Raw genomic sequence first — 72,089 nt, forward strand, 5'->3', positions numbered from 1 at the left:
ATCCGGATACAAACCATGAGGCCTACCCTAAAATTATACAACAAAACGTATCTAGGGTCATGTGATGGTAAACTACTAAGGCCTACTACTCGCGTGCCTCTCCGGAATCAGTCGCACCAGTACCTGTAAAATATCCCGAAGGGTGAGGGTGAGAATAAATTATCAGTGCGAATTTGCCACAGTTAGATTATTGGACTTGCAATCAAACTCCATATTAAAAAATGAAACCCAAACCATAGCAATTCAAATCAATTAATATTCATAATAAAAAAGAATGCATATGCTCGACAACAAATAATAAACCGAATCACAGTTTACGAAATTTCCAAGATGAATTTCAAACACAATACATATTTGGCTTAACTCGACTCATTAGGGCTTGTAACAACTACAGATATTCTTTCGAGCTGGACCCTTTATCAAACCCTCGTCTTAAGGGTTACAGACACCTACAGACGTCCCACCGAGTTGGACCCTTTATCTGACACCCATCTGTAGCTGTTTGGCTTAACCATTTCCTAAGGTCTGGTTCCAAGTCAGCTATACAGCTCAACTTTACAAATGCATTCACACAGAATCAAAGTCAGCCATACTGCTCAACTTTGCAATTTCATTCGAATAGGATCAAAGTCAGCTATCAGCCTTGCAAAAATTCATAAACAGGTCAACGGATAGGTCACCGTCACCTTATCCAGCCACCTAAACAGGTCGGTCTGACAAATTCAGAAACAGGTCAACGGATAGGTCACCGTCACCTTATCCAGCCACCTAAACAGGTCGGTCTAGCAAATTTAGAAACAGGTCAACGGATAGGTCACCGTCACCTTATCCAGCAACCTAAACAGGTCGGCCTGGCAAATTCAGAAACAGGTCAACGGATAGGTCACCGTCACCTTATCCATCCACCTAAATAGGTCAGCCTGGCAGATTCATTCGCATATAGAACAATTTATAGAACACGTCAATTGACAACCATACGAATATGCAAATCAATCATCTCACAACAATTCAGTTCTAATTCAGTTGGGTTATGCACATAAGTTCACGAAATTACAATTATGCAACCATCCAGCATGCAACAATCAAACAAATAACATGACAAACAAATAAACAGTATAATTCCTGAAAATGAAATATTAAACAAGTCCAAGAACCCCGCACCTGTTTACGTCGAGCGTATTGCGTACTTATGGATCAGATGTCTCGAAGTGTCCTGCAAAGTCTTGCTCGACCAAGCCTACACCTATATTGCACATAAACTTGGTTTAACCTTGGTTCACGATCGAGATGTTCACTCGAGTTATATTAGGGCTTATACTTTCCTATTCCTCTTTCTCGCTTAAGAATCTCTAACTTCTCACAATTTCCATTTGGGTCTTCCAAACCATACACGATCTCAATTTGGTAATAATTCATTTACTTGTTCACAAATTTGGTTCCCGTAACAATTCAATTTACCGATTGGTTAACCCTAATTTGGTCAAAATCTCAAATTAGCCGTTAAACATTCTAGAAATTCAAGATTAAGAGGTAACCCTACCGATTACAAGTCTAATCGGTTGGATTAAACTAATCAATTCACGATTATGCCCAATTTTGGTTTTGGCACAAAAACCCTAAAAATCAAAATCCAAAATCGAGATGAAATCGGGAAAGAATCGGCAAATAAACAATCAAAGAAGCTCAAGGAGCTAGTTTACAAGAAATTCAAACACAAATATCGGGTTTAAAATGAAAATTCGAGAAATCGAGAAATTCGGGTTTTGAGAGAGAAGGAAGGAGAGAGAGAAATACCGAATAAGAGGACTAGAAGAAATCTACGGCCAATTTCTCGGCTCCACCTTCGATTTCCCGAGATTTGGCGCGATTTAGAGGGAGAGAGAGCTCTCTTTCTCTTTTCTTCTCTCTTTGGGCGGAGCACACACAAGACACGGGGAAGGGGGCAGAGGGGAAAGAGAAAGAAGAAAAAAGAAAATATGGGTTTTGGGTTAAAAACACCCCCAGTGCGGACGCACTCAATTTCAGTGCGGGTCGGTCACCCGCACTCAGCACTTAGTTGAATTTCAGCAGTTGAAAACACATAAAAATATACACGAGTGCGGACGCACTCATTTTCAGTGCGGGCCGATCACCCGCACTCAACACTTGGCAGAATTTCAGCAGTTTAGAAAACACATAAAAGAATACCCCAGTGCGGACGCACTAAGTACTTAGTCAAATTTTCATGAAAACGGCACTGAACAAGGAAAAAGTCTGAGCCTAATGCGGACGCACTCAATTTCAGTGCGGGTCAGTCACCCGCACTCAGTACTTGGTAGAATTTCAAGAAACTCAATCAACACAGAAAATTCATGAGTGCGGACACACTTATATCCAGTGCGGGTCAATCCATCCGCACTCAGTACTTGGTCAGATTTGGAGGAAATGAGAATTTGGAGTCAGTGCAGATCACTCACCCGCACTCACCACCAGTGCGGACGCACTGAGAAGGAATTCAGAAAACGATATAAGGAAAACAAAGGCCAGTGCGGGTCAGCCACCCGCACTCACCACCAGTGCGGACGCACTGAGCCTATAAAGTGTCAAAATCTCGAAATTTCAACGCGGTTTCAATTCACACTTGACTTACTTATTTAGAGAAGCATTAATTAAGGTTTAAACTTCTATTTTGTTAGCACGATTTTTGATTCTTGCTTTTAAATCATTTAAATTTTATTGTAATGATTTCGTAATGTAACAATACGTGTTATTCTAGATATTTGAAGTGTTATTAATGAGGTTTATACAAAAGATTTGAAAGCATGTAAAAAGAGGTTTAAATTGTTTTGAAGCAAAATAAAAAAAAATGAAAGTCACGGAGATTTAAGTTGTAAAAAAAAGACGACACAAATATAACTCGAAAGTTATTCTTCATGGATCTTATTTGAAAGATAAAATAAAATAAAAATTGTTTGTATTTTTAGATTCGCAAACTTTATCACGGATTGTCGAAAAAATAGACGAGAATTATCAGAGGGAAAAAAAGTGAGTGAACAGAATCTTTTCATTTAAAGACCAAAATAGTTAGGAGTTAAAACTAAATATATATATAAAACTATCTAAAACTATCTAAATTGAGTAGAACTAAGGTGTTCTTAAGTTCACCAAGTCCCTTTGTGAGCTTAACTCAAAAACCTATCGGATTGGTTTCAAACAATCTATCCAAATCGTTGAAACCGATCTACTTCATGAGTGATGTGTTTACATGTCAAATTTTTAAAATTTTGAACTAATTTAGTATGAAGTCAAGCGGTCAAAAAAAGATGATATATAAGTTCATTTTTCATCATCTTTTGACCGCTTGACTTTATACTAAACTAGTTTGAAAAATTATAAATTTGACATGTAAATGCATCACTCATGAAGTAGAACAGTTTGGATGTGTTGTTTTAAGCCAATTCGATAGATTTTTTGAGTTTAGCTCACAAAGAGGCTTGGTGAGCTTAAGAACACCCTAGTTTTACTCATCTAAATTTAAAGATAAAGGTTTAAATACTTGTGAGTAACATTTTAAAATGTTATAAACAAAACTTTAAGTGTTTGGATATTAGCGCTGGAAATAGAAGTTAGATAATATTGGAGGATTTTATTTGGGGATGCGCTCGGAGATTTTATTTGGATACAATTATCAGGCTAAAAAAGAATTCAAATTTTAGTTCTTTAAATTTGAATTAAATTTTTTTTAGCTCACTTTCTTTCGATCTCATTAATTTTTTTTTTTACAAAAACGGTCAACAGTTCATATTTTAGTGCTTTAAATTTGAATTAAAATTATTTATAAAAAAATTGTGTTAGAATAGAGGTGTCAAAAATATTTATGATAGATCTCTTTGAAGAATTTTGAAGATATTAATTAATATTTATACGTTGATGAGAATTAACTTTTAATCTAGTGATAATATATTCTCTGTATGAAAAGTTCCAGATTCAAAATTCAAATAAAGAATTTTTGATAAATATTAAATAGTTGGATGATTTTACTTCTAATATTTACTTAAAAAAATTAAAACCTCTATGGATGTGATTTATATTAATATAAAATAATGAGAAGAAAAAAATACCACTAACCAAATTTCATGCAAGGGTTGGCAAGAATTAGAACAAAAATAGTGAAATTTAATATTAGTAGTTGAGAATAGTGTTAACTTTAATGGCATTAAGAAAAGTAGCTGAAAATAATTGAGAACAGTTAAATAAAATACTGATTATCAACTTGATATTATTAAATATTATTATAATTTGGTACAGAAACGTGTGGAGTTGTGGAGAGAGAAAAGACAGTCATATATTTGCAAAGGTTTAAATAGCGTTTATTGCGTCATAGCGTGCCAGCTGAAAAAACAGCGTTATTCTCAAATAGCGCCGCTATAGCGCTGATAGCGCCATAGCTTTTATGGTCCGAAAACACTACAACGGTGCTATAGCGCGCTATTTAAAATCCTGTATATTTGTATTAAACTATTAATATCGCTATCTCAATTCCAATTCCTTTGCATATTCGCTAACGAAATGTAAAAGTATCAAAACATCGATGTGCTATGGAGAATAAAAGATAAAGACGTAACCTTTTTTTAAACGCTAAATTTTATACAGTGTAAATTAAGTGCTGCTCTGAGAGTTTTTTCGGATACACATTTTGACAAGGCAGATTTTAATTTATACAGAGCATAAACGATAAAGTGAAAACTGTCTTGTGTATACCAGTGTTGTACAAAACATCTGTTTAAGCCGATCAATCTGCCAATTAGTTGATCACTGTTATCAATTTTTTTGACTAATCGACCGATTATTCCCGATTAATTGTTTGACGGTATCCTGTCCGTTCGACGACCGCATACCGTTATTTACAATACTGATGTATACCTTATGTTTTGCGTGAATTAAAAACTTCCCTGTCAAAATAAGCACCCATTTTCCGTATTATTTGTAAATTAAACATACATGTTTAAACATATCTATACCTCTAATGTAAATTGTGCATTAACATTTTATATTTCTACTAAAATTATATTAATCAATTGTTTTTCCGATTGTGTAGTTAGCTTAACCTTATGTTTCTGAAACAATTTTATGTTTTCAAGAATAACTTTATCCAAAATTCTTTAATTAGCTCATTGTGTTGTCATAATTCTTTAATCTGATGTTTTGAATTATATGGGTTTTTATTATGCTCATATGGTTGTTACTTATTTTAAACATTAGTTGATCGCTTGTAGAAGGTTAGCAAGCACAGTTACTTACACTGGTACAATATTACTGTACCAGTACTGGAGTTAACCTCAGCTATGAATATGGTGCTGATATTCCCGTTCATTATTGTGTGTTTCTGAACTGTTTGTATTCTTTTTTGGTAATATTTTATAACTAGCAGGTGATTGTCGTTAAATGAAAAGGCCTTGGCGAAATAGAATACCATAAAAACCAGGGGTCAAATGAAAAAAAAAACAATCACTGCTCACAGAAAGATATGTCAATTGTAGTTATTATAGGTGATAAATACAGAGTAGAACGAGGGTGTTCTTAAGTTCACTGAGAAACTTGGTGAATTCAAGTCTAAAATCCGTCAAATCAGCTTCATATGACGAATTCGAATCGTTGAAACCCGCATATCTTATGAGTAATGCGTCTACATAAGAAAATTTTAAACATTCGAATTAATTTAGTATAAAGTAAAGCAGTCAAAATACATTCAAAAAACGAATACATTAAAATTAATTTATTAACCTTCTAATTTTGAGTTCACCAAAGAGCTTGATGAACTTAACAACACCATAGTCTACTCGATAAATACATACTATATACCACTAGAAGTCTGAAACAGACAGAAGATATATACTTTACTTTATTTTGATTGTATTTCAGGTGTTCACTTGTTGAGATTTTTTAGTTTGTATCACACTGCTATTAATACTTCACTAGTGTTGTGTGATTTGTTTAAAGTCGAAGTACAAAAACAGGTTTTGAATTTTAGGACTGGAGTTGTAATTAGGCAAAGGAGAAAGGTGCTTCAGTTGGAACTGATAATTGTATATTTAGTATTGAAATTAATGTTTAATATAATAATATCTGAACATACTTGTGTTAATCTATGATTTTTGAATTTTAGTAATTTGATAGTTTAGTTGCTTAATTTGGTTCTTTGAATTTTGAATTTCATTATGATAATTTTTTTCTTCTCTCAATAGATTGTAATTAGTAGCAATATTTAAAGGATTATTTATATCCGTTAGTGTAATTTGTATTATTTATGGGTTTTAATGTAAATTGAGTTGTTGTTTATATTTCATATTTTACCGCAGGTTCAAACTCTTTAACAATATATAGTAGTTTCAGATGATGAATTTTGAATTATTGAAATTCATTTACTTTATGAGTGATGTGTCTATATATTGTATTTAATTTTTTTGAATTAATTTTGTATAGAGTTGATTCACATAAATATATTACTTTTCGAATTAGTTTTGTTAGTATAATTTTGTATAGACTTTACGAGAGATGTATCCAATACGTGTCGGTCTATCGGACCTGTGTCATACTATATTCGTATCCAATACACACTTGATACGAATACGGGATCCAGTTTGAAATATCCGAGTAACATAGGAGTTGAGTGATAAAAAAAACATTCAAAATACGAATGCATTAAAATTAATTATAAACCTTTTCATTTTAACTACTTGACTATACTTAAAAATACAAAATTAATTCAAAATTTAAAATTTCCACTTGTAAACTTATCACTCGTAAAGTAGATAGATTTTAACAGTTCATATATGTTATTTGTTTTAGAGTTAAGTTCACAGAGAGATGATGAACTTAAAAACACTCCGATTCTACTCAAATTATTTTATGTGGAAATTTATTTTATTTTTATGCAGTATGTAATTATAATATTTAAATTTTTGAAAAGAAATGAAAATCTGCAGGTAGTAGCTTGCTTTTATTAAAAAAAAATGTTCTCGGACCACACCAGACCACAAATTCGGATGAGTCCAGATTCCAGAACAAGTACTCGACTAAAACAAATTACAAACAGACGGTCCAGATCAGTTCTTAGCTCGGTACGTACGAATTCAAAACGGATAAAGTACCAAATTGAATTTGACCTGCTGGAGATTAATCCGGAACGTCCGTTTGTAATTTGCTCAAGTCAGGTACCTGCATACGGATTCCCAGACCACACCAGGGCATCAGAATTCGGATACTCTGAGATATCTCACATTTTGCGTGACTTTCTGAAAAATCTCAACCGTTTAAATACGTTCTGCACGAATCTCAAAGCTCTAATAATAGGGCCCCTGCGCTATCCCCGAATAGGCACCGGACACGTCGGTCACGCAAAATATGAGATATCTCAGAGCATACGTACTCAGAGCATCAGGCTAATAAAACCCGACTCCGGTCGTCTCCGGTACGTGGCGTTCCGACTGGCGGCACCAGGCTAATAAAACCCACAAGTTTTAACGAAATCAAAACCACCCGAACCCAATAAATACCTGTATCTCCGTCTCCCTCGTTTTGTTTTGCGCAATTGCACGCATCCTGCATCATCCCTTTCTACAGTTCTTCTAATGGCGTCGGTCGGCGCTTCTCCTGCGCCCGATCCCATCGACCCCAAACCCGGCATGGCCGGAGCCGACAGCCATTCTTCAACCCTCCCAGAAACCCCGTCTATCACCCAAAATTATAACACAATCCCAGATCAAAACCCTAGTTCGACCGCAAACTATAACCCTGACCAAAACCAAAACCCTAATATTTCGGCTCCTGCCTTGACGCCGCTACCTCCAGGAGTCTCGCCTTTCGCTCCCTCCTTCCGACCTCTAGGGGCCCCACAGTTTTCCGCCGTCCCAAGCCCTAACCCTAATTTTTCGATGGGTCAAGCTACAGTGGTTCAACCTCCTGGTGTTGCTAACGCTGTAACTTCTATGCCGAACCCGGCCGTTCGGCCAGTTGGCATGTATCAAGCTTTACCAGGGCAGCCTCCGTTACAAATGCAGTTACAATATGGACAAGTACAAAATGCGCACATCCAGATTCCTGGAGTTCCTCCACAGGGTGGGTTCTCTTAAATTTCTCTTTGCATGTGATTTTTGTTCTGCGCTGTACTTAGTGCTAAGTGGAAATATCATTTTAGATTGTTCTCTCAATTGCTATGACAATTCAATTTTTTATTTGCTTAATACAGTGATCGTTAGGTCTTCTATAGGAATTCATTAGATAACGAAAAACATTTAGTAAGTTAAATCTGAAGTGCCTGTTTTATCGGGGGAATGAGTAGTAGGATGGTATTGGATTAAATATGTGCGGGCAGAAAGAAAACCATGTAAAATTTAGATAAAGGGTGGATGACAGGGTATTTTATGGTACAGCCATCTTCTTACGGTTCATATGGTGTGAAGCGTCAGCTTGCTTCCTCTTGCGGTTGTTAAAAGATCACTTCCATTCTATTTTGGTATGATTTAATTGTCCACGTTTTCATAAAATTCCTATGAAGTTACTGTTGGAAGTTTTCTTACTTATATGTAAAGTTAGTAGTTTCTTAGATGGAAAATAGACAACAAATGATACTCGTCACAATGCAAAATGCTAGTCCACGTGAATTAGCGCTGTTGTAAGGTACTATAGTCTCTTTATTCATTCAACCTCAAAAAAAGTTTTCTATTATGTATTTCCACATAGAGTTGGTATATTTCTTGTGAGCTCTGTAAACAAGTTTACAACGCTGACCAATCCTGGCTTGTTGGAAGGTTTTTTTTCGAGAATGCCATAAGGTAAGATCACCTTAAAACACTCTGTTTGATTAAACATGACAGTTTCAGCTCCTTTTTTTATGCATGCTGGTTCAATTTGTTTTTATTCGACAGGAGATAATTATACTATCATTTGGTGAATCTCTAGCATTTTTGTGCAGTTTGGTAACATTTGCTGATACTTTCATATTTACATTAATGATTTCATTTACTAAACACATAAAATTTGGATTACCTTAATACACTTTGTTCGATTAAGCAAGACAGCTTCAGCTCCGTTTTTATGCATGCAGATTCAATTTTTTTACTCGACAGGAGATAAATATACTATCATTTTGTGCAGGGTGGTAACATTTATTGTTGCTTTAATATTTACTTCAATGATTTCATTTACAATTAACACATCAAATTATTTTTCAATTGTTACTTTAGTATTTACTTTGATGATTTTATTTACAATTAACAATCAAATTCGACTATTGCAAACTTTTTTATTTGTGTCATTCCGGACATCTTTTGATGAATTTGCATAGTTGTTTTCTCTTTTGATGCAGGAATGCCGCGGTTTCCTATCCAATTTCCAGGTATGATGAGACCAGGTTTTGCTCCACGCCCAATTCCTCTAGTTGCTAGGCCGCCTATGCCTGGGATGCGGCCAGGACCTGCTCCTCCAATAATGACTCCTGCAAGACCAATTGCTCCTGTTCCCCTAGTGGAGAAGCCACAGACAACTGTTTATGTTGGCAAGATTGCCTCGACTGTTGACAATGATTTTCTTCTTTCACTTCTTAGAGTAAGTACAATTTACCCTCTCTATTTGGTAGCTAGTGAGTTTTATATGACTAATTTTGGGCTGAATAAATTAAAATTGTAGCTTTGCGGGCCAGTAAAGAGCTGGAAAAGAGCGCAAGACCCTAGTAATAACACCCCAAAAAGTTTTGCTTTTTGCGAATTCGAAGCTGCTGAAGGGATCCTTCGTGCTCTCCGCTTGCTCACAAAACTGAATCTTGATGGCCAAGAACTAGTGGTATGTCTTCTTCAAACAAACTTTGTGTATCTCTGCAAGAACTTCTTTAGTCTTTCTCATTAATAAGTATCTTATTTTATCACTGGAAAAATAGCTAAACATCAACCAAGCAACCAGAGATTATCTTGAGAAATATGTGGTGAGGAAGACAGAGAGGGAGAAGTTGAAGGAAACTGAAGCTTTACTGGGTGATTTAGCAGCTGAAGGCATAGTTCAACATCCAACTGAAAATGACGCATCCAAACCAATCACAGAGGAACCTAAAAAGGAGTCTGAGTCTCCAGATAATAAAGAGGAAATCCAAGATGAGACTCAGAAGTTTGGAATTGTTAATGATGACGATCGTGCTGCAGACAAGGAAGCACTGGAGAAGATAACTGAAATGGTGGAGGAACGGGCAAAAACCTTGCCCCCGCCTCCTCCCCGTCCTGTTGAACCACCTGCAAATTTATCTGCCAAGTCACAACCTGAAATTCCTTCCAAATCAAGGGAAAGGGATGATGCAGATGCTGCAAAAAGTGGTCAGCTTTTCCTGATTCTTTCTTTTTCGTAACAATTGTACACTAGTGTTAATGTAATGCATTTATTTGGCATGTAGTGTTTATATAATGTGTATATATGGCATGTAGTATTTATGTAATATGTATATATGGCATGTCGTGTTAAAGGTTGTAAAAGAGCTGTCCTTGTAACTGCACCTTTTTTTATATCAGATATGGTGTTCATATTTGTACCCAATACCCATGCACAAAAGCTTTGGAGTTGCATAATACAAATTTTATATGCACCTCTATAAAATGTTGTCATATTAAATCAGCGAATATATGTTAATTTTTCAGAAAGTGCTGGAGATAAAACCAATGAAGAGACTGCAAGTGAAAACAAGACAGCAAATGAGGCAGACAAGCCAGAGGCCAGCTCTCCAGACAAGGGCAACAGGAGCAGACGAGAGAGAAGTCGGGAGCGTGATAGGGAAAAGGACAGAGGGGACCTCAAGCGGGAAAGAGACAGAGAAGCTGACCGTTATGAGAGAGAAAAAGAACGGGACCGCATCAAGAGGGAGAGAGAAAGGGAGGAGAGGATGCGGCAATCAGATAGGCTTTTGAAGGATCGTCTGAGGGACTGGGAGAATCGGGAAAGAGACAGAGAGCATCATCGCCTCCAAACTAGGGATAAAGAGAAGGAGAAAGAGAAGGAGCGGAAAAGGGAAGTTTTAAGACAAGAAGAGGAAACTGATGATGAAATTGACTCAAGGAAGAGAAGACGTAGAGGTGGCGTGGTTGAGGACAGGAAGAGAAAGAGGCAGAGGGAGAAGGATGAGGACGTACTAGATAGGTTGAAGGAAGAGGAGGAGCTTGCTGATGAAGCTAGGAGGCGGGAAATTGAGGAGGAGAAACGGAGAGAGGAAGAAAAAGCTAAATCTGAACGGGCAATGGACATGTTCATGCAGGACATGGTGAGTGAAATTGCTGCCATGAAGCAACAGAGACCAAGCATTGACCGTATGGAGGTTGATGCAGAGCAGGATAATGGAGATGTCCATAATGGTGCTGATGCAGGTTAGTCCTTTTTTTTGGTAATACTGCTGGGGTGGGTATTTTATATATAACTGGAGATAATAAGTATGATTTCCTTTTTTTTTTAAATCTAGTTGACCCCTATATTGGTTGCATCCAGTTGAGATTTGCATTAATTAGGATTCCCTACTTATTGTTGCCTGGAAGCAGCTGCAGTACGGTGGGTTCAATGACTTGGTTAAAGGAATAATTGCAATGTATTTAACTCTTTATTTCTGCATATGATATATTTACATATATTCCAAACCTGTAGATGAACTCCACTTGAATAACCATGACATTGACATGAGCAATGAACAAAACATGGAATCTAATGGCAAGCAGAATAATATTCCTCCGTCTAAGAAGCTAGGCTTCGGTCTGTTTGGATCGGGAAGGAGAGCATCTGTCCCCTCAGTCTTCCATGCAGAGGAGGATGAAGATGTGGAGGAGAAGAAAATGCGACCTCTTGTACCAATTGACTACTCTGAAGAGTTACAAGCTGTCCAAGAAGACTCTATTGAAGCACCTAACAATATTATGGCAGCCGCTGAATTTGCCAAGCGCATATCTGGTGCCAACCCAAAGGAAGAGAAGTTGAGGTCTGGGGATAGGTCAAACCATAGAGAGCGGGAGGAGAAGCAACCAAAGTCAGAGACTAAGAAGGTGTTGGATGCGAAGCAGCTGATTGATATGATCCCTAGAACCAAGGAGGAGCTGTTTGCATTTGAAGTAAATTGGACTGTTTATGACAAGGCAAGTAATTCTTTTTTTTGTGATCACATTATCAAAGTGTGAAATATACATCTTTTTAGCTCTTGGTAGGCAATTATTAGAAAAGGGAAAAAAGAAAAAAAATATGGTAATTGGTTGGAGCCAATTGATTAATGCACAATCACACAGTGAGGTTGTTTTAACTTCTATTGAAATAACCTTACACAATACAGCATAAATCATGTATATTATAAATTACAACTACAGAGAAAAACACAAGAAATTACAACTACAGAGACAAACACAAGAAACTCCTTATCAATATTTCAATACCCCTTTTCTAATCCTAATCATTATGCACAGAGGTTGTTTTTAACTTCTATTGAAACAACCTTACACAATTAACAAGTTTTCTGTATCTAAACCCTATTCTGAACTCTTTACCAAGTATACACCCCCTCGTTTTCTTTGTTCTGTCCCACCCTTTATACAATACAGCATATATCCTGTATATCGTAAATGCTTTGGGTCAATTTAGGTTATTAAAAAGATGATACATGCAATAAAGGACATTTTGGAGGCCTTGCTTGATAAACTTGATTCTAAGATTTTAGATAAAATAGTCAGAACAGATATAGTAAAGGCATATAGCTATTAATATTATGTTCTCTTGATTATTGTACAGCATGAGATTCACGAGAGAATGAGGCCATGGGTATCAAAGAAGATAACAGAATTCCTCGGAGAGGAAGAGGAGACGCTGGTGGACTACATAGTGTCATGCACCAAGGACCATGTCCAGGCATCTAAAATGCTGGAGCTTCTGCAAGCCATACTCGATGAGGAGGCGGAGATGTTTGTTCTCAAGATGTGGCGTATGCTCATCTTTGAGATTATGAAAGTTGAGACTGGCCTCCCCATGAAATCCAGATCCTGAATGGCTGAATTCTTGTTAGGTTTTACTTTTCCTCGTCATTAATTGTTTTGGGGTAATTTGTCTGTAGAATCTGATTAGTCTCTTGGTACTATTAGCCTCTTTTTTGTTGTATCTTTTTGTGACTGATGATACTTGTGACTGATCACCTGTTAATCTAATTTAGCCTTTTCAATTTTCAGAAGCTCTTGGTGAAGAAAAACCTTCACTTGGGCCTATTCGGTTATATTTTTTTTTATTTTGCCCTGGGTGGTACCCTAGAATGTTAGACATATTAATTCATACCATTTCTGTATAATTTGCCGAAGGATATAAATTATTTTGTTGAATAATGTGGTCAGAATTTTAAAATATAAAGCTATAACAAGCAAGACCAGCTATTCTGCTGCTAGTCATTAGTCATCTGGTTGTTTTCTTCTTTCTGGTTTTTTTGCAGATGGGTATCTTTTGTTCGGATGTTATTGGCTTCATTTCTTTGCGGTATCCTCACAGGTACCTGACTCAGTCAAATTACAAACAAGAAGTCACTTTTTTTTTTCCCCAAACAAGCCCGTAGGCATTTATCCAATGATGTGTTAATCGGGATGTGGTGTTGTTCGTCTTTATTGATACGAGAGAAAAAAAAATACATCTCATCTCAATGAGGAAATTTGGGTTTATCCATTCTAGACGCACCAACTACTACGAGCAAAAAATAATCAGCTCTATGTTGATTAAGTGCATCCCTTGTATCAATTCGTTTCAGGATGACACGATGGTAACCTGCTCAATGTTCATTTTGAGTTTAAAATTATGATGTTGAAGTTGTGTTAGGTTAACCAAATATGTTTATCTTTTCATGTTTGGCTGCATATGACACATAAGTATATATATTGTTTTTGCGGGTTCATGTCCAGCGGGTGTATATTATTTTTGAGTTTATAAGCATGACAGTGAAATTAGCTAAAACCAAATATGTCGATCGGGGGATATAATTTGTTTATGATTGTTAAACAATGTAGGTTGCTGGATTCATTTCCAAAGCAATATTTCAAAAGAATAACTTGAAAGAATTGTACCACTTCAAGAAAAATAAAGTTCCTCTTCAATAACTTGAAACAAATGTACATATTATCCTCCCCATGCAAAGGAAAGCACAAATCACAATAAACTTGCTTAGAGTCATTAACAAGAAAAGAAAGAAGCATAACAAACTTGTCTTTGCTTCCAAAACAGGCAAAATACAAATCTTGTTTCATAGATCATTCTCATTCCTTGCCTTTCCTTCTAAACCCGTTCATTCTAGAACCCAATTCTGGATCATCCTACTATAATCAGAATTTCTTCATCTTATATTCACACGCTATTTGGTAGCTTCTTTTTTCGTTTTTTCATTAAGCAACACACGGGATGGACCTCCCGGACTGTGCCAAGAAGCAACTCTATACCAGAACTCACAACAAATCTTAGCAGCTAAGGAAAGGAAATATCCAGTGAAACTTCATACATTTAATGCGTCGTGCTCTCCTTACATTGGTTAGTTCATGCATCATATATTCTAATCATCCAAAACCTCGTTGACTGTTAATAATTAGTATTTTCAACTCGGGGCCGACTGGATCACCTAACCACTTGGAAATGGAGACAAATAGATCACGCAAACAAAAATTAATGACAAAATTAGTGGAAGGACTGAGCAAAATCCTGTCCAAAACTATTAAAAGGAGGAGAGAAGAACCTCTTCAAATTCCTTTATCATCCCTTCCCTCTGAACCTCTTCAAATCCCTTTCTCTCTCCCACCAACGAATTCAACAATGACCTCAAAGCACCACCGCACCTCTCCATTTTCCTTCCCACGAGCCCAATCCACAGTTTTACCAGACCCCTCCCGTTTCTTCTCCCCCGACCTTCTCTCTTCCCCTCTTCCTACCAATTCTTTCTTCCAAAACTTTTGCCTCAACAATGGCACACAAGCAGAGTATATCCACCCTTACCTCATCAAATCCTCTCTCTCCTCCTTATCTCTCTGCTCTCCATCTCGCTATCACACCCCAGCTTTCATCTATCAAACCTTCACAGCTGATCTCACCATCTCTTCCACCTCAGATCCATCCCAAACTCATCAGATCTCTGCATACCATGATCTGAGCATCACTCTTGATCTACCGCCTTCTCTTAGATTCTACCTTGTCAGAGGTAGCCCATATGTCACATTTACCACGCTTTCTGGGCCCACCGATCTGTCGATCTCCACCGTCCATGCGATTCTCTCTGTCACACCCAACGACTCATGCACAAAGTATACCATCACCATGAATAGTGGTCAGACATTTCTTATATACTCTTCTTCGCCGATGAACCTTGAAAAATCCAATCTCTCTTTACTGACAGCAAAAGGTTTTTCTGGGTTTGTGCGGATTGCAGTTCTACCCGACCCGAGTTATGAAACGGTTCTTGACCGGTTTAGCTCATGTTATCCAGTCTCGGGTGAAGCTTCACTGAACCAACCATTTTGTATAGAGTACAACTGGGCCAAAAAAGGATGGGGTGAATTATTACTTCTTGCACATCCATTGCATCTTAAATTGCTTTCTGATGATTCAAGTGTGACTATACTTGATGATTTCAAGTACAAAAGTATAGATGGTGATTTGGTGGGTGTAGTGGGTGACTCGTGGGTTTTAAAAGCCGACCCAATATCGCCCACATGGCATTCGATGAAAGGTGTCAGTGAAGATGGCTACAACGAAATAGCCTCAGCTCTTCGTAAAGATGTAGAATCACTCGTATCAAACCCAATTACAACTGCATCCTCTTACTTCTATGGTAAGGCTATAGCCAGAGCTGCCCGGTTTGCCTTAATTGGTGAAGAGATGGGTTGTACTGATGTAATACCAACAATCCAGCAATTTTTAAAGAGTTCAATTACACCATGGTTAGACGGCACCTTCAATGGAAATGGGTTCTTGTATGATAAAAAATGGGGTGGTCTTGTCACAAAAATGAGTGTGTCGGATACAGGTGCTGACTTTGGGTTTGGGGTATATAATGATCATCATTACCATTTGGGTTATTTCCTCTATGCAATTGCAGTTTTGGTAAAAATAGACCCATCATGGGGAAGAAAATACATGCCACAAGCTTATGCCATGGCTGCCGATTTCTTGACTGCGTCAAAGAAATCAGGTGCGGTCTATACCCGTTTCCGGTGCTTTGACATGTGGAAGCTCCATTCATGGGCTGGTGGGCTAACAGAGTTTGCTGATGGCCGCAATCAAGAGAGCACCAGTGAGGCAATCAACGGATATTACTCGGCCGCTCTTCTAGGTTTGAGTTATGGGGATACACATTTGGCTGCTGTCGGATCTACCCTCACGGCCTTTGAGATACGTGCAGCCCAAACTTGGTGGCATGTGCGGGAAGGCGAGGGCTTGTATGAAGAAGAGTTTGCTAGAGAGAATAAAGTTGTTGGTGTTCTCTGGAATAACAAAAGAGATAGCGGGTTGTGGTTTGCACCTCCTGCGTGGAAAGAGTGCAGGTTGGGGATCCAATTGCTGCCTCTCTTACCCATAACTGAGGTTTTGTTTGAGGATACTGGGTTTGCAAAGGACTTGGTAAAGTGGACGATGCCTGCTTTGGAGAGAGATGGCGTCGGTGAAGGATGGAAAGGGTTTGTGTATGCCTTGGAAGGGGTTTATGATAAAACTACAGCATTGGAGAAGATTAGGGGTTTAAAAGGGTTTGATGATGGTAATTCTCTTTCAAACTTGCTTTGGTGGATTTATAGTAGGGGTGATGATTGTGAAGGCCTGGTTGAGGGGATGCGGTGCTGTTGGTACCGGCACTATGGCCATTGATGGTACCACAAACAAGAAATTAGAAATGGTCCAGGTGATTTGATAAAGATAGGTGTAGTACTATGAGCTTGCATAAATAAGAAATATTGCACCATTTATTGTACACTGTTTCGTTTCATGAGGTGAAAGAAAAGGAGGTAGGTAAAGAATTTGAGGGGGAAGGGAATTAAGAGAGGTATATATATTTTTCTTTCTCTTGTTTGATTTATTTTGTTTCTCTATGTTACACTTTAATTTGAAGTATAACAAAATATAAGTTTAAAGAAGTTAATAGGAGATTGCATAAGTAACCTCTCTGTTAATCTTATTCTCGTATTAAATTAAAAAAAAAAATAGATATTTTCGTCGCTTGCCACCTTCAATTGCACAGACTGGCATGCGTATCAAGACCTTGTTCTAATCTCGCAACTACTGGCTTTACATCCTGAATACAAATGTGTCTACATTCTGAGGGTAGAAAATAGTCAGGCCCATGCACTTGCAAATTTGGCTCGAGTTTCCCAAGTCTCTTATGTTGGCTAATACACTTCCTCTTTTCAGACTTGGATTCAGGATATAGTCAGTAACCAGGCATCTCTGTATTGTAGGAGTTATGAGTGTTGTACATCTCTTTTTCATGTGCTGTAGAATGCTGCATTGTTTTAAAAAAAAAAATGGCCATAAACAGGATGTTTCGGCCTTTTCAGAACAGGCACTATTTCTACATTCCCAGAAACAGCCAGGAACATATATGTTTTGGCTAGAAACAGAATGTTTCGGCCCCTGTTTTTGCCAGGACCATTTTGTTTTGGCCTTTCTCAGGAATAGACCAGAACACTACGTTTCAGCCAGAAACTAGAGGTTTTGGTCACTGTTCCAGTCAGGAACACTCTGTTTTGATCTTTCCAGAACAATGCACTTTTTATGCACCTCCAGGAACTGCCAGGAACATACTCTGTTATGACAGGGATCTAGTTATGCTATTTTCAAAGGCTTCGCATCTTAAACAAAGGCTTCGCACCATAACGGTTTGCAATGAATAACAGGGCCTTCTCTCCTTGCTATTCAGGTCACTGTTTGTTGTTCTCAGTTGTAGCATTTTGTTTTCATTGCTGCCATGTAACATGCCTTACATACTCATGTATTCTCATGCTTTAATTAATAAAAGCCTACAAAATTCACACAAAAAAAGGATCTTGATAATAATCCCCGCAGTCTCAACCCCGCACAAACTGCTAAAAAAGTCATGGGGGGACCGCTCAATCATTAATACTCTGCAGAAACTGTTAGTATTTAATTTGAAACATCAAAGTATTTATCTTGAATTTGCAAAATATTAATCCCTATGCAATGATCTCTATTTATAACTGAATAAATCAATCCATCAATTGTCCCCGCACAAAATTTTTTTTTTTTTTGAATTGTCTCCGTATAACTGGGGACCATTAAATAAACAATCCCCTTATAAATACTTGTGAGTTATCCCCGCACAATTTTTTTTTTTGATGTCCCCGCACAACTGGGGATTATTAAATAAACAATTCCCCTCACCCAATGATAAATACTTCTGAGACATAATGATAAATACTTTATGCTATATGGATAAATATTTTATGTTACATGGATAAATACTTTATGTTACATGGATAAAACTTTACAGATATAGCTGCAACTTTTAGTAAAATACCAATGATAAATACTTCTCAAGCATAATGATAAATACTTTATGTTACATGGATAAATAATTCTCAGACATAACTGCAACTTTTAGTAAAACATCAATGATAAATACTTCTCAAGCATAATGATAAATATTTTATGATACATGAATAAGTATTTTATGTCACATGGATAAATACTTCTCAGACATAATTGTAACTTTCAGTAAAACATCAATAATAAATATTTCTCAGACATAATGATAAATATTTTATATTACATGGATAAATACTTCACAGACATAGCTGCAACTTTTAGTAAAATATCAATGGTAAATACTTCTTAAGCATAATGATAAATACTTTATGTTATATGGATAAGTATTTTATGTTACATGGATAAATACTTTATGTTAGCGGAAATTGTTATTAAAGGAAAGTATAATTAATGCAAGGATTGTTATTTTAGGACAATATAATTAATGCGGAGATTGTTATTAGAGGATAGCATAATTAATGCAGAGATTGTTATTAAATGACAGTCTAATTTAATGCGGGGATAAAAGAAAATTATTAGCGAAATAAATGGGGGAGATAAAGGCTGTTAAGGAAGTTAATATTGAGGAGAGAGAGTGTGGGGAAAACGGGGGAACAAGCCGAGATTTTTATTATTATCCAAAAAATAAATAATTTTATTATAAATAATCACGTTTTTCGAAAAATTTTATTTCTACCCAAACCGCATATATTTTGTGTGGCCCGAATTTTTTTTTTTTTGGATTTAAAATTTCGGACCGCATAGAATATTTGCGGTCCGAATTTTTTTTTTTTTGCCTTTTTGAAATGGCCGAGACAATTTTTGAGTGATGATATCTCACGACCTGTTTAGAGATTTTGGATGAAACTTTACAGTCTTGTTCTACGATGTCAAGACTACATGTCGGTCAATTTTCATGAATTTTGAAGATGTTTTCCTATGCGAACCAGAGATGCAAAGTTGGACTCAGAAACATTCCTTTAGCAGTTCGGACAATTTTTGAGAGATGATATCTCATGATCTGTTCAGAGATTTTAAATAAAACTTCACATACTTGTTCTACGATGTCAAGAATACATGTCGGTCAATTTTCATGAATTTTGAAGATGTTTTTCTATGTTAACCAGAGATGCAAAGTTGGACTCAGAAACACTCCTTTAGCAGTTCGGGCAATTTTTGAGAGATGATATCTCATGATCTGTTCAGAGATTTTAAATAAAACTTCACATACTTGTTCTACGATGTCAAAAATACATGTCGGTCAATTTTCATGAATTTTGAAGATGTTTTTCTATGTTAACCAGAGATGCAAAGTTGGACTCAGAAGCACTCCTTTAGCAGTTCGGGCAATTTTTGAGAGATGATATCTCACGATCTGTATAGAGATTTTAAATAAAACTTCATAGTCTTGTTCTATGATGTCAAGACTAGATGTCGGTCAATTTTCATGATTTTTAAAGATGTTTTCCTATGATAACCATAGATGTAAACTTGGACTCAGAAGCACTCCTTCAGCAGTTCGGGCATAATGGGTTAATTGTTTCTCAAAATAATAATAATAATGATAATGGGTCAATTTCTCTCTTATCTATTGAACTTCTAAATTATCATCTCGTCTTTCCAAAGTGGATATTCTTTCTACCTTACGAAAACATTTGATCAAGCAACTTGGCAATGTGGAAGAACAACGTAGTTTTGTGGTAGGAGATTTGCTGAATTGTTTGGGCTCTGATTTGCTGAAATGATGAAGGATACTCTCAACTTATGAGTAGCATGTTCAATCCTCTGTGAAGTTTATAACCGCTGTAGCCAGTCGTGAGGCTGGGATTTGAGCTAGGGATAGGCAAAAATAAGATTCGGGTTCGAATAAATTAACGGGTTTGGATTCGGATTCAGATTCAAGACACGATTCAAAAAAGTAGCAAGAAATATATTAATGCAAGCAATTTAAATCTATTTGGCTATTCAATCAATTTACCAAAGTTCCCCAAAGTTTCAAGTTTCAATCAATTTACCGAAGTTTCAATCAATCTGGGCAAGTTGGTAACAGCTGAGCACAGACCGACAGACGCACAGTGGTGGCTGATACAGGCGGGGCGGACACATGAGACTTATGGGTTGCATAATATATATATGACAAATTTAATAACAGTGAGAGAAATCCGATCCCAAAGGAATTAACAATAAATCAAGATGATGTGGTTGTACAGTAAAAAATATTCACCGGTATTATTACTACAATCTTGTTTAATTTTGTGAAAATCAGACTAGCACTATGCCACTATCTAATAGATCATCAAATGCAAGCAATCAAATTGTTTCTTTCTGAGTAATAAAACAGAAATATGTGTATAACATAATTGTAACACAAATCTTGGGGTTTTCATAATCTTAAATTCTAAAGGGGAATATTTTATCTCTTCTTACGAATTTTGAATTTGCATCTAGCCTAATAATTAAAATATTGTTCTCAGAAGAAGTGTTATGTTCAAAGAGTTAGGCCGGGGTGCTATGGATAGCATAGTGGCCTCTATGCTACGGCTCAATATTCGAGTTTTCAAAATCCAAACGGTCGATCCGAACCGTTCATCTTATTCTCCATATTAATATATGCTTGGAGACCAAATTTTACATTTTTCTGAATTTTTTTACTATTTATTAAGTATTTTACAAAATTGTTGATCCAACGGTGGCTGCACAAAACAGTAAAACCGTTGGATTAGCGATTTTCAAAGTGGCTTAATAAATAGTAAAAAAATTCAGAAAATTATAAAATTTGGTCTCCAAGCAGATATTAATATGGAGAATAAGATGAACGGTTCGGATCGACCGTTTGGATTTTGAAAACTCGAATATTGAGCCGTAGCATAGAGGCCACTATGCTATCCATAGCACCCAGCCTAACTCATGTTCAAAATTTAATATCTATTAAAACTGAGTTGAAAGACTTTTTGTTGTTCGAATTTTTTTTTCATATAAATTGATTAAGGCTGATAAATTTTGGAATATAATTTATCAACAAGGGATTAAATAATTAACATAAATTTATAATATAAAATTATATAAATGAAATCAAGTAAATATGTATAAATTACTTAATTCAATAAATAAATTAAGTTCGAGACAAACCTGACTTATTTACTTAATTCAATCTCTAATTAATGAATTTTGATTTATAGGCTAATTATGCCTTGATTTTTCAACTTTTGTAGAAAAGATCAATGGAACAATCCAGATTCAATTCAAACACAAAGTCCAGTGGACCTGCGGTCAAAGGATTTAAAATTTTATAATATTAATTTTGTCTACAGTACTTTGCTAATATCGAAATAAAAAAAATAAAAAAATTCTAGGGGTAGGCACTTGCCTACCCTGTGAAGTGCTAGCCTCGTCACTGACTGTAGCTGGATGTTACGGTATATGAAGTCCAGCTAGTGTTTTTTTTTTCTTCTTTTGCTATGGTTTGTTGTACTAAAAAAAGAGAGAGAAAAGCACTGTAGTTGGACTTCATAGACCATAACGTCCAATTACAGTGTTTTTTTTAATTAGTGATCATTAATGATCGGATTAACTGGACGTAATGATTTATAACGTCCAGCTACAGTGTCTTGACCGTTATATTTTTCCTATTTTTTGAAATTTCACAAAAGTGTACCCCATAATTGATATTTTATTTTTATTTTTCCTATTAATAAAAAGACCGGTGTTCAATCCTATGTGAAGTTGTAGGTCGTATAAAATTATACTTAGCCGGCACTGTCAAGAGTTTAAAAAAGAAGTTGTAGGTCGACTGCCAATAATTATGCATAATGTATACCAATCGGAATTTAAACTCTTTTTTAAAAAAAAAATCGGGCAGAGGTTGTTAGATGTGATATACCAAACTCAAGTTTTCCATAATAACATAGAATTTTAATCACAAAATTGCATACACGCATTTACGAAGAGGTTGAACCATATAAACATTTAAAAATAAATAATTAAATATCAATATACGTGATTAAATTTTTTTTAAATAATGAGGTGGTTAAGTAGCTCAAGCCAAGCTGTGGATTCGTCCCACATTGTAATATTTCTTGCATTCTTTTTCATTCGACTATTGATCAGGATGGATATATTGGATTTTTTTTTTTTTATTTGCTAACAAATTGTGTCGTGTTCTAAAAATCCATCACATCATATGATCATAACAATATACAACGGAGTGTTATTAGTTATTACACTAATAATAATAATAGAAAGGACAAAACATGATGGTTAGAAGGGAAGGATGGTTTGGTTTTGGGAGACGGAGCCATCCATTATACTTGAAAATTTGTGCATACGAATCTAAGAGCAGAAGAGCACGAATTTTAAAGCACAACATACAGCTCCAATGTCTATCAAATCCAAATTTAGTGTTGAATTTTAAAGCCATTCAAATGCCTTCATTTTTTGTGTCTCCATCATACCTTCATTTTTAAAAACTTTAATGACTCAAAATTTAAATCTTAAAATTCAAAATAAAACTGTTGGATATGAACTACATCATTTTATCTATGCATGTGTAAAAAATTATGACATTTCAACTTTGTTTTGGTTGTCATCTTGAGCTTGTAAAATGTATACTAATGTGGATAATTTATAGACGTTGATTTTTCAACTTATTGATTCATATAAAAGCAAAATCAAAATGTGATAAATTTTTATGGACACATAGAGAAAATAACATAGATCACATCTAACAGTTTTATTTTAACGTTTAAGTTTTAAAGTTTAAATTATTTAAGTTTTTAAAAATGGAGGCATGATGGAGGCACAAAAAATGGAGGCATTTGAACCCTCCTCTGAATTGAATTGCCTTTCGACGTGAACTGCCAAATAAAAAAAAATAGGTGTGCATATTCAGTCGGCGCACCGAATTGGTGCACGTTCTCAGTGTGCGCACCAATTCAATTTGATACACTGATTGAGTCTGCATGGATGATATAAATTGAGATATGACCATTAGAGTGATAATTAATTAATTTTGATTTTCTGATGCGCTAACTAAAAAAATTTCAAAGCGAAGCGCAGTTTTTTTTCTAACTCGGAATAAATATGATTGTATAACTTTTTATATAATATAGCAGTGTTGTTAATCAATTAGTTAGAAAAATTCATGACGGTTTGATCGCCGCCAATAACTAATCAGTCTAAACGGATGTTTTTAACAATACTGTAATATAGTACCGAGCCAAAAAAATTTAGTTACCACCCACATAAATCAAAATTAAATAACCGTTTTCGTACAATCTGTGAGGCAAATTGTCAGATCGCCAGATCACTGCTATACGACAGTAAGAGACCAACTTATAAAAGATCCAAAACTCAGCAAAAAAGAGCTCACAATTTTAATTACACACGGTGTCTATAAAAGGTCCATTTTCACTTCTCGGGTTTGTCTCGAGAATATACGACCTAGATCTGCGAGGTAGAACGTATCATATGCGATAGATTATAAGTTCTAATACGGGTATCGTGTCAGACACGATACGGGTACGGCAATACGGCAATTTTAAAAAATAGAGGATACGATACAGCTATTATATATATTGTTTTTCTATTTTAATTATGATATTTAAATTAATATTAAATTTAAACTAAACTTGTACAAAGACTTACTCAAGTATGAATTAAATACCATACCTACTACAATTTGACACATAACATAGTCTATTACAGTGGGAAAGTATTTTGGCTCTTAACGGGAAAGCTTTGGTTCGAATCACGCGCAGAGCAAAAAATAGTCTAATTATTACATGTTGGCGGGGTGTATTGGACCAGGTCCAGGAGAAAAAATAATTATATATGCTGTGAAAGCTTAGGACCAGGAGCAATCTGCAGAGATAAAAAAAAATTAGAAGTGTCCCGACCGTGTCCAACCGTATCGGCGCATTCAACGAGGTGTCGGAGACCGTATTAAGAGGGAAGAGGGTAGGAACACGCCATCTACCGTATCTGACACGTATCGTGTCCGTGTCAGAGGAGTGTCGGTGTCGGATATGTGTCGGACACGAATACGGTGGTGACCTTCTAGGAGTGTCAGGGTAGCATAGGTTCTAACTAAGACTTGCTAAATAAACAGGACGGCCCGTGGACGAATGGACCGTATAATTAACGAATTAATATTTACAAACAAGGCCTGAAATTTGATTCATGTTCAAATTAATCCTTACAAATATCTGCAGCCCCGTTTTTTTGTTTTTTATGAAAATCCCGTAAGGAGCTTGTATTAAATGAACATAAAGTCTAGATTACATTTTGCTACTGAAATTTAAAATATTACAATCCGTAAAAACTACTTATAAATCCCATCGGCCTAATTAAATGCCTCTAAGTTCCGCCCCTCTTGTTTGTAAATAGTAAATACTGATCAGATCGGGGTTCTGACTGAAATTTTTTTTCTTCTCTTTTCTGACAGCTCTCCTCCTCATCAGTATCCACGGAATTGCTAGAAATCACTGATACGGGCCTGCTCTTCTACCCGTCTCCCTTCGCTCTACCTATCTGCAGCCCGTTTGAGCACCTCATTTCTCAGAGGATACGCTCTCTTCGACCAGCCCGTTTGAGCGCCTCTAGGTTACGCTCTCTCTCTCTCCCGTTTGAGCCGCCTCTAACCCGACCCGTCTGAACAATTAACGATCTTTCTCCTCTCTCTCTCTCAGCCATCGCTTGCTCCAATGGCAAAACCCTCCAAAAACCCTAAAAGATCCCGTGTCCCTGCTTCAAGGAAAATACAGACTGAAGACCCTGAGATGAAACCCAGGGATTCTAAGGAGGTCGAAGAAGATGAAAAAGAGTTGCAAAACCAATTGGCTATGGGGGTCAGCTCCGCTGCCGATCTCATGCGCATCAAAAAGGAGAAGAAAAAGGCCAAATCAGGTGGTTTCGAGTCTCTAGGGCTCTGTTCGGAGGTTTACGGTGGGGTGAAGCGAAAGGGTTACCGCGTTCCTACTCCAATTCAGAGAAAGACCATGCCAATGATACTCTCTGGTGCTGATGTGGTGGCCATGGCACGAACTGGGTCTGGAAAGACTGCGGCTTTTCTCATACCAATGCTTCAGAAGCTGAGAAAGCATGTGCCTCAAGCTGGTGTCCGTGCTCTGATTCTTTCACCTACTAGAGACCTTGCGATTCAGACTTTGAAATTTACCAAGGAGCTTGGGAGATTCACTGGTTAGTTTTAACAATGTTTTGTTTCTTTTGATTGGTGGGATTTTGGTCTGAGTATTGCTTATTGAGTTCGGCTCAAGTTAGCACACATTAGAGTTGTTATATGTAAGTCTTCGCATTGACCTGTTGATTTATTATGTAAATTTGCACTGATTTCATCTATAACTTTTTGTACAATAGTACTGATTAATTTGAGTAGAACTAGGGTGCTCTTAGGCTCACCAACCACTTTGGCGGGCTTAGCTCCAAAACCTATTGCAACGACTTCAAACAACGAATCCAAACCGTTGAAACCGATCTACTTCACAAGTGATGCATTTACATGTCAAATTTATAAATTTTCGACTTAATCTAGTATAAAGTGAAACAGTAAAAAAAATAAGGTTTATAAGTTAATTTTAATGCATACATTTTTCATCATTTTTTTACAGCTTGACTTTATTACTAAATTAGTTTGAAAATTTATAAATTTGACATGTAAACGCCTCACTCGTAAAGTACATTGGTTTCAATGGTTTGGATTCGTCACTTGAAGTCAATCCAGTGTGTTTTGGAGTTAAGCTCAGAAAGGGCCTGAGCTTAAGAACACCCTAGTTCTACTTGATTAATTAAATGTATAGTTGCTAATGTATGTAGATCTAGTATATTGGTGTTCATCTGGTAACAACAACAGGTGGTAACACAAGTGTCACTTTTGTTTAAAAAAATGATCTGGTATGCCTTGTGTCATAAATGGGCAACAACTAGCACTAGAGTTATGCTCTGTAGTGTGTAAATAGAAGTTCTTACCTTGCAGTCATCCCTACAAATTTTAGCTAGTAACAAGATTTCCCTCTTTATGATACTAAACCAGTTAAGTCTGCTATGGTATTATCTGTTCATTTAGTGTTGGAGCATCAAATGAGGTTTGTGGCAAAATTGGTCGATTTGGATTAACTTGTAGTATTTTCTGAACTTTTAGTATTTACAAACAGGGAATTACCAAACTGAATAGTTGCAAAAGCCAAAATTGAAATTATGTTAAAAACTTTCTGTACCAAACTATCAGTTACACATGAGTAATGACCTCATTTTCTTTGGTAGATCTGAGAACAAGCTTACTGGTTGGCGGAGACAGCATGGAGAATCAATTTGAAGAACTAACACAAAGCCCTGATATTATAATAGCAACTCCTGGCCGTCTGATGCACCACCTGTCAGAAGTAGATGACATGTCTCTACGAACTGTGGAATATGTTGTATTTGACGAGGCTGATTATCTCTTTAGCATGGGGTTTGCTGAGCAGCTACACAAGATCTTAACCCAACTAGGTGAAAATCGTCAGACTCTTCTGTTCAGTGCGACCTTACCTAGTGCTTTAGCTGAGTTTGCCAAGGCAGGGTTGCGGGATCCACAACTCATCAGGCTTGATGTGGATAGCAAGATCAGCTCAGACCTCAAAGTAGTGTTCTTTACATTAAGGCAGGAAGAGAAGCATGCGGCCTTGTTGTATCTCGTTAGAGAGAGGATTGGATCAAGTGAACAAACTCTTGTTTTCGTTTCAACCAAGCATCATGTTGAGTTTTTAAACATTCTTTTTAGGGAAGAGGGGATGGAGCCCTCGGTTTGTTATGGAGATATGGATCAAGATGCGAGAAAGATGCATATCTCGAGATTCCGTGCACGAAAAACAATGCTTCTAATAGTAACAGATGTTGCAGCAAGGGGCTTGGATATCCCTTTGTTGGACAATGTGGTAAACTGGGACTTCCCACCGAGACCTAAAATATTTGTTCACCGGGTTGGACGGGTCGCTCGTGCAGGTCGCACTGGTACAGCCTATTCTTTTGTCACGCCAGATGACCTGCCCTACCTCTTGGACCTGCATCTATTCTTGTCAAAGCCTCTCAAGCCTGCGCCGACCGAAGAAGAGGTCTTAAAAGATGTCAACAAGGCCAATTCAAAAATTGATGCAGCAGTTTCAAATGGAGAAACAATGTACGGAAGGATTCCCCAGCAAATGCTGGATTTAGTTATGGACCGGGTTAAGGAGATAATAAGTGGATCAGTTGAGCTTGAAGCTTTGCGCAAGACTTGCTCAAATGCCTTTAAAATGTATATGAAAACAAAACCAATGCCGTCAAGTGAGTCGATCCGACGATCGAAAGGTCTGCCGCGCGAGGGCCTGCACCCTATTTTCAGGGATTTGATTGGGTCTGATGAGTTGTCTGCTCTTGCCTTTTCTGAGCGTTTGAAGTCCTTTAAGTATGTACAGTTAATTTGGCTTAGTACAAGGAAATTTTTTTGTTCTCATTTATACTGATTCCTGTTAGGTTTGACCCTGGTTTGAGAAATTTTTTGCTAAAATTGGGATCAATGACATAAGCTAGTACCATAATTTGACAGGTGCCTACTGTTAGTTGTAACTGTAGAACCTTTTTGGGTACATAAAGTAATACCGTTATCCTTTTTATTGTAATGCTTTACTGTGACCTACGTGGTATCAGTCTGTGTTTGTCTAGAACTCTTGATTATTCATATTTTTATGCTATTTTTGCAAAAAATTTAGGTTTATTATTTTAACTCATCAATTGGGTTTTGAACATTTCCCAGACCGAAGCAAACCATTTTGGAGTCTGAAGGAGTATCCGCTAAAGTGAAAAATTCACATGTAATGAGTTTCTAAGTTGAGTCTACTTTATTTATTTTTCCATTTTTTTTGTTCTCATCATATTTTTTGTACTATTAGGGTTCTAAATGGCTTGAGGTGATGAAAAAGAAAAGAGCAATTCACGAAGGGGTAATCAAATTGGCGCAAGAAAAAAAATCTGCCGAACTTGTTGTAACAAAGGTAATCTTATATATGGTTCAGCCATCTTATTCTACAAACTGAAATAATTGCGTCTAAAATTAGAATGTATCCAATGACTGTCATTACCTATTGTAGGAAGAAGAACTGGTCATGGGAGCAGTTACTTCAGAGAAAAAGGGTGAGTCTTTTGTTTTTGTGTTTTTAATTTTTTATTTACCTCCCCTTGCTTCTCAAAACATATTTTCTTTGCATTTAATCTTCTTTTATTAAATTACAGAGGTTTGTGGTACAAAAAGAAAGGCAAAGAGCTTCAAGGATGATGAATACTATATCACTTCCGTGCCGCCAAATCAAGTATAATTTTCATATGTGTCCTTCTAAATTTTATTCTCTTTTGAAGAAAAGCATTTTCTTGTGTTCATTTATTTTCATAAAAATATGTTCATCCTGTAGCTTCGTGAAGCAGGACTCTCTATGAAGGGCAATGACGGTTTCATGTCCAACAGGTAAATTATCTTTCTCACTAGTGTTATTTGTTTTATTTCTTTGGTTAACTAATTATGTTGGGCATGTGTTGAATGCAGATTCGATGCAGCTGTTCTTGATTTGGTCGCTGATGACAGTTCTGGTATTCAAAAGCAAAGAGCACAATATCACTGGGATAAGGTGCCCATCTATCTGTATTAGTGGGGTTATCACCATATTTTTATTGTATATTTCATTAATATGCTTTTCTTTCTTCTTTTCTATTTACTACAGAAAGCTAAGAAGTATGTCAAGTTGAATAATGGGGAACGTGTGACAGCTTCTGGCAAGGTGTATATGCTCTCTTAAACCTTACTCTTTGTGCTTTTAGTTAATTGGGACATTGTGATTTGATCAATTTAGCTTGAACTTAAAATCTTTAATGCCAAGCCAAGTATGCTAGACACCAATATTCAAGGTTTTGTTACTTCTTTACTGGGTTAATGTGTTAAATTGATGAATTAGTGGCTTTTAGTGTTAAATTTGTGAATTAGTGCCAGTCTGGTTAATATTAGCACTATTCCTGGTGTAGATAATCTACAATACATATACCCTTCTTTGTTGTGGACAAACCTTTCTTTATCATAGATAGCATGGGGCATGCTGTGGTAAGTAAAGAGGAAATATTATTTTGTTGTTGTTGCTTTGGTTAGGTCAAGACAGAGGGTGGTGCAAAAGTGAAAGCTACGAAAACAGGAATTTATGAAAAATGGAAGAAAAACACTCACAGGAAGGTCTCCCTTTCTGGAAAAGATGCAGATGATACTGACACAATTCCTCGTAGCGGTTTCAGCACACAAGGTGATTGTTGTTTCAGAATTCATAAACTAGGGTTTATCTGTTAATGTTTTGCACTTGCATAATATTGCTATTTGTGAAGGGGTTTCTTGTGGTTTTAATTTTGCTATTGAGGCCTAATGCTTAATTGAGCTTTCAGCATAATGACATAATAATTATTCTAGCAAAAAATGAAGTTAATATATAAAAGAGGAGATTACCAGTACTGCATCAGAAAAATCCAGTTTTTCTTTTGATATACTATTTATACAAATACCAATCTGGAACTTTTGTTCTCTGTAGTCTGGTGTGGATATAGTCCATAACTTTTGTGTTATTGATAAGCAATGTTATATTTTGTAGGCGGGAATCAAAGAGGGAACAATAGGTTTGTGAAATCAGGGAGGAGCCGCTGGTCAGTACCAAATGCCAACGTACCATCTGAAATTAAACACCCAGAACAGGTGCGTAAGATGCGACAGCAAAAGGCTGGCAGGATTGATCGGTTTAATCAAAAGCAAACCAAAGGCAATAAATTTCATGAGGGGAAAGGAAAAGGAAAGGGTATGGGCATGGGAAAGGGTAAGGGGAAGGGTAGGGGTAAGGGTATGGATAAGGGTAAAGGTAAAGGTAAGGGTATGGATAAGGGTAAAGGTAAAGGTAAGGGGAAGGGGAAGGGACAGGGACAGGGACAGGGACAGGGACGGAGGTGATTTTGATCAGTTTTGATGCAATTTTGAGGCTTCAGCAATTTTGTAGGAAATTGTTGTTCTCTTCTTGTGTTGGTTGGTTATTCTTTCGGCTTTTTTTAGATATCTACAGGTTCAGTTTTTATGAAGCATTATTATCCTAATTTTAACTAAGGTTCTGCAATGATACTGGATTGGAGCACTTTCTCTGCTCCCTGGAGCATATTTTGGGTCTGATTTGGAATTGGATGCTGAGACAGCAGAAATGAAATTAAATCTATACCATCAAATTTCTCTAATTTCATTTTATGCCACAAACACTGAATAATTTAGCGCAAATTACAACGCTAAATAGCTATACTAGTCCAAGAACTTTTGCCAAATAGCTCTAAAGTGACTATTGTCATTGCTACAGAATGATTTAACAAGTAATTAAAATAGCCTAAAAGGTTCTTGGAAAACTAAAATCCTAAATAGCCCATTGTGCCAGAAACTAAAGCCCACTAAAATTTGAACTGTTTACCAAGTCCTCTCTGCTCATGTTTTTTTTGAAACCTTGTCAGCGACTGACAAGAGAAATGTATAGATAACAAAATTTAAAGTCTGTTACATCCATAGCCTAAGCTAGCGCATTAAACATCTAGATTATGCAAACAAAAAATAAGAAAGTTAAGATAGCAAGCACCATCTGTTACTATCTAAAATTAACACTCACACCATAACTCCATTCTATTTAGCAAAACATGAGCCATATAGTCCATGCGACACAGCAAAACATAACTAGCATATTTACATGCTTTCTTGTTACCAATACCACTAGGAACATCAGCATAAAAATAAACATAAGCATATTTAATTAGTCACAACAAAATATAGTAAATTAGTTATCACTGCATTTTTATAATAATTAAGTAAATTATAAATTAGTCATCACTGAAAATATAGCTTCTCCATTGGAAGAAATGCTGGATTTCTTATAATTTTTTTTTAAGCACATCAAATGTTTAAATTCTTCTATTGGAAATTGAAACAAAGTATAAAAAATATTGCATTTTTTATTTACTTAGTTCCATATACTCCTCCCACGATAGGAATACAAATCATATCTGAGCAATTCATCAAAGGGTACTATTATTAAATATGATATCTTTACTATATCCAGTGTTATTATATTAAGCAAAAGATATCGTAGAATTTGATTCTACTTTTTTTTTTAATCGCCCTTCTTTTTCTTTATCTGTCATATTCTAAGTCTTGTCATTTATTTAACTAAAAGGAAAAAGGTATCCAAAGTTTTGGCTAATATCTAAAAAAAAAAAAAAAAATCCAATTTCCAATTGCCAAAGAAAAAATTATTGGCGCCAGGATTTCTCTTCTTTATATCGAGTTTCCCCTTATTTATCCTTCCTACTAAACAAATGACAAAATATGACTGCTACCAATTAGTCACAAGATTCGTGAATTAAATCCGAATTAAACTTGAATAAATTTTTTTTTTTTGTGATGTCGAACCGAATGCCGAATTATTCGGTTGACCAAACTTTGACCGAATTAAATCCGAATAATTCATGAATTTTACAATTTTTTTTTTCTCAATTTACGAATTATTCGCGAATTTTTCCCAAATTTTTACCATTTTTTTTTCTTGCAGGATTGACATCTCTGGTCCGGATAATTCCGAATCATTCCCAAATTATACCCGAATTATTTCCGAATTACAAATTTTTAACATCACCGAACCGAACCCGAATAATTCATTTGACACTATGTACCAAATAGACTATGCGTCTATGCCGTGAGGCAAATGAGATTTACACACGGTTTTATTAATTAGGGTAGGAACTAAGGTTATATTTGTCAATAAGTGCGCATTGAGACGAGGAAAAAGCGGTTTGGGCTAATTTTTGACGAACAATAAATATCTTGTTTGTAGTATACCAGTATCTACGGGAAACATTTAATTTGACACATGGGCCTTTATGCGCTTCATCCTCCTTTTTTTTATTATTATTAATTTAATGAATTCCAGTGCATGATCTCTGTGGAATATTCTTTAAAAAACTTTTGTTTCAAATTTTAATTCATATTTATAGATCAAAGTATCGAATACCAAAGTTAATTTACTATATATCTACTGTTATTTATTTAGGCATGCACCATCGAATAGCGATTTGCACGCGCTATCTAATAGTAGTATTGTACAATATAATTACCACTAAAGTAATTTAAATAACTTTTTAAAGTAATTTAAAAGGCATTGAAAATCAGTATATGCTTAGCTTTGAACCTTTTAAAAGAAAGGAAAATTTGATTTTTCTGGGAAACTTTCTGGAAAGATGATATATTCTTACAAGAACAAATTAAGATAAGCAAGAATTATTCTGTGTTCTTTTGACTACACAAAGACATTTTACATTACAAAATTCAATTTGTTAACTGCTTGATTCCACCGAGGCATATCTCCTATTTACGGTTGGATCCCCATACTTCTAATATTTCAATTTCCAATTTAATGAATTAGCACTCATGAATGGAGAATTATAATAATTATACATTGGACTAACAAAAAGAAGAAGATCTATTTCTTGTTATCAAATAAAAAGAAAAGGAAATTTAAAAACAAATCAGTAATTTTATATTTCTAAAATTAATATTACAATACAGATCATAAAATAAGAGTCAAAGTTTCAGCAAATTGCACGCTGGAGGTTATATGCTTACAAACATATGATGCAATATGCACGCGCACAACTATATAAAATACATTTTTTTATTTTTAAATTTAGAGTCTTCGTTTTATTTTATTATTAAATGGGTGAAGGTTGATAAATTCCACATTTACATTATGCGTCTGTGTAATCATGGTACTAGATTAGGTAATTTAATCCTTTATTCTCGTCAAAAAAAATTCTTCACCACTTATTACATTTTTCTCTAAAGAAAATGCACTTAGCAACTGTTTCTAGAAAATACTTCCTTGTTATAAACAACATTTTTTTTTCCACCACTTCAGATAACTATCTCCAAAACTTCATCCTTTAAATACTTCTATTGCTAGTTTCTGTGATCTCAAAGTATGCTTGAATCTGCTACGATCAGAGACAGAGTCAGACTTTCAAACTATGAGGATTAAACATTAATTAATTATATAGCATTTTCATACTGAGAATACTGAGAATGATCAATTTTACATTATTCATGATTTTACTTTAAATTATATAGAAAAAAAACATATATAAATACAATATTTTTAAAAAGTAAGAATCAATTATTCTCCATTCATTGTACATGCATGCTACGATATATATTTATTGACAATTGTCACACTTTTTGATCAAAGTCAAGTACATTTTGACCTTTGTCGATAATTATTTCAAATTTTGAGAGTCATGATTTGAAAGCCTTTAAAAGAAACATGTCAATTTTAGTTAGAATGCATAATTTTTCTCTACGAAAAGTTGGATCAAATTTGCACATGAAATATTGGAGTTAATTATCAAATGAACTTCTGCCATATTGGGTCCAATGGCTATTGGACTCAAAGCGGTTCCAATGGGTTCGCTCACCATCGGATCTGCTTTAGGATTCGTGCCCGCACTTTTGTGTATGCTTTAAAATTCGTGCGCACGAATCCTAAAATAGATCCGATGATGAGCAAACCCATTGGAACCACTTTGAGTCCAATGGCCATCGGTCCCAAGCCGAATTCATTGGAGGGTGCTTTGATTGGTATACAGTAAACTATGAGCTTTTTTACCAACCCTATTTGCTAAGGAAATCACATCCCCTCAGGTTACCTGACTGAGTACAATTAAATTAAATTGGAACGGTCCAAGATTGAGATTTTTAACTTGGCACAAATCTCAAAGCCCAAATAATACTGCTTTCAATTTTGTTGAATCAGGCACCTGGGAGGATACGGATCCTTTGCAAAGTATGTCACAATTTTGCAAATTGATATGCCTTTATAGCTTTTCCAATTCGTCTTGCTTATTTGTAATATAATACCACTAATTTGATATGTCTCGTCATTTATTGCTTTTTAAAAGTAAATGACTTGCTTTATTTCCACAAAGGGGTGATCAGGATTGAAAGAGGGATGACCGATGGGGGTTCCCATGTTTTCTCAACTCGATTGGTCTCGTAATAGCCAATCAGTTTAACTTTCATGTCGTGCTTATAGCTAGCATATATTGCTATATTGTGCATATATAATATTTATCTCTATGTGATATCAGAGGCGGAGGGAGTAAGTGTCAATGGGGTCAATCGATCTCATTTTTTTTAAAAAAATTTGTATTTATATATAGTTTTCTATATAATCTAGAGTAAAATACTACAAATGCGACAAATTGATCTCCATTCACAACATAAAATTTTTATATGATTGACTTTCATTCACGATTGGCCCCCCATAGTCAGAAAGTTTAGCTCTGCCCCTGTATGATATGATGCAATAGTATAATAGAGCAACTGAAGATTCTTAATTCTATCTTAATTTTTAGGATAAAATAGTATATGTAACAAATAAAACCATCGGGAAGACGGATCGGAAAGGCCACGATACATGTGGGCCCCTGCGCACTAATTAAATTCCAACTAATAAGTTCAGAATTTTTTTTTTAGTTAGTATCTGGAAAAAAAAGAAAATAAAATACAAACTTAATATGAAATTGAAAAACAAATTCTAATATTCACTGGGTACACTACAAGATGGCATACATATATTATCTATTGTGAGTTTTACTAGTGTTGTAAATAATGGTATGCGGTGAGAATTTTTTGTTTATAGAAATTATTAAAAAATAAGAAAGAGAAATAGAAAGAATATTACATTTGCAACATTCATAGTAAGATCGGAGACATTGGTTCCATATAAAAGTTTGATTTTTCTTCTTCTCCAATGCGGTAAATGCTGTCAAAATATGAGCCATCTCTCATCTCAAAGGCCTTCATTCTTCATCTCCAATTGACACGGGACCCACTTTATTACTTTATAAGATTTCACGTAGAAAAGATCAAGAAAAGTTTGATACAGGTCCACCACCTTTATTTTATAAATTTCTAAAGATTTCCAACAGAGAGAGAGAGAGAGAGTATAGTGAAGAGGTGGGCCCACCTTATTTCTTTTCTCACAAATTGAGAAAGTGAATTGATAAAGAAAATTGGAGAAAAAGAATAACAAAATTATGAATCGTTTTCATTGATTCCAATTCACATTTTGGATTGGAACCAATTTTCCGATCTTACTATGAATATTATAAAAGAAATTCTATTTCTATTTCTCTTTCTTATTTTTAATAATTTCTATAAACAAAAAAATTCTCGTATGTGGTTATCAGACGGATAGAGTACCGCCAAGCATTAATCGGTAATAATCGGAAATAATCGGCCGATTAATCGGAAAAATCCGTAACAGTTTAGTTACTGCCAACAACTAATCGGTCGATTAATCAGCCTAAACGGTAACACTGAGTGTTACTAAGCTAATATCTTAATACTGGTTAACATTAAAAAAAAATTAGAGAAAATTTTCAGTGTACTCATTAAAACTTTCAAAATAGTCAATTTTTCCATAAAAGCATCTTAATATCCAATATACTCATGAAAATTTAATATTTTTACTTTTATCCCCTTTTATTTACTAAATTTGTTATGTAATTATTTTTAAAATTTAATTGTCAAATATACCAATTCCTTTCAAATAGAGATATCCTTTAAAAGTTGAAACATGATTGAATTGAATAAGAGAAAAAAGAAAGTTTTCATTCTCTTTGCATCCAAATCCTTATCCTTTAAATTATGAGAGTTAAAAGAAGATTATTAGAATTCATAATAAACAAATAAAAATCCAACAAATCTACTCAGTGGATCAAGCGTACAAAAGCGTAAAAAATTATGGAGAACATATATTTTTATAAACCAAGTATGAATTTCAACTAGGGGTGAAAACGGAGCGGATAGTGCTGATATCATATCTGCATCCATCGGATAATGAGCGGATATGAATACGGATACGGATAGTAAACTGATATCAAAATTCAAAACCAAATCCGCCTTAAACGAATACGGATACGGATACGGATCCAGAACGGATAGTCTACGGACACGAATTCGAATACGGATATAAAACGAATAATTCATTCATATGAATAATCCACTCAAATGATCCACTTGTATAATATAATCCAAGTATTATAATCAAAATCGATTTTTTTGTAATAAAAAAAGAAAAAAAATCACAAAAACGAAATAAGAAAAAAAAAATAGAGAAAAGAAGAGGTGTCCATTCATATGAAAATGGAGAAGAAAAGGATTTTTTTTTTTTTTGTAATAGCACTGATATTTGATAGATACAGCGGTACAGCCGTACAAGTTAAAACATAAAATGGAGTAACAAATTCATGCGTTGCGTGGGAATCGAACCCAAAACTTGTGTGTGTCAACCAAAGCATGTAACAATACACCACTTGTTCAATTTGATAGTCTTCCGATACTTTTATATAATATTAACTGTAACAATTGTCCGGCATGCCCCAGTCGTGCGATCCCTTAGTCCCACCTTAGATAGTAATAAATTCAGAGAGCGGTATATATACCCTTCCGTAGGTTGTTTAATTAAATTAATTTGTTGGATGAGAGAACATGTGGAGGACATCTATGCAGGCGGATATCGCGGATATCCGCTCCATTTGCAGGCGATCTGTATTATCCGTATCCCTTTATATCAAGGTTCTAAATAGCGTTTATCGCGTCATAGCGGGAAGCCGAAAAAAAAAGCTATAGCGAATAGCGTTGCTATAGCGAAAGCTATGCCACATAGTATTTTTTTATTTTTATAAAAATTATATCATATATTTGTACTAAATATCAACATTATATAAGTCTCATAGAATAATAAATAACATCAAATTGATTAAAAAATTATAGTATTCATATTGAACCAATACAAAGTCCAAATTGCGACTCAAAATATCCATAGTATTACTAATATCATAAACTATCGATCTTTTTCTATTCAAAATATATTCAGCATCATGACATAATCTATCTTTTTTCTATTTAAATTTCAAAATAACCTAGACATCATGGCATAATTAATTATCTTAATCTATTCAAAATATTCAAACTACCATATAGTAAGTATCATTTTGTTACTTCAAGAAATATCTTAATATATTTAATTTGAGTCTTTATTTAAAGCCCATATAAATTAAAAAAAGAAAAAAAAACAGCTTATGTTGCATAGCGCGTTGTAGCTTCCTTATTTGATCTCATTTAATAATTAATAATTTTTTTATTAAAATAATAATTAATAATTTAATATAAAGCTTAGTATGTCAATTATAAAAAAAAATCACGGTTAAAATCCAATCTGAGCCTTTATTTAAAGCCCATATAAATTGAAAAGAAAAAAAAAACAGCATGTTGCATAGCGGGCGCTATTTGCGCTACACGCTATGCGCTATAGCGGACCGCTATTACCGCTATAGCGTCTGTAGCTCAAATAGCGTGTTTTAATTGTATAGCTTAGCGTTTTGTGTCCAAAAACGCTATAGCGCGCTATTTAGAACACTGGTTTATATGAAGGTAGCCCGTTATTATCTGCATTATCTGTATTATCCTCAATTAGAGTGTTGTATTAGAGTTGTAAATGTCCTATTATCTTGCCATATATAGACAGATCTGCAAATGGTAATATGAAGGTAGCCTGTTATTATCCTGATCCGTATCCGTTTCAAACGGATTCGGATTATAAACGAATTCGGAGCAGTCGGATAATCCGGCTCCGTTTTCACCCCTAATTTCAACCCGAAAATTTTATTAATATCCAAAAAAAAAGATCATCCTGTTTAACAAGATTTTGAAAAATGTCCAAACTTTAATTTTGATTTACGGTTTTAGGCCCCAAAATTTCAAATCTAATTTATAGTTTTAGCCTTCTCAAAACCGCAGAACAAATTCACAGTTTCGTAAAATCAATAATTAAAATTGCGGTTTAGATCTTAAATTTATTTTTTCTTCATGAAACTGTGGATTTAATTCACGGTTTTAGATTTTTTTTTCTGATTATTTGTTTAATTAAACAGAAAATGTTAAAATTTATTTATTTATTTATTTATTTGTATTAAAATATTAGAAATAACTTATATATTTCTTTGAAAATAGATATAATACTATATAATTTGATTTATTAGAAAGACTGTGATAAATAATTCGGATCAATATTTTTCAGGCCGAATTTTTTACGGCTGTAAATAAAATAATTTTTTTTTTGTGTTATTGGAAAAAAAATATTTTGAATTTGAGTTATTGATTCCAGTTTAAAAATAACTTATAGATAAATACAGAAAAATATTGTGTCTATTTTTGAAAAAATAATAATTGGTTTGACAAAAGTGTCAAATGGATTGAATTCCCATCATAATGTGGATTAAACTCACGGTTCTGAGTAATATTTTAATGTCGAAAACTTAAAATCGTAATTTTGTTTTCCGGTTTTCCAAAATCGTGAAATAATATTACGGTTTAGGCATTTTTCGAAATCTTATCAGACAGGATCGATGTAGAATTCAAAATTTATTATTTTTTTTAATATTAATAAAAAATTCGGAATTTCAACATTCGGGACATCAGAGAAAATCAACCAGAACTAAAGCAAATCTTTATGATCCCTGTTTAAGCAGTAATCTAATTAGAGTGAGTCTATGGTACTATGCATATCACGGGTTGTTACTGTTCTACGGCTCTATATTCGAGTTTTCAAATTCTAACGGTCGATCCAAACCGTTCATCTTGTTCTCCATATTAATATGTGTTTGGAGACCAAATTTTACATTTTTTGAAAATTTTTTACTATTTTTTTAGATATTTAGAAAATCACTTGATCTGAAAATTCTGGACCATCCAAAAACAGTGATTTTCAATAAATCTAAAAAAAATAGTAAAAAAATTTCAAAAAATATAAAATTTGGTCTCCAAACACATATTAATATGGAAAACAAGATGAACGGTTCGGATCGACCGTTATGATTTGAAAACTCGAATATAAAGCCGTAGCACATGCAGTAACAAATCGTAATATGCATAGTACCATAGACTCACTCATCTAATTATCTTCTCCCCAAGCACTAGCGATCCACTCACAGTTTTACGCTCAGTTATTGGTTAATACAAAAGAAACAACTTGCTATTATTCTTTAATTTTTCTAACAATCATCAGAGATTAATAATCGGAAAAATTATATTCATTGAACAGGATAAATTTATAATAACATCCAGATAAAATAAAGATATTCATAGGGCGTAACTACATATTGACGAAATGTGGCCAAGTCCCCCTATTAATGAAAATTTTGCAATTTTGCAATTTTGACCTTTGAAATTTTAATTTTTACAAAGACACATTACTATATTAGCCCCCATCTCAATTTCCTAGTTCCGCCCAATCTCCACAATAACAAAACAAAATATATAATACTATTTTTTTAATTCCGTCAGTTCGCACATCTAACAAAAGTACATCTACCTCCTAGATTAGATCCATAACTAAAGCAATTCAAAGAAAATAAAAAATAAAACATGATTATATAACCCAAACCCAGTGCCATAGCAAACAAAACCCGTAAACCAAACTCGAACCCAACCCGCACCTCAGACCCAACCAATGCAGTGGTAGTGTAGTACACTTCGTCACCACCTTGGTACTCTCAGAAACAACATGTTATGCTCTGAATCTTGCGGATGAATTAGACGTGCGTGAAGAAGATGAAGTGTTCTTTCACTTTTCAATTATGGTTCAATTTTGGAGAACCAGCATTTGATTTAGTGGTAAAGGCACATGACTTTCATGTGAGATGTCATAGGTTTGAAATCTACAAAGTGGGAAAAATACTCTGTAATATAAACAGGGGTTTGAAGAAAGCTAGTAGACTAGACCTCCATGTTTCATTTCAAAAAACTATAGTTCAACTTTTAAGAGACAATTTCCTTTATTTAAAAGAAAGGGACTTATTTCTCAATTTAATTTTAAAATAATTAAATTTTTTTTTTTAAAAATGTTAAATTTTTATGGATATATTAAATATTAATATTCCCACATAATCACAGCAGATTTATTTCCTTGTGACTTACGTACATACTATATAATATATCAGAAGCAATGCAATTATGTCGCCGTTGTTTTATCATGTTCATGTAGATTGTTTCAAATTATCCCCCTTGTGAATTTTCTTTTGACAGGGTCCAAAGTCATGCAATTCAATTTTCCACATTTTTCCTTTTACAAGTTCAACCGTCAATTATGTACCTCACAATTAAACTTATATATATAATATACTAGAAGAAGTACAAAACACCTGTGGGTGGACATCTATAGTGCCACACAAATTATATTAATTAATTCCAGTGGTTGTCATTTCTCAGCAGTTCTTTGTGAGTCATTTACCGATCTTGCTTGATTAACTCAAGTTTTTCAAACTAGGAAGTAATGAAAGCAATAGGTAGATTGGACTATTTATTTATTTAGAAATAAACAAATGAATTTAAACGAAACAAGCACTTCGGATATTTAAATTTTGAAAGGCAGCTCCACAAGGCACTGCCTCGGTGGAGGATGAAAAAAAAAATACTACGATTCATGAATCTTAAATCTAAAATCTCCATCAGGATCTCAGTGGAGCTGTTTTTCAAAATTTCGCTATCCAAAGTGCTTGTTTTGTTAAAATTCATTTGTTTATTTCTAAATAAATAAAATAATCGGTAGATTGTGTTCAAAATAAATTTATTTCATAAATGTGATAGCAGACTTAGTTACATATATAAAAAATATATTATATTTACTTCCTATATCTTCATCCATTAATTATTTTACAACTAGTTTTGGCTATTTAAAAAAAAAATGAATAGATAATTGTGTATCTATAATGACTAATTAAGTGTCTATTATGTAATAAAAATGTGTATTAGATCTAGCTAATTCAAACATTGAATGTGATAATTAAAAACAAAAAAGTGTGTAATTTTTAATAGCCCAGTATGTATTATGTATGCAATAATAAATGTGTATTTTGGGAGCTCCAGCAATAAGTATGAATGTTTAAGACAACTGCCAAAATATATTTTGATTTGATTAAAATTTATTTTAATAATCGAAATTAATGCAAATTAATTGATTCCAATTCTAAAAATATCATATCGTCATAAGCTGAATTGTAAATGAAATTATTTAGTATTCATACTTGGATTGGTAGATATATTAGAGCGTAGCGTAGAGGATTAAAATTTGAAAAAAAATATTCATTTTGAAGTAAAAGAATAAAATTTAATAACGATCTTGTACAAAAATTCCTCAACTTGTTGGATGAGCTTGGAAGATTGGTGTAAGATCTCTATCAACAATACAGTCTCTGTAGAATACGGTGTAGCGAGTCATGTAGATGTATTTACATACATAGTAACACTATTTGCGTTTTATTCGCAAATAATTTGCGAACAAAGTATTTTTTAATGTTTTTGAACCGAACAACGAAAAAAACGTGAAAAAACGTATTATACGAATTATTTGCGAATAAAACATGACCTTTTTTTTGCTCCCTTGATGGACCGAATCATTTCCGAACTATACCCGAATTGTTTTCGAATTACAAATTTTTGACTCTACGGAACCGAATCTGAATAATTCATTTGTAACTGTGTTTACATGGATAAAAGGAAAGAATGCATCAGTTGCGGTTAAAATTATCTCAATTGCTTGAAGTTCTGTAATTTTTATGTTTTATTTTCTATGTTTCTCACCTCAGAAATCAGATTTCCTTTTGAAGTCTGATTCTATTTTTCCAATTTACTTTTTTTTTTTCTTTTTCTTTTGTAAATCACAGTGCAGATTACTAAAAACTTCACAGTATTGTAACAAATTGAAGTTAATATAAAATAGAAACTTGACTTCTATTTTTCTTCTTTAAAAAAGAAAAAAAAAAGTGTATCACATGCTTCATATACAAAGGTCACAAAAAAAAAAAGCTTTCTGACCTCTCCTCCTCTTCATTAGTAGTCATTAATTGCTTCTAATATTAGAGATGTTTATCAGTTCAGTTCGATTTAAATCGAAATAAAATAGATAAATTAAATTTTTATTTAGTTTTCAAAATAATAATCGAACCGATTGAAATAAATTTATCAACTGAATTAAAACCAAACCGAACAAACCGAAGTCAATTGAACCAAAATAAGTAATTAATCATAAAAATAAACATTTATTTTTGTTATTTTTTATTTTTTAAGATGAATTAAAAAAAATTGGTTGGTTCGGTCTAACTGATTTTAAAACGAACCAAACAATATATATTATGTCCGTATTTTTTAATATTTTAAAATCTTTAGTTCGGACTTCGGATAGAAAATGGATTTAAAAATTTGGATCGGTTCGGTCTAACTATTTTTAAAAATTTCTAAAACCAACAGAATAATTAAATCGGCTTAAAAAAATAAACTGAACCGATCTATTTAACCAAAAAATAATTAAATCGAACCATTTAATCCAAATTCTCTCAGTTTAGTTTAAAACCGATTAAACCGGACTTGTCCGAAGAACATCCCTATCCACTATCATTAAATTGGATTGCTTTTGCTATATGTACATATGAGTATAGCTAATATAACATTAGTGTCATTTCAGTCTATATAATACCAACTCCAAAACCTATCAAGTCGAGTTCAAATGATGAATCCAAACCGTTCAAACAAATTTACTTTATGAATGATGCGTTTACATGCAAACTTTTTATATTTTCAAGTTATTTTAGTATCAAATCAAGCGGTAAAAAAATTGAAAAATGAATGTATTAAAATTAACTTAAAAACTCAAACATTTGACCGCTTGACTTGATATCAAATAAACTCAAAAACTTATAAATTTTACATGTAAATGCACAACTAATGAAGTAGATCGGTTTGAACGGTTTGGATTCACCATTTGAACTCAATTTGATAGGTTTTGGAGTTGATGTTATATAGACTGAAATGACACTGATGTTATATTAGCCATACTCATGTACATATACAGTACATTCCATAACGTATAACATGACTTTATCATCACATGTTGCTTATGCACAAGTTTTTTAATCAAACATTTTTTTTTTTTTATCTTACAAGCAACTATCAATTCAAATAAGCTTGTATAAATAAGACTAAATAAATTTTCAACAATATTTTTGACGAACTAATTTCATGCGTTGAATAGCAAGACACGCTTAGTTTCAGGCAAAAAAATAATTATGCATCGTAGTTAGATTGGTTTGATTTATATCCGACGGGTTAGACAAGGTTCAGGTCAATTTCAGTATAAAAAATAATTAAAATAAATAATCTGACCGAATGCAAATTCAACCGAAATATTTATTAGTACCATATTAAAAAAAAATAAACCAAAACGTACATCCTTGTTTAGTCAGAATTCGAGAATTACCCAAGCCTAGTGGATTGATTTTATCTCAGTCGGGTATACCCGCCCGTACCCGCCGCCCGGGGTACCCGTGCCCGAGCTCGGGTATGGGTCGGGTACTCGGGTACGCGGGTACGGACAAAAACCGGACCGGACCCGTTATTTTGGACCAATACCCGACCATACCCTACCCGAGTTTACCCGTACCCGACTAAACCCGTACCCGTATACCCGAGTTACTGTTCATCCATTTCAAAATTCAAAAATTCTGATTTTCCCCCCCGCAAATAAATCAGGAAAAAACCAGAAAAAAACCAACAAAAAAACAAAAACCAGAAAAAAAACAGCAAAAAAAAAAAACCAAATAAAAAAACAGCAAAAAATAAAAAATAAAAAAATACCCGTACCCGCCCTACCCGTACCCGTACCCGCCTTACCCGTCAAGGGTACACGGGTAAGGGTATAGGACGGGCAGGGTATGGATTTTGAAAATTATACTCGCCATACCCGTACCCGAGTATACCCGTACCCGAGACGTACCCGTACCCGAGACGGGTATACCCGGGGTACCCGTACCCGCCCGAGTTGCAAACCACTACCCAAGCCGTAGAGCCAATCTGCGAACCCAATTAACAAAGACAGCACAGATGATCCGCAACTTCAGACTGAAGTCCGCAGATTAAATTTGCGACCCCACAAATTTTTTATTTTCTTTATTTTGTTTAAAAAAACATTTATTAAATAATAAAAAGACTCAACTATTGAGGAGATATGTCAGACGATCATTCTGAATCAAAAGTGAAGCTTATTAGTCAAGGATCATTCTGGACTAAAGCTTTTTTCTTTATTTTGTTTACAAAAATATTTATTAAATAATAACAAAGACATCTTTTTGGTAAAACAACATCTTTTTTGTTAGATAGATGGTGTAGTGAACATACCTTAAAAAATAAATTTCCAAATCTTTATTCTATTGTTACTGATAGGTTTATTTCTGTAGCTGAGGCATTTTCTACTTCTCATTTAAATTTGTCTTTTCAAAGGCAAATTACTGGTATTTATAGGGATGAATTGATTACCTTGCACCACAAGTTTCAACATTTTACTTTGTCTTCTCATTTGGAAGATAGATTGATATGGCGATGGTTACAAGATGATCATTTCACTGTTCATTCTTTTTATAAATGGTTAGAATATGGTGGTATTTCAAATTCTGATTATGATACTATTTGAAAATCTCACATTCCTTTAAAAATCAAAATCTTTCTTTGGCTCGTCCGACGTGATAAAATTCTCACTAAGGTTAACTTGGCAAAAAAAGAATGGCCAGGAGATCTTACTTGTGCATTTTGTGACCAACATGAGAGTGCTGACCATTTATTTATACATTGTTCATATGTACGCTTGATATGAAATTGGATTGCAACATACAATTCATTTCCCTTTACATGTAATTCTTTAGATGATTTATGGTTACTTGATGCTTCTATTCCCTTAAAGGATAGACTCCTCGTAGAATTGTTAAGGGGAGCTATCTTATGGAATGTATGGTTAGAAATGAATAGAGTTATTTTTAATGATAATACTACTCCCATTTCTGCTAAATCATTAGGGTTTAAGATAATCTGTTTAGCTACTTTTTGGTGTAAGTCTAGCTCTGACAATTTATACTTAAAATTAAGTCTAATGTTTCCATGTGATGTTAAGGACCTTCCAAATCAGATACTGGGAGAGGAAGAGGAGTCCACCCAAGCTCTTGGAGCCGGCAACCCCCCAGATCATATGTCTGGAGACGAGATATCGAATGAGGATTTATTGGATTACTAGTCTCCTAGGATATGATTGTTTTTTGAGACTTTTACTTTGCTTAGTATTCATTTTATTTTCATTTTAGCTTTGAAGTGGTACTATCTCTACTTGTATGCTTTTATGTTTGTTGATGATGACTTGTTGTAAGACTTTTCATATTTGATTTTGATACCTATTTTAGGTACCATATCAGGTATGCTTGATTTCTATGAAATTGATGGTAATATCACTATTTTTCAAAAAAAATAAAAATAACAAAGACTCAAATATTGAGGAGATATGTCAGACGATTGTAAAGGCTCCAACTTAAACTGAATATTTAATCTCGACACGAATTTCAAGTGAAATAAAACAAATAATTGGGGTCGCAGATTCAACTTGCGGACTCAAGTCTGAGGCCACGGACTGACTGTGCGGTTCTCATTAAATAGGGTTGTGAATTGGATCTGTAACCTGGATATTAATGGAATTCTCTCAAAACAAAAGTGTTTTGGTTTATTTTTTTTAATATGATAATAATAAAAATTTCGGCAATTCAATCCAAAATTTTGATGAATGTGGAACTATAGGAATAGTTTATTTTTTATTTTTTTTGGAACAAGGCATGATAATAAAATCATCCAATTATTAATATTTACCGGAGATTCTTCAATCAGATTTCAAATCTGCAACCTTTCACATAAAAAAAAATTGTTCTCGTCATTTTTTAAATCAAACACTGATTTTCAAATTAATAATTAATATATATAATATGAAAAGATCTTCTGATCAATTGAGATGTTTCCTGTACGGTACATATGATTATCAAATTTTTTGTCGTTTTTAATGCCTATATTGGTACGAAGAAAATAAGAAGAGATCGAGTAGGCTTTCTCAAAAGCTATAATAAATTGTTTATGTTACGATCATAGGCTTTTAGGGAACTATTGCAAGAGAGAAATGGTGCAACCGCCCCAGCAGACTTCTTGGCGAGGTCTCTGTCTCTGTCTCTGTCTCTCTCTGGTAACGGTAGCTTAAGCGGGTAAGAAAGCGTATATAAGCAGAGTACAGACGTAACTGCCATGCGTGACAGTGACTCGGTTCAATCAACTTATCAACGCCTATATCCATAATTTTAATTCAGATTTATTGACACGGGTACAAAATCAGTTATCCAATAGGTAGTCTACGGGTGGCAAGAAAGCCTCAGCGGCGGCTTTTGGCTCGCTCAAGCTCGGTTTAAAAACAAACAAGTTACGAGTCATTTTTTTTTAATCTCTATCTCTAATGTTGGATTCAGTATCTTTATTGAGACTTCTGAGTGGTAACTGTTCTAGCTCGGTTGATTCAATTATTTCTACGATGAAGTCTTCTAGTAGGATAACTATGCACACAGAAAAAATCATCAATAGGATCCTATCATTTTTTAGTTTGTTTACAGTTGTGTGCTTTCTCAGACATTTTTTTTTATCTAATCTTATATAACAACTAGTTTGTAACTCTTTAAATTAATAAAATCGCCTATGGGTTTTACTGTCAAAAAAAAAGATTGCTCATTTTCAAAATGAGCGAGCCACAAGCTACGTCGAATTTGGTTTGTTGTGAGTTGAGTGATAAAAACACATGACTCATGGCTCGCTTAGAAAAAAGAACTCACTCGATTTTGGCTTGGTTTGAAAAATAAACCTCGTTAATTTTTTACATGTATATACATTACTCATGAAGTCCTTAGGTTATATTTATTTTTTAATATTATTTTGTTCATCATAATAATTGAATGTCCGAACTATATATGTATCTTAAGTTATATTTATTTTCTAATACTTTTAGGTAAATAACATGTTAGTTTATTATCACAATATTTAAATTAGATATTTGAATTATATTTATATATATTTATTTAATATCTGATTTGTATCCGTTTAATATATAATTTATATCTGTATTCAATAATAAAAATATATATGGATATACTATCCGATCCGTTTGCACCCTAGTTTGCACTACAATGAATTTGTTTGAAGCCTTTTGCCACAAATCACGCATTGAATGTAGACAGAGTCATTAGGTAAATCAATCAATTTTCAAACTTGATTGTCATACATAAATTAAATTTTGAGTTTTCTGACTTCTAAGTTCTAATTACTTGTACAAACTCATCATTATATTCAGAAAGATCATATGCTTATTACTTATTATCATCTTACAACATTATCTCATGTTGGTCCATATATCTCCAAGTACGCGATTAGAGGTGTCAATAACACTCTTTTATTCGTTTACTTGACTCGTATTGTATCTGAAAACATGGATAAGAATAATATTTTTTTTTCATTATTTTATCGGGTATGGGTAACATTTTTTTTTTTCTGTTGTCTTATCTGTTTTCGTATAAGATAATTTTTTAAAAATAATATTATATATATATTTGTATGAAAATGATACATGATACAATAAAGTTTTATATTTTATTAAATTTCCATAATTCAAATTAGTTGTGTTCATTATTATTTTTCTTTCTTGTTTTGAAAAATATTTTATCGAAAACACAAATCGAAATGTCAATAACACTTTTTATTCATTTACCTGACCCGTACTGTATTCGAAAAGACAGATAAGGATAAATATATTTTTTTCATTATCATAACGGTATGGGTATGAAAATGCCTCCACCCGATCCGTATCGTACCCGTTGACACCCCTACACGATGTGTCCTATATGACCTTTGTAGATTTGGTGTCTTTTCTACATAATTTACAATATCGTAGATCTAGCTAAGATTCAAGATATATTTAGACATTTTTTAGTGATTTTTGAACCTCTTCAAATTATATTTACTCTGATTGACACCTTTGAAAATAATTTCTTTCTTCATAAAAACAACTTTGACAATAAATACTTTATTTTATGTAAATTAAAAAATCATACCCATTTATTTTTTTTCGAATGTTCCACCAAGAAATGTTTGTCTAACATGTATCTACGCTCATCAGAAAAATAAGCCTTAATATATATTCTCAAATTCTTTAAATCTAATAAAGACAATGCCATTGAAACGCTTCAAATTTTGAGTTGTTAGATAGTGCTCATATTTATTTATTAACAGATTTGGCGGAGATGATAAAATAATTATGGGCATATAAAAAACAATTTTTGTGAAAGTAATAGTTACCTGTAAACCAAAAAAATATTGAAAAAATATATAATATTCTACCATACCTGGTGCTATAAATAAAAAATTCTCTAACGATAACTATTTCTATCACCCACAATGAACAGATAAAATTAAAATATAACAAGTCTTAGGCGTAGTTTGACCAATCTTCTAAAATATAACTATTTAGTTCTGATGAAAACCTGGCAGGGAAATTATATAATTGACTTCGCAAATTTCAAGTTGCTGCCTCGATCGATGTTGATATGGAGAGGGGGATGACATTTGTCAAATAAACACAAGAGTATGTAATATGAGTAAGGCTTGGAGGTAGCATAAAGTCATTTGTGCTACAACTTTAAAATTTATCATATAAACTTTAAACTTTATTTTAAGTAGTTCAGTAAATTGGTTATATCACTAGTGGAAAATATAAAATCAGGATCGGTTATATACGTATATTAGTATCGGAATACAACCGATCCTGATCAAGGCGATACTGATACTACAATAATCTGGATCGGTTAAATAACCGATCCAAATAGTTTGCATTAGGATCGGTTTTTCTCTACAACCGATCCAGATTATAACTATTTGGATCGGCTTTTCTAAACAACCGATCCTAATAGTGGTTGATCTGGATCGGCTGTATAAAAGAACCGATCCTAAAGAAAACTATTTGGATCGGTTCTTTTATACAACCGATCCAGATCAACAACTATTATGTTCGGTTGTTTAGAAGAACCGATCCAAATAGTTATTTTTCATTTTTTTTATATATCCATTAGGATCGGTTGTTTAAATAACCGACCCAGATTAATTATTAGGATCGGTTCTTTTTAAACAACCGATCCTAATGGTTATTTGAACGTTTTTTTTATAAAAATGAAAATCTGGATCGGTTAATTGATTAAACCGATCCTATATATGTGTATTTAGATCGGTTTTTGCAAATAACCGATCCTGATTTTTTATTGAATCTAAAAAAATATTTTCATTTATTTGGCCAGCTTCCCATATATATTTTGCAGGCCAGTATATATTTTGCACAGTAAGAAGCAGTAATTAAATATCAAACACATCCTAAATTAAATATCATACACAAATCCTAAATTATTACAAAAAATTCATGTTCATGCAAATTAAGTTTACACATCCTAAATTGTTGTACTTCTTCTCGGTTTTATCTCACTTAGTAAAATTTGAACCCACATTAGGCGAAGATCGCTCAAGCGTTGTACAATATGTTTAGCAGGAATATCCTGCATTTTTTAAAAGATAGAAGAGCATGCACAATTAATTGTATATTTTATTATATTTGAAGCAACAATGTTTACTTTTGAAAAATATATAAATGCATATATGCCTTTAACTTCGGAAAATCCTCGAGGAATTCCTTTATTATGTCTTGCATGAGCAACATGACATAATATGCACATTCCCAGCCGGCTGGTTGTTGTGGGCACTATTGCTAAATTAGGATCGGTTGTTTGTAAATACCGATCCTGATACTATCAGGATCGGTTCTAACAAACAACCGATCCTAAGAGTTCATAAATTAGGATCGGTTGACCAAAAGTACCGATCTAAATAGTTTTTAGGATCGACGTTTCTAAGAAAACCGATCCAGATAGGTATTAGTATCGGTTGTTTCGTATAGCCGATTCAGATAGGCCGATCCTGATTCCAGTTTTTCCACTATTGTATAATGAACTTGTGGAATACCAATTTTTACTATTTTTGAATTTTTTTTACTATTTTTTATGATTTAAAATAGCCTAAAATATTGGCAAAAAAATGGCAATTTTTTTTGAAAGATGACAAAAAATGGTAGAAATATTGACAATTTTATTTTATTTTTAAGTTAGTTTTTGCCATCTTTCGTAAAAAAATTCTAAAAATAATAAAAATTGATATTCTACAAGTTCATTATATAACCAATTTACTGAGCTACTTAGATTAAAATTTGAAATTTATTCGATAGACTTTTGAAGTTGTAGCACAAACGATCTTATGCTATCCATAGCACTCAAACCTCACTAATGCAATATATAACAAGAAATAGGACCTTTTTTTGAGTTTGTTGACTTACCTAAAAATTAGAAACGTACAAGCAATGTATAAAAGTCGTATAGAAGTATTCGCTGGCGTAGCTAAAATTTGAAATCTGAGTCTGTAGATAAAATATTAACAGTAAAAAAATTATGGTTACCAGTAAAAAGAAAGTTAGAGTTACCAGTTTTCTGAATTTCTGAGCCAACTGCCTCTTCTCGTTCCGTCGGCCGTTGCTCGACTAATCTCCTGTTCGAATCGGCGTCGCTAACCCTTTCTGTATTTTGTTTTCTTTCTGTGTATCTGTTTGGCTATTTTTTCGTTGTTTATTTGATTCTTTCACAAAATACTCAGAACTAAGATGCGAAGAGGAGTCAGAAAGAACAAAAAAAAAAAAAAAATACTGATCTATGACAATCTGTAGCGAAGAGACAAATTGATAAAGAGAAGTTGGTGGAATGCTTACAAAAAAAGAAATATGAGCTGTATGGAAAACTCAGACTTCACATGATAAGACATTTTTTTTTATAATTCAAGATAAGACAGTTGTCTAATCCTAAAAATATGTACAAGTTCATATCAAATTAAGTCAAAAAATTATACTAAATTTACAACAACTATAGATGATGAGTTAGAAAGAGAGACTTTTGAGTCTTTGACATATATACCTAAAGCTATCTCCATCCATTACTGTTTTTTTTTTAATATTATTTTGTCAAATTTGATGGAAGTGATAGCATGCTTACAAAAGTTTTTCTATTAAATAAGTTAATTTGATTAGTGGTAGCTGGGAAGTCTTTGCCAAATAACATTTTTTTTATTTAATATAGTATTAATATAATTCATTAGGTATAGAGATCTGTTCTGTACGCATAACAAAACAGCCATTTTTTCTTTCTTGTTACAGGAAAAAAAATATTACTTGGAATTAATTCACGTGAAATTACATGAAAGAGAAAAAAAACTTAGGAACAGAGAAATATTTTTGTATACTAAAATTATGCAACAATTTTTGCCAAAATGATTTGTCTTAGATTGATCCAATAATTGAAGTGCACTATATTTCAATCTGATAAATAAATTTTTATATTGTTCTTATTTATTATATATAAGATGAAGTAATTTATTCTACACATGATGCACACACGCAGTGGCAGAGTCACATTGAATCAGGGGTAGACATTTATTCGACCTCTAAATTTTAGAAACCAGGTAAATGTCTACGTATAATCGAACTGTTATCAATCTCTGAAATTTTTTTTTGTCTATCCTTGAATAATCTACAATCTGAATTAGTTAATACATGGAAGTCCGTAATGTACTAGTTCTATCAGTAATTTTTTTTGTTTTTCCCTGATAAAAATTCTGACTATGCCTCACATATGATATATTTTGACAAAAAAAAATTTTACTAATAGTTTTAAGTTCCTTGTTAGCAAAGACTAATATGTAATTAGGTATATTATTTGATGTAGGGAAGTTTCGATCAAAAAAGAAAATAAAAATAAAAAGGGAAGTTAAGTACTGGGGTAGGATTTTCTATATTTTTTTTTTTTTTTGGGTCCATATCCAAATTAAATGTAGCTTTTTTACAAGTTATTTATTGACTTAGTCGGCCTTTTATATGTCAAAATGATGTCGTCATAGATGAATAATACAAGTTTCCATTCGATTTAATTTTTAATATAAAACCAGTATTTGGTTTTAAATTTTTACATCTGATGAAATTTCAAATTAAACTGTAGCGGAATATGATGGCCAGAGCGAAAAATATGCCACGTTGCAGTTTATTTGCATCAAATATAAATTATAAATAATATTTGAACTATTAATTGGAAGCAAAAATATGTGATTTAGATATTATTACGGTATCTCTCCGGTCAATATAAAATTGGATAATATATTGGTCGGATGAATAGCAATTTTTTTTTCTAAATATTAAACAAATATTTATTTTTGAACATCACATAGAGCTAACAAAAAAACTTGTAACTCGTTTGAATCTCAAAATTTGAGATTTATTATTATAACATAGACTCACTTAATAAATATGAATACTTTCTATTTCTATTTTTTTTTATAGTTTAATGATTAGAAATAAAAAGCTTTTAATTTCAAATTATATGTGACAATTTCATTTACAATTTCAGAGATGTATGATAATCTCATAAATTGAAAAACTATTTTTTAATGAAATTGCTTTTAAAACTTCATTTTGATAAAAATATTAATTCATATTTGCTCATCCATCTCAGAAATGAATTTCTTAAATGTATTTTTTTTCAATTTTATTTTATCAAACAAAGGAATAAAGCACCACCCTCCTTCCGCATAGTCATAAGAGGAGTATACCTCTCATTTTATTAAATATAATTAAACAAGTTATTACAATTTGCACCTAATACATCGCACAATACAAATTTATTTATAAAATGAGGAATAAAACAAAAGTATTTTTTTTTCAATTTCTGAATGTTAAAAGTAACTAAAAATAATCACATAAGTGCAATGCTTTTGAAATTAATTTGAAATTATTTTCATTATAACTTAAATCTAATTTTATGAATGCATATCCTCCAACCCATTTGGAAATTGGAATAGCCTTGAACTTAATTGCTTGTTGTAGGGGTGCAAACGGATTGGATAGTGGTACGTATCCGTTTTTAATCTTTGAATACGGATACGAATTGGATATCGGATATCCGTATATATATACATAAATATTTTTGAGGTGGGCTACGGTGAGTTGCGAAGTAAAGCGACTATTTTACTTCACGCTCATATTTTGCGATTTTTAAGTTCAAAACTTCGATCCGAATCGTTCATCTTGTTCTTCATATTGAAATGTGCTTGTAGACCAAATTTTACATTTTTTGGAATTTTTTTACTATTTATTAAGAAATTTTGAAAGTCGCTGATCTGATGGTCCAGAAAATTTTACTGTTTTTTACTGTTCACAGCAAAACAGCAATTTTCAAAAATGCTTAATAAATAGTAAAAAAATTCCAAAAAATGTAAAATTTGGTCTCCAAGCACATTTCAATATGGATTAAACATCTAACGGTTCGGATCGGTCGTTTGGACTTTCAAAATAAAAATACGGCGTGAAGTAGAAATGTGGTTTACTTCGCAACTCACCGTAGCCCACCTCAATATTTTTATAATATATAGTAAACTATATGGTTATTTATCTATTATTCGAATACAAATAATTAAAATTCAAAATCATATCTATATTCTTATATACACAAATATTCAGATATTAGATATCCGTATCTAATTTTCAGATACGGATGCAAATACAATCACATAATATCCAACCCGTTTGCACCCCTAGCTTGTTGTCAAGATAGCTGAGCGAGCGCACGCTCTTATCCATGTGAATTGAATGAATGAATGCAATAATTGTAAGAAAACAGTAAAAAAAAAAAAAAAAAAAATGCAAATGCTTATCCATTCGCTTCCTTCTCCTTCCATGTGCGACGGTTAAATTATTAAAATTCAGATTCCTTATCAGTTATCAGGTGAGAGTTACCCAAACTTGACAGCAAGGCTATCTTTAGCCTTTCGGGTACCTCTCAACGGCCTTATGTAAGACAGAGACAAAAATATCTTTGTCCCACAAGGAACCTTCACATCTTCCTCCAGTCGACACAACATTCATATATTGCAATAGAATCAATGATTACCAATGAGCCGTAATTACTAACCAGGGATGTATATGCTCTTAGAGTACCATGATATAAAAACTCTCATAGTATCATGGATGTAGATTTTTTTTAAGAATTGAGTTAAATTTGATCATTGGTTTTATGCTTAGGGTGAAATCTGATTTAAAATTATAGAGATCAAGTATATAAAATCTTCCTACTACGAATAGGAGTCAATTTATAAGAATTTTCTTTTAAACTGTATTAAAAATAATTTATAAATATAAAAAAAATTAAAAATGAATGGGCTCAATGACTCCCATTTAATCAAGGTAGATCTGCTTTTGATCATGATTCACATCTTTATTTCTATTTTCAAAGTTTGAACATTTCATCTGAACCGCTCAACATGATCTCTATATTAAAATGTTTTTGGAGAGCAAATTTTTTTTTTTACTATTTTTAATTAGGTACAAAATCACTGTTTTAATGATCAAGAATAAGTTGAAAACAGTTAGTTATACATATCTAAAAAACAGTGAAAAAAATATAAAAATAAAATAAAATTTGGTCTCTAAACACATTTTAAAATGACAATCATGTTAAGTAGTCCCAAATTGAATGTTTGGGTCTAATAAATGTGAAAATGATGTGAAACATGATTGAAATACAAAACTAATAATGAGTTTGGCTAGTATAACATCAGTGTAATTTCAAACTATATAACACCAACTCTAAAACCTATCAAATCGACTTCAAACGGTAAATCCAAACCGTTCAAACCCATCTACTTTATTAGTTGTGCGTTTACATGCAAAATTTATAACTTTTCAAATTTATTTAGTATTAAGTCAAGCGGTCAAATGTGTGAGTTTTTAAATTAATTTTAATACATTAATTTTTCAATATTTTTGCCGCTTGATTTGATACTAAAATAACTCGAAAACATAAAAAAATTTGTATGTAAACGCATCACTCATAATGTAAATCGGTTTGAACGGTTTGAATTGGTCGTTCGAAGTCGATTTGATAAGTTTTAGAGTTAATGTTATATAGACTGAAATGACACTGATGTTATATTAGCCAAACTCACTGATAATATATCTTACCCTACTATAGTAAAATTCTAATTTGATATGATATTTTCGGATAACATAAAAGATCTCCCTCAAATTATTAGATAAAAAGATCATCTTGAAAACCTTAGTTTTGATATGAATTGTGGTGATTTCGTAAGTATGATAGAACGATGTCATGATTTTTGGAAGGACTATCTTCCAATCAATTGGATTGGATACTATATTTTAAGTTGGAGTAATTTTATGTGGTGTGTAATAATTTCTAAATCAATTTTAGATTTCGATATCATTGGAATCGAAATAAACGTGCAAGTTCACTATTACATAGCCATCCAACTTGTGGTTAAAATTAATTTATCAACTAACAAAGCATCGTGTCCATGTGGAGCAAATTGGAGGTTTGAATTGATCAATTCATATATTAACCCGTTACATCATATGATCTGAATTATTATTATAATAATTTTCAGTGACTGACGAAATCACACCTCGATAAAGTATTTTGAGTTAAATACTTACCCAAATAATTTTGATTTCTTCTCAAAAGATTTTTTTTTTTTTTTTGCTGTTCCTATCGGAACAATTTTACAAGGTTGGTTTAAATTTGCAATATGGATCAATAGATCATACAAGTTTATATAAGATATGGATAAGCAAGTTGAGGGAGGTCCGATTCCACAGGCTCTTTTCTTGAAAATGACCCGCCTCATAAATTGACGCAAACTCTTTTTTCACTAGATGACAGGGATCAGCAGGCGGCCGCATTCAATTATACTTCCCTCCAGTTTTACCCCTCACACCGTTCTAAATTCTCAAACAGCTACCAAGGGTACTTTCGTCATTCCACAATCCTGGCCCTTCTATAAGAAAGCCCCCCCTCGATAGCCACGAATTTTAGCTTCAAAGTCAGCTCGACCTCGAAAAATAACTATAAAAGAAGCTCACGCAAATCCCAGAAGGTCACACAAATTCCCCCCCACCCAAAAAAAAAAGAAAGAAATTTCCGATTCACTCCTTACCAAAATACAAAGTTGTGAGCGATAAGCTGACCGATTGCTCCGGCGATCGGAAATCTGAGACGGTGACTTCGCAAATCTCCTTGGAAGTGTCGAGCGGTTCTACCTCCCATCTAGCTGCTGTATGATGGGATTTTCTCTGTTTCCCATGAAAACCTCGACTAGGATGCTGTGGAGCACCAGCTTCTTCCGTCATAAGTACTACCGCTCTTGTTAGTCCGTGAACTATACAGTTCAATTGGGTGGGCGGGTATAATTACTGTACTAAAGAAGTTTCTTTGTTGTTTTGTGAAAAAGAAAGTTTCTTTGTTGTTTGGAGATTTACTTCTGAGATAAAGAGGAGAGGGAGATCCAGCCTGAAGAGTTATTGATAGACCTAAGACCGTGAAAGAATGATGAATTCGCGCAGCTTAATTTTCGATTCTAATAGTGTGCCGCAAGGCCAGATCCTTCTTTTTGGTGGCGGGAATGCGATCTTTCGTGGTATTTTATTTATTTTTTATTTGAGGTTCAATTACAGATTTGGTTTACTTACTTTTGGTTCAGGTCATTAGACAAAGGTTCATGCTATTTTGACCATCAAATCTAAATCTAGCTTCTTAAATAAAAAGGAAATCAGTGTAAATTTTACCATCTAGCACGTTTTAAAATAAATTGGCTTATCGAGTCAATTAAAAAAAAAAAAAAAAAAAAAAAAAAAAAACTAATTTAACTTCAAGGCAAGGTGAAAACTGAAGAATTGGACTAAAATTTGTAGTTTATTTATGAGATATTGATAGATCTATTTGGATTGTTTTTCTCTATTTGTTTTGATCATTAGAAAAACTGATTGATGGTTTTGTGGTTGTGTCGGGGTGTTGAATAAAGGTGCGAGAGCAGTGGTGGGAATGGAAGAAGGACGAGGGGTGAAGCGACCCTTCTTCACTACTGCAGAGGACCTGTGGGATGAAGAATACTATGACGATCAGATGCCTGAAAAAAAGCGTCGCCTCACTGCTGAACAGGTGTGTGCCTCAAGGTTTTTTTAAGGTTTTCAGGTCTTTTATCCTTGTCAAGTTACCAGATGGTAGTTCTATCGAAGGTTTAGTGGGCACTGTCATTGACTCTTACCATAACTCGAAACTGTCTGATTTATTTTGTTATAACAAGAGGTTAAAAAAGTGTTCAATTTTGTCTACAAATTAATTACTTCTTTTGAGATGATGGAATGATCCTTTTTGAAGGATTCTATGTGGAAGGAAAACAAGAGAATTTGGGGCACTGGTTTATATGATTTGTGGTATGTAAAAGCAAAAGAAAAAGACTGTTGATCTGTGCAGATTCTGAAGCTGGAGCAGAGCTTCGAGGAAGATAACAAGCTGGAGCCGGAGAGGAAGAGTGAACTGGCGAAGAAGCTTGGGCTGCAGCCCAGGCAGATAGCTGTGTGGTTTCAAAATCGCCGAGCCAGGTGGAAGACAAAGAACCTCGAACAGGAGTATGACCGCCTCAAATTCTCCTATGATGCTCTCCGTGCTGACCATGAATCTGCTCTCAAGGAAAATGATCTCCTTCATACTAAGGTCAACTTTCTAGCCCTTTATTCACAGCATACTTATTCATTTACAGTTTACAAATGTTTTCACTGTAAAGGAACAAAAAAGTTGAGTGATTTCTTTTTTGATTGATATCTAAACTGATTGTATGGAAGAAGTAAGAATAGGTTTGATTGCCTAAAAGCTAATATTTTGACTTTTGAGGGTCTGTTGTACAGATTAGTTCTTCTTTTTTTTAATTGAGAAGATAAATGGACCAAGAATTTATTATAAATATTTGGTGCTGCTGTACAATTTTGGAGCTGTCTTCTAAGTCTTGGTCCCCGCATTCCTTGGCTGTTTGTCCTAGAAATAAAATATTTCCTTTATATTCCACTTTCCAACTAGTTAATTGCTTGTTGGTTCAAGTGGGTACCTTCTTTGACATAAGCAGGGCATTTCTGTTATTCCATGCAACTCCTGTGGTGATTACGGGATGCAATGTCTGTCGAAAATGACTAAGTTACCCCTGGAAAGATATCAACTTGTAAAAATAATATTCTGAGTTAAATTTCTTCCATTATGGTAGTGCAGTACTATAATAGTCTAATTTATAATTTATTCTTAAAAATTGGGAAGACTGAATGGATTCTTGTAGAAACAATAAGGATAAAAAAATTAAACCTATTTTTCATGTATATATGTGAAAATGGAGTTTAAAGTTTTACTCATGTTAGCATTGCAGTATTGTTTATTGTTTAAGATTCCCTGTCTTTTAAATAAAAATCTTTTGCACTTCTTATCATGATTATGATTATTATTATTTAGTGAAATGCAATATCTACTTGCTTGTAGGTGAATGAAATGACCCAGATGTTACTTGCAAGAGGAGTTCAGCTGGATGAGCATTCAACAGCGGTGGCTGAAGCTACACCAATCACCGATCAATTATCCCCAACTGCCGCACAGCTACAAGTGGGGACAAGGGCTGAGGACCTGATGAGTGTGGGGACCACCAGAAGCACAGTTGTTGATGCTGAGGGGACCCACCACAGCGGTGACTCATATCAAGTTGGGGTTGGTGGGGTCCAGTCCGAGGAGGATGACAGCGTCTGTGATGAAGGATGCAGCTTCTTTCCTGAGCAGGCTCTCATTGAGAATCAAAGTTTCATAGATGATGTGGCAAATTTCAATTTTTGGGATTGGGGCTGCAGTGTTTGATCAAGTTGATTTGGTGCCAATTAACGATGATGAATTTTGTATTTGTATCTTTCGGCTCCCTCTCCTAGTCTCTTTTTACTATGTTCTGTGTTTTGTGTAATAATATTTCATAGATATGAATGATTGGAAGGACCATTATGTTACCTTTATATTATAAGTTTGAACTACATATTTTTATTGAGTTTTTGGTAAAATTCTGTCATTTAGAAACGTTTAAAACATATTTTTAACATTATGTACGATTGTCTTTTCTAAAAAAGAAAACCAGTAAATGTTATGAATCATTTTTATGTTGCGTTTCACTCAAGATTATTGTAATAATGTAAGAAATGAATAATTTATTTGCTTGTTACCTTTTCTTTGAAAGTTGAAACATAAGATGCGCATAAATGGTCGTTTCTAATTCAGTTCCTTTCGGGCCTAGAATATATTCTCGTAAGATTGTCGTGATTGATGGGGGAAGGTCGAAAATGTGGGACATTAATTATTTCATACTTTTTTGTTTTGTTCTGTATACCAGTTTATTACCAGACAGTTGGATGTATGATGATAATACGGTCCCATTCGACAAGTTAGCGTGCTTGTCTGGTCGTCTGGTTAAACATTATTCGTATCAAAACATTCTGTTGCATAATCCTTGTTAAAACTTGTAACGTTGATAAGTTAACCAGCATTTTTAAATGCGGTTTATATGACCGTATTCAAATATGTTCTTGCATATGTATCTATATAGTCGCCTAACAATTTGTACAAAATGTTTACGCGGATTTTCCAAACAAAGTTTACATTAAGAAAGATATGCAGTTGCATGTAATGCAAAAATGTATGGTAAAAATTGTTAATTAAATCGCATATAATTCTGCATATGCAGTCACATTTACAGCTAGATTGAAGTTACTGTGCAAGTTAATTCCCAACTCTTATGTGTTCTAAACTATAAACAATAACCCTTTGATCGAAAAGGAGTGAAGTCACATAAAATAAGAAATAAAACCCTCTGTTTGGAATTCATGTTGCGTATCTAATCGGAAGCAGAGGCGACGAAGGAAACGAGAGGAATTCGCACGACTTTACTCCTTCAAAACCCCGTTAGGAAATCCAAGCCTAAACAAAAATATTTGACGGGAATTATACAGAACCACGTGAAGTGATGCAAAACCCCTTCTCCCTGTTTACTCCGATTGATAATTTGACCGTGAGTCGATTTCTTGTTTGCTCCAATGAGGTGTGTTTCTACTTCTCTTCTTCTCTGTTCTTTTTCTTATCCACTGTCAAAAAGTTTCTTTTTGTTTCCTTTTCTTACAAATTTAAACCCTAGAAGCTAGATTTTGATGACATTATTTGTAAATTGAAAGAAGTTTAAGGGTAATTATAAAATTACTGAAAATGAATTCATTCTGAAAAATAATCTAATCGATCTTAAAATTTCAATTTAAAATCATGTCCATTATATTCTTTTCTTTTCTATTTTATTGAATTCTTACTTATTTTGTTTCCGATCACAGTGTAAGAGTTGACAGCCGTTTTTACAGCGGTGCATTGATACCTCCATTTTCTATGCTCAGCTGATTTTTTTTCTCAGTTGGAATTTCTGGAACTTTTAAAAGCTGCGGTAATGGGAACTAAGTTGAGGAAAGTGGCATAATGTATTAGACAATTGCCTTTTGGAATGTGGATCCGAAACAAAGATGATTTACTAAATGCTGGCATGATTGGTGCCTCCTAGGGAATTGTTGGTCTGTATCTGTATACCTCGCTTTCTGAAAAAAATGTTCAATTATGTCAGGTAAAACAAAAATTGGCAAGACTGCAACTGTAACTCTAATAGCGCTCAGAAATATTAGTATGTAACTTGCTAGGTGAGTATTTCTGGCACACTCATCAAGAAAAATAACCAGTGCATCGGTCTGTGTGACAGGAAAACGAAAAGAGACACTTGGGATGTGCAATCAAAATATTAGATATAAATTTGCAAAATCTTTTGTCAAAAAGAGACATGTTTAAACTTTCTTTCCTTAGAAAAAAAAGAGTCTAAGTTGCGACTGCTGTATGTTATTTCAAAATTTCGTTGGCTAACATGCTAAACAAAAAAAGTTTGTGTTTCTTCTTACAGTAAATTATTTCCAGATCATGAGTTGTATTAATAATAAAACGAGTTGAAGGATATAGGGAGCCGAGTGTCTCTGTTACTTTAGCTTAAATGGGCCGAAGTACAATGGGCCCAAACTTGAGATTCAGACTCCAACAGGAATTGATTTTCATGGTGCTCATGAGCTCATATGGCTGTAGTTTGTCTCAGAAAAGTTTTTTGTAGCAATTCCAGTAATACACTAAAAGGATAAAATATTAAACACATATCCAAAGTATGTACTTTTTTTAGAATGAAATGAAAAAAAGATGTTCTGAAGATACAGGAGGTTCTGAAATTTGTGGGAAAAAAGAAGAAGAAGAAAATGAACGCAAAAGACAAATCAACAAAGAAAACTGGCTGAAGGGACTGGATGAAATTATAAAAAGAAAAAAAGTAGAAAAAAAACCGAAAATAATACGTTAAGAAAATAAATTTTCGAATTATGTGCCGAGCATTTAACTAAGAAAGGAGATGCACTCTGAGAAGAAGCATGTAATTTTGGAACTTCTTTCTATAACTTCAATGCCAGCACTACAAGTTACTGAAATGTGAGCAGGCACTGCCCACCCACACACAAGTAGACGGTCATGGTAGCTTTCACCCTTACCGGAGTTGTGCAAGATGATTCAAAAATACTTTGCTACTCGCTAATTGATGTCAAGAGCAAACGGTAGAGATAAAGGGCGTATCACCCAAGCAACAGACGACCATATTGAATAGCAAATCATATATAACTGTAATGTATTACTAGGGAATATATTAGTCCCCAATCAGACTAAAAACATCTACCAGGTTTACTAATCCAAAATCTAAATAATTACATAATATTGATGAAATGATTGCCAACTTTGATAAACTAGTTGATTGAAATAAGGATGAAAGAAAAGCAAATTAAAACAAATAAGCCAGGATAGAACATCCTCAGCCATTTATTACAAAATCACTGATTAAATAGGGAAGCTGCGCAGGACGATGATGCAGAATCATCTAGTAGCTAGCATGGAATTTATCTCTTTCAAGATTTCGGTTGACAGATCGGGCCTTTTTTTTCTGACTGGATCGCTGCATCTAAGGCCCAATGAGATCATTTTCTTAGCCTCCTTAAATGGCCAGGGACCTGCTGAAACATCGATTAATGTCTTCAATGTACCCTTCTTCTTTGCCTCCTCCACCAATTGCCTTATACCCATTGGGTTTTTGCATGTAGCAAGTCGCAACAATATAATTCCAAAAGAATAAACATCAAATTGAGGAGTAATCTTCCCTGTTGAGAAGTATTCCGGGTCCATGTAGGCAAATGTTCCCTTCAGACAATCTGTCCAATGATATGGTATACTTGCGCTGGCTGTCCAATGATGTTGTCGGGTTTGAGATCACCATGCACAATACCATGAGGTTCACTACCGTGTAAGAAGCTTAGTGCAGAGCAGATCTCAAATGCAATACGAACTCGTGCTTGCCATGAAAGGGGCGAAGTGTTGTTTATGCATCGTAGACGGTCTTCTAGGCTACCATTTGGTAGGTACTCATAAATAAGTGCACGGATCTCTGCACATGCCCCTATGAGTTTCACAAGGTTTGGATGCCGCACTTTGCTTAGAATTTCAACCTATGTTGTTTAAAATAAGTAACTTATTGTTAATTAAAAAATTATAGTCACCCTAGACCTAGCTAGATGTGTTATGAATGCTTACCACAACTATACATATTTCCAATACAGAGTTTGAACCACATTTACCAAAACATATACAGTGCATAATATGTATGTAGTCCAATGTTCTTGTCTTTTTGGACTATTCTTTGCATATACATTGCTTTACTTTAATCGGTGGTTGCTTATCATTGCTAGTTTTACATAACAATATACACTATGATATCCAAAGAAAAACCAAAATGATTACATTGATGAGATAATTAATCAGATTATTTTTCTTTTCATGCATATTTCAAGGTGTAATTGATCTTTGAGTGAAACTACGGGATGTCATCTAGAGGAAAATGATCAAGACATTTCAATGTCATTTACTTGAGTCAAAGATGCATTTTAATTTTATTTAAATAAACATGTATAAATATACTGACTAAACTAGATACCTCCTGATTAAATTCTCTCTCTCCTTGGCTGCTTCCCTCTTTTAGCATCTTTATGGCAACTGTAGTGTTCTGGAGGATGCCCTTGTACACAATGCCAAACCCACCTTTTCCAAGTATAAGTGATTCTTTGAAATTCTTGGTTGCATCTTGGAGCTCTGAGTAGTTATATTTAGCATAGTTTCCCTTGGAAAGCCAATATGTCTCCTCCTTTGTTTTCTCTGATCTTCCTATACGGTGCATGTTCTACAATTAACAGAAATCACATAGGACTTAACTAGCAAAATATTTTTTTTCTGACAAAGAAAAAGGGTCAAGGCCTTATTTCATTAATCATTTTGAGGTTGCAAAAATTATGTAACTAAATATAGAAAAACAATTATGCTCAATACATTTGAGCATAAATAAAACAAAAGAAAGTAGAAATCAAGAAAAAAGTAAAATTAAATTATAAGTATTATTTATTATGATAATCATCTTTTCTTCTTAAGCGCATATTAACGAACTGTATCTCCATTGCGCTTCTACCTGGTCGACAAGTTAAGCAAATTGCATCTTTCTTCTCTAAAAGTTATTGTGCATCGTTCTCTCCATATAACAAATTGAGTGATTAGCAAGATGGATCTTTCTTTTCTGTTGAATCTAAATTTCTTTAAGCTTGCTATAGTGTCTAATACTAAACTAGCAAAATAATTGGTCAACAGATGATGTCTAGTACTAAACTAAACAAAAGAAAGTAAACAAGAAACATTAACATATGATGTGTTTGGCAATATTAACTTCCATTTTCCAATCTTCCAAAAAGCAAACCTACCTACACATCTCCGACAATGACATTATCTAAAACATGATTCTAAATAGCTAGCTATAACTACATAATAAATGTGCTATAGCTTTTTCGGACCTTAAAAACTATAATGTCATCAGCCGCTTTCCTTTTATCAGGGTACTAAATAGCTAGCTATAGTAGCGCAATAACTTTTTCGGACCTTTTAAGGGATGATGCAATGATCATTATTTAGAACCTTAATCTAAAACAAGTAGATCTCATATCCAAATCTGTTAAGGGTATGGAATTTTCTGATCCATCCAAAAACCTGGAAAAAATAAGAGGGCGAGGGGGTTGGGACGAATTATACCTTTTCAAGAAAGTCATTTAGAAATGTCAATAAATGTCCATTTTTACCCATGGCTGTTCTCCAAATTAACTTCTCTAAATCATCTGCCTTCTCCTCTTCAGAATTTAATTCTCTTGAAACTAATTCTGAAGTTTCCAGACCTGTCGTCTCCTATGACACCAAAACAACATTTTAGGTACAATGAAGGAACAAAATAATAGATTAATGGATGCAGTAACAAGGCTATTAATCTTGTTTCCTTTTTATATGTTTTCATAAAGATTTAATGAAGATATGATTTCTCATTTTAGTTTTTTTTTTTTTTTAAAATTCTTCAAACCATATACACAGTCATTAGCACTGATCATAAGTATCGCAAATATGATGATTACTTATGAGAACTGAGAATGTATGTACATAAAAATAATAGATACCAGGTCAATTATCATTCCGTCGGTTATATCTTGCTCTTCTGCTTGCCTAGCATATACCTCTGAAATTAACTTATTATATCCTGGCATTTTTAGTTTTTGCCCAAAAATTTTAGTCAATATGTCACTAATTGCTACAATGGAGCATCCTTTTCCGAAGGTCTGTAAAAAACCAATCTCCTCCACATTCAACCCGGATTCACTCAACGCGCGCCTTCTTCAACGCCAACTCAATTTTTTTCAATATTGAAATGCTCAAGCTTTCAAACTCTTCCCTCGTTATTGATCCCTTAACATCTATGAAACCTGAAAGCTTCTCAATGCAAAATGATGCCCTATTGTTTTTGCTTAGATCGATCTTCAACCTCTCACAAGCCTCACTGAGGCGAACACAAGCACGGCTGTTTTCAGAAACATCAATTCGGTTTTAATTGTTGCAAAAAAATAAATGAGCCTTTAATTTGAGGACAGTGCTAGAGCCACGTGTATCCAACAGGGACCATATATATCTTTAATACACTGTACTTCTAAATAGAAGTTATGTGAAATATACTTAACTTGGTAATTAAAAAATTGAATCATGATAATTGTTTTCATACCTCTATTTTCACATTTATTCTCACACTTAACTTCTATAACTGTTTTGAGACCACAAAAATCCCAACACTGATTTTTTTTCTTCTAAAGTATATATCTGCATGCACAGAAGTATTTATACCTAAGAACGGAAGTATTTATACCTACAAGGTGAATAATTTTTACGTATATAACTCTCTCCAACCAAATCTCAAATTATATGGGGGTACCACATACGTTTTTAGAGGTGAATTTTTTGTCTTAATTCAATCTCGTTCATATTTCTAACGATTTATGATGAATTCTGTTTCTGTGGTGGAACTCAAGAGTCATGAGAGATGAGAAAGAAAAGAAAATAGCGAATTTAATTGATGAATAGGGTATCGAACTTATTCAATAAGGAAATAGTTTGACCGCTTCGTTAATCAAGCGAACGATTCAAATTGAAGATCAGACGGTATAAGGTTCGATGGGCATCGAACCTACACTGATTCCCTTTTCACATGACTGGCTTCCTTCTCTAATGTAACTTGTAACTTCTTACAAATAATTTAAAACCTCTTGTATTTAAAAATTGATTATTTAGCTGAAAGTAATATGTAACATTGTGCTAATTAGCCTTGAACTTTACTAGAACTACATACATCATAACTTAACAATTCAATATTGCGAGGACTAGACTATGCTTCAATTTTTCTTCTCAACTTGAATAACTTCTTTAGTATGTATGATGTATCTCAACAAAATTTTCCTTCCCTCCCCACCTCTTTTCTCTCTTTTTTTTTTTTCTAGAACAAATAAATATAGATCGATTCAGGGGCGGATGTAAGATAAAGATATGGAGGTCAATGGACCCCTTTTTTAATTTTTAATTTTTAATTTTTTACATTTATGTATAATTTTCTATATAATTTAGAGTAAAATGTCATGAAATTATAAAATTTACTCCTATTCTTTGCAAAAAATTTATATGTGATTGACTTTTATATATATTTGACATTTATAGTTTAAAAAATCTGGCTCCGTCTTTAGATCAATCAAATTAGTCACCCTTTATGTGTTTTGTGGCTTCTCAACACCATCGAATAAGAAATAAAAAGCGATGCTTGAGCGATGGCGACATGCCAGGCGAATTGAGGTGAACTCAATCAAAAAATCATGGCGCTTCTTTATGAGCTTGTCCCATTGTGCTAAGTGTTGGACTGAAGTAATGGCTCAGTCACAAGTGCCTTCTCCTCTTCGGTGACGAAAGAGCAAGTGGTCTCCCCGTCTGTGTACAGTATGTATACCTTTCGTTTTTAGTTTGTATGTTTGTGTGATGTTTTGTGTTGCTTCATGCCTTCTCTTCTTCTACCTCTTCTCTTCTCTCTTTGCTTCGAGGTGACTGTTTCGAACTAGTTGATTTAGTTCTCAGTCCGGTTTGATCCAGTGCCTTTCTAGTTGATTGGTGACTGTCCTGGTCCAGTCGATTCAAGTTTTGGTCCGATTTGGATTCAGTGTCTTCTCGGCTATGTATACGTACAGAGGCAACAATCACTGGGCTCCTGTCACTCCAATCAAGCAAGGATAATCCAATTGTGTGTCCATAGAATGCACGTACCATGTGTGTATTTCTTTATTTACAGTTGTATATTTTCACATACACTCTTTGTCTAATTTATGTAACAACTAGTTTATAATTATTTTGATCAATGCAATCGCTTACGGACTTTCAGCCAAAAAAAAAAAAAATCACTCACCCGTCTCCCTTCTCCTCCCATGTACCTCTTCTGCAAAGCAGAGTTAAGGACTTTAGGAAGGTTGGTTAGGAGGATTTAATGCATGGGATCCGTCTGGCTCAGAATGCCAGTTTTATTTTTATTTTTTGTTTTCAAGTTTTGCATTTTTATATAGTAACCTTTAAGTTATATGATTTTACAAGAGAGTCCAAATAAATTATATATATATATATATATATATATATATATATATATATATGAGGAGGGTTCAAATGCCTCCATTTTTTGTGCCTCCATCATGCCTCCATTTTTAAAAACTTAAATAACTCAAAGTTTAAAACTTAAACGTCAAAAGAAAACCGTTAGATGTAATCTATGTTATTTTCTCTATGTGCCCATAAAAAATTATCACATTTTGATTTTGCTTTTATATGAATCAAGAAGTTGAAAAATCAACGTCTAGAAATTATCCACATTTGTATACTTTTTTACAAGCTCAAGATGACAATCAAAATAAAGTTGAAATGCCATAATTTTTTACATGTGCATAGATAAAATGATATAATTCATATCTAATGGTTTTATTTTGAATTTTAAGATTTAAATTTTGAGTTATTAAAGTTTTTAAAAATGGAGGCATGATGGAGGCACAAAAAATGGAGACATTTAAACCCTCCTCTATATATATATATATATATATATATATATATATATATATATATTTTAATTGAATGTTACATAATAGCATCGTTGTTATTTATTTATTTTTTTTATTCAATTTTAAGAAAGCAATAAAATCATCACTGATTTAAACCGAATTTTTTTTATATACCAAAATTAAAAAAAATAAACCGAATTTGCAGCCCCACTTAACGGACTGCAGGGGATGTTTTGGGTTGTTGTAACATGAAAAGTGGGGCTGTAGATTGACTCTGCAGTCCCTCCAAAATGGAGCTGTAGAGCCAATCTACGACCTGAGTAAAGGTAGAATTCTCGCAAAACGGGAGTGTTTTTTTTTTGTGTGTATTGTCATGGTATTTGAAAAAATTTCGGTGATTTAAATGCCGGCAAGTTTTTTTTTGTTTAAAATGAAGATAAACAAGTGCAATCCAACTATCCAAGTTTGTATGCCAGGTGTATACCAAGTGTATCCCCAACAGCCAGCCTGAATCCACCCTTTCCCTTATTTTTTGTAATAAATTTCTAAAGATAACTCTTCGGTTCTCTTTTATATCAAATCAGAGTATAAAGCACTTTGCCTATGTTGCATAGATATAAGTATGGGTGTTATATCGGATACGATACGGATACGGCGATACGTCAATTTTCAAAAATTTAGAATACGATACGTCTATTTTATATATACATATATTTTTATTATTATATATATTGTATTTAAATAATCATGATTTAAATCAAATTTGTATAAAAATTTACAGGCTTAACGTTAGTATATTGTAAATACTATAATTACCATTAGAATTTAGATGTAACACTGTGGCGCAGTGTTTAAGATTTTGGCTTCAAATTGGGATGGCCAAGTTCGATCCACACTGACAGCAAAAAACAAGTCACATTTCGGCCAGTGTACGCGCGGGTGCACTAGCACGTGCGCGGTTCACAGTTGCCTAGTGCACGTAAGTTCGATCCACACTGACAGCAAAAAACAAGTCACATTTCGGCCAGTGTACTCACAGTTGCCTAGTGCACGTGCGCGGTTCACAGTTGCCGTTCATGGTCCAGACACGTATCCAGCCGTATCGAGTGCCAAGTTCGATCCACACTGACAGCAAAAAACAAGTTACATTTCGGCCAGTGTACGCGCGGGTGCACTAGCACGTGCGCGGTTCACAGTTGCCGTTCATGGTCCAGACACGTATCCAGCCGTATCGAGTGCGTATGTTGACCGTATCGAGAGGTTAGGGATACGCCAGCTCATCTGATGCGTATCTGGTGCGTATCCATATCCGATATGCACCCGATACGGATACGATCCGATACGCACTCGATACGGATACGGTGCCTTGGGTGAAGTATCGGAGGAACATAGCTTTAAGCCCACCCTCGAAGAATCCTTTGGTTGGTGGCACAGTACAGAACAATTCCTTCTATAATCATCTTTCTATTTAATTTCCACATAAACCAATATATTTTTATTTTTTTGAAGAAAATGTGGAGGTCTAGCTCCGGATTTCATTGAAAAAGACACCAGTGGTGTCAGGATTTTACAAAAGTTTGAAAATAAAATAAAATAAGAAAAAGGTAGAAAATAAGGAAGTGTAAAGAAGCTCTACCAATATATATTGATATATTGCATTACACACACAAGCAAGCCCACCCACCCACACACACACACTCACAGAGAGCAGACAGACAGACTAGCAGAGGGGATGGAAAAACCTCCATTATGGTCAGGCCCAAAGACTCTACTTAAGAGCGAGACTCTTTATCAGGTTTTCTATTTATTGTTACTAATCACTATGAAAGCAGCAAGCTGAACCACTTAATTAGCAAACTTTCCTTTGGTAGTTTAATTACTATAATTTGTCATTTGAACTCATCAAACATTTAGGGAATCAGATCTGCTGCGATCCGAAATTGGAAAACAGTAACCCTGCAATTCTGTTTTTCGGAATCCAACTGTCCAAATTTTTTTGTGCATGTATCTTGAAACAGTTAGTTTTTCTGTGTACGCATTTGGATTTGAAAAAACAAGGATTTCAGGATACTCTTCACATGTGAAGAATTGTAGCAGATTCGAATCCAACATTTAGTAACAAGAGAAATTGACAAAAGGCAAACCAGTATTGTCGAGTTTGGCTAGTATAACATCAGTGTCATTTCAGCATATATAACACCAACTCTAAAATCTATCAAATTGACTTCGAACGACTAATTCAAACCGTTCAAACCGATTTACATTATAAGTGATGCATTTACATACAAATTTTTTATATTTTTGAGTTATTTTAGTAACAAATCAAGCGGTAAAAATATTGAAAAATTAATGTATTAAAATTAACTTAAAAACTCACATATTTGACCGCTTGACTTAATACTAAATAAATTCAAAAAGTTATAAATTTTGCATGTAAACACACAACTAATAAAGTAAATCGGTTTGAACAGTTTGGATTCACCGTTTGAAGTTAATTTGATAGATTTTAGAATTGGTGTTATATAGGTTGAAATGACACTGATGTTATACTAGCCAAACTTAGTATTGTCCGGCACTAAATAACTATGGTCCTGGTAATTGATTTAATAATTTCTAATCTTTGAAGTCTAATTGACAATCTTTTGCACTAAGAACCAAAAAACAACACTATTTTTTCATCATGAATTTTTCAGTATTGTACACGTGCTGAACATTTTTGCCCCTTAAATTTTAGTATGTATTGGATACAACTGTATATCCACGCGAGCCGGATTGCTTGAAAGAACTGCGCAACATAACTGCCAATGTGCAAAGGTATTTTGATTACAAGAATATATAAATAACGTAATTTGAAAGGTAATATACAGAAATAAAATAATTGCTTCAAAAAAAATAGAATTTACATAGTAACATTATAGTTGTTTTTGTACTGACAATTAGGTCCAGCATGGCTGTGCCACCTGATGAGGCTCTGTTTCTCAGCATGTTGCTTAAGCTAATGAATGCTAAAAACACGATGGAGATTGGTGTATACACTGGATATTCTCTCCTCAACACCGCTCTTGCCATACCGGATGATGGCAAAGTTAATATCATATTTTCATTTTTCTTGTTGATTACTAAACGTTGTTAATACTTTCTACAAGTTTTTTTTTTTTTTTTTTCATGAAAAGGCATATAACTATATAAGCTCATTTTATTACCAAAATCTAACATTACATCTCCATTAGATAGTAAAAAACATCCTAAAATATCCCATGAGTGAAAACTCAATTCAGATCATTGATAGAACATGGTGCCAGCTCAACCGTACCAGTAGGTACAGGAGCTAAATACTTTCTACAGTTTGAATTGGGACTTTTTCAAGTTCATGTTCTCATTGTTAAGTACATCAGGATCTGTTAGACTAAGCATTCTACCAGATTTATGAGCCAAATTTTACTGATTTGCAATTTATCTATGCAGATACTGGCAATTGACATTAACCGAGAGACATACAAGGTAGGCCTGCCAGTAATAGAGAAGGCTAGAGTGGCCCACAAGATTGAATTTCGAGAGGGCCCCGCGCTGACAATCTTAGAACAACTACTTACTGAGGTATAAAAAAAACTATGCTGGGGATGTTGGCCTTTTCTTCTGTTCTTACATATTCTACCCATTTTTTTTTATCACTTATACTTGAGCAATACCAAAATAGAAACGAAACTAGAAGAATACCAAATAAACACTAGCATGCAGATGATATACTATGTGTGCTAGCTGGCTCTGTATCAGTAACTGAGTCAACAAATTGTACCAGTATCTGGTTCTGAGATCAAGGGTTGCTGTGTGAAGAAGGTCCAATCAAACAGAGAATAACAATTTTTGGCTAGTGTTGATTAGAACTTTCGTTTGCAATCAAACAAAGTATTGCTGTATGTTCAATTAGCCTTGCATTGG

General features: G+C 33.8%; 6 protein-coding genes across 16 annotated transcripts in view; 5 read left to right on the plus strand and 1 right to left on the minus strand.

Moving 5' to 3' along the window:
* Positions 1–7,397: 7,397 nt before the first annotated feature.
* LOC144558094 (splicing factor PWI domain-containing protein / RNA recognition motif (RRM)-containing protein) lies at positions 7,398–13,198 on the plus strand. Of its 3 annotated transcripts, XM_078306808.1 has the most exons (8): positions 7,410–8,097; positions 8,412–8,494; positions 9,347–9,585; positions 9,667–9,819; positions 9,914–10,340; positions 10,659–11,378; positions 11,650–12,131; positions 12,775–13,198. In XM_078306808.1, the coding sequence occupies exons 3-8, from the start codon at positions 9,349–9,351 to the stop codon at positions 13,024–13,026; spliced, it is 2,271 nt and encodes a 756-aa protein (XP_078162934.1). In that variant the 5' UTR covers positions 7,410–8,097; positions 8,412–8,494; positions 9,347–9,348; the 3' UTR covers positions 13,027–13,198. The 3 variants fall into 3 exon arrangements, with proteins under 3 accessions (XP_078162932.1, XP_078162934.1, XP_078162933.1); XM_078306806.1 differs by lacking the exon at positions 8,412–8,494 and having other exon boundaries at positions 7,398–8,097; XM_078306807.1 differs by having other exon boundaries at positions 8,412–9,585.
* Positions 13,199–14,360: 1,162 nt separating this feature from the next.
* LOC144558095 (glycosyl hydrolase family 81 protein) lies at positions 14,361–17,120 on the plus strand. Its single transcript, XM_078306809.1, has one exon. The coding sequence runs from the start codon at positions 14,641–14,643 to the stop codon at positions 16,858–16,860; it is 2,220 nt and encodes a 739-aa protein (XP_078162935.1). The 5' UTR covers positions 14,361–14,640; the 3' UTR covers positions 16,861–17,120.
* An 8,089-nt stretch (positions 17,121–25,209) lies between these two features.
* Positions 25,210–30,675, plus strand: LOC144557806 (putative DEAD-box ATP-dependent RNA helicase 29). Of its 7 annotated transcripts, none has more exons than XM_078306412.1 (13): positions 25,211–25,731; positions 26,812–27,973; positions 28,322–28,379; positions 28,458–28,559; positions 28,656–28,698; positions 28,798–28,874; positions 28,974–29,026; positions 29,105–29,186; positions 29,280–29,336; positions 29,699–29,846; positions 30,186–30,416; positions 30,447–30,479; positions 30,522–30,675. In XM_078306412.1, the coding sequence occupies exons 1-13, from the start codon at positions 25,236–25,238 to the stop codon at positions 30,533–30,535; spliced, it is 2,556 nt and encodes an 851-aa protein (XP_078162538.1). In that variant the 5' UTR covers positions 25,211–25,235; the 3' UTR covers positions 30,536–30,675. The 7 variants fall into 7 exon arrangements, with proteins under 7 accessions (XP_078162532.1, XP_078162538.1, XP_078162539.1 ...); XM_078306413.1 differs by having other exon boundaries at positions 30,453–30,479; XM_078306407.1 differs by having other exon boundaries at positions 30,447–30,675.
* Positions 30,676–56,571: 25,896 nt separating this feature from the next.
* LOC144558097 (homeobox-leucine zipper protein HOX16-like) lies at positions 56,572–59,621 on the plus strand. 3 transcript variants are annotated; one of them, XM_078306812.1, is made up of 4 exons: positions 56,572–57,178; positions 57,563–57,702; positions 58,018–58,254; positions 59,062–59,621. In XM_078306812.1, exons 1-4 carry the CDS (start codon positions 57,088–57,090, stop codon positions 59,425–59,427), a joined length of 834 nt encoding a protein of 277 aa, XP_078162938.1. In that variant the 5' UTR covers positions 56,572–57,087; the 3' UTR covers positions 59,428–59,621. The 3 variants fall into 3 exon arrangements, with proteins under 3 accessions (XP_078162938.1, XP_078162937.1, XP_078162939.1); XM_078306811.1 differs by having other exon boundaries at positions 57,563–57,699; positions 58,015–58,254; XM_078306813.1 differs by having other exon boundaries at positions 56,576–57,178; positions 57,516–57,699; positions 58,015–58,254.
* Positions 59,622–62,270: 2,649 nt separating this feature from the next.
* LOC144558309 (U-box domain-containing protein 70-like) lies at positions 62,271–65,578 on the minus strand. The gene is made up of 4 exons (XM_078307123.1): positions 65,202–65,578; positions 64,789–64,938; positions 63,653–63,895; positions 62,271–63,167 (listed from the first exon to the last, which is right to left on the minus strand). Exons 1-4 carry the CDS (start codon positions 65,286–65,288, stop codon positions 62,865–62,867), a joined length of 783 nt encoding a protein of 260 aa, XP_078163249.1. The 5' UTR covers positions 65,289–65,578; the 3' UTR covers positions 62,271–62,864.
* A 4,210-nt stretch (positions 65,579–69,788) lies between these two features.
* Positions 69,789–72,089, plus strand: part of LOC144558745 (caffeoyl-CoA O-methyltransferase-like) — a 2,820-nt gene continuing 519 nt past the window's right edge. The window contains exons 1-4 of the mRNA XM_078307602.1: positions 69,789–69,945; positions 70,885–70,964; positions 71,091–71,235; positions 71,616–71,747. Coding sequence (XP_078163728.1) covers positions 69,883–69,945; positions 70,885–70,964; positions 71,091–71,235; positions 71,616–71,747 — 420 coding nt within the window. The 5' untranslated portion in view covers positions 69,789–69,882. The remainder of the gene's footprint in view (positions 69,946–70,884; positions 70,965–71,090; positions 71,236–71,615; positions 71,748–72,089) is intronic.

This window comes from Carex rostrata, chromosome 8, assembly GCF_964058835.1.
Source record: "Carex rostrata chromosome 8, lpCarRost1.2, whole genome shotgun sequence".
In the NCBI taxonomy this organism is placed as follows: Eukaryota; Viridiplantae; Streptophyta; class Magnoliopsida; order Poales; family Cyperaceae; genus Carex; species Carex rostrata.

Excerpts from the sequence above, each read along its gene's own strand:
- LOC144558094 (XM_078306806.1), top strand. The coding sequence starts at position 7,611 with ATGGCGTCGGTCGGCGCTTCTCCTGCGCCCGATCCCATCGACCCCAAA. Across the intron at positions 8,098-9,346 it reads TCCTGGAGTTCCTCCACAGG|GAATGCCGCGGTTTCCTATC; the intron begins GTGGGTTCTCTT and ends CTTTTGATGCAG. Across the intron at positions 9,820-9,913 it reads TTGATGGCCAAGAACTAGTG|CTAAACATCAACCAAGCAAC; the intron begins GTATGTCTTCTT and ends CTGGAAAAATAG.
- LOC144558095 (XM_078306809.1), top strand. The coding sequence starts at position 14,641 with ATGGAGACAAATAGATCACGCAAACAAAAATTAATGACAAAATTAGTG.
- LOC144557806 (XM_078306406.1), top strand. The coding sequence starts at position 25,236 with ATGGCAAAACCCTCCAAAAACCCTAAAAGATCCCGTGTCCCTGCTTCA. Across the intron at positions 28,380-28,457 it reads CTAAAGTGAAAAATTCACAT|GGTTCTAAATGGCTTGAGGT; the intron begins GTAATGAGTTTC and ends TTGTACTATTAG. Across the intron at positions 29,847-30,185 it reads TAGCGGTTTCAGCACACAAG|GCGGGAATCAAAGAGGGAAC; the intron begins GTGATTGTTGTT and ends TATATTTTGTAG.
- LOC144558097 (XM_078306812.1), top strand. The coding sequence starts at position 57,088 with ATGATGAATTCGCGCAGCTTAATTTTCGATTCTAATAGTGTGCCGCAA. Across the intron at positions 57,179-57,562 it reads CGGGAATGCGATCTTTCGTG|GTGCGAGAGCAGTGGTGGGA; the intron begins GTATTTTATTTA and ends TGTTGAATAAAG. Across the intron at positions 57,703-58,017 it reads GCCTCACTGCTGAACAGGTG|CTGAAGCTGGAGCAGAGCTT; the intron begins TGTGCCTCAAGG and ends TCTGTGCAGATT.
- LOC144558309 (XM_078307123.1), bottom strand. The coding sequence starts at position 65,288 with ATGCCAGGATATAATAAGTTAATTTCAGAGGTATATGCTAGGCAAGCA. Across the intron at positions 64,939-65,201 it reads ACGGAATGATAATTGACCTG|GAGACGACAGGTCTGGAAAC; the intron begins GTATCTATTATT and ends TTGGTGTCATAG. Across the intron at positions 63,896-64,788 it reads TAAATGACTTTCTTGAAAAG|AACATGCACCGTATAGGAAG; the intron begins GTATAATTCGTC and ends TGTTAATTGTAG.